The sequence below is a fragment of the Chionomys nivalis genome, chromosome 1, assembly GCF_950005125.1.
Source record: "Chionomys nivalis chromosome 1, mChiNiv1.1, whole genome shotgun sequence".
Lineage (NCBI taxonomy): Eukaryota > Metazoa > Chordata > Mammalia > Rodentia > Cricetidae > Chionomys > Chionomys nivalis.
The window spans coordinates 161,106,402-161,177,625 of record NC_080086.1 but is presented as its reverse complement, the minus strand read 5'-3'; the positions used below and the strand labels follow the sequence as shown (position 1 = coordinate 161,177,625).

General features: G+C 44.7%; 2 protein-coding genes across 3 annotated transcripts; one reads left to right on the top strand and one right to left on the bottom strand.

Annotated features, from left to right (window-relative positions):
- Positions 1-27,777: 27,777 nt before the first annotated feature.
- Positions 27,778-43,148, top strand: Ephb6 (EPH receptor B6). 2 transcript variants are annotated; one of them, XM_057770762.1, is made up of 18 exons: positions 27,778-28,727; positions 35,630-35,701; positions 35,982-36,182; positions 36,446-36,510; positions 36,770-37,532; positions 38,189-38,344; positions 38,615-38,965; positions 39,152-39,276; positions 39,540-39,609; positions 39,975-40,089; positions 40,336-40,388; positions 40,562-40,681; positions 40,783-41,030; positions 41,271-41,444; positions 41,937-42,086; positions 42,293-42,486; positions 42,610-42,765; positions 42,883-43,148. In XM_057770762.1, exons 3-18 carry the CDS (start codon positions 36,083-36,085, stop codon positions 42,989-42,991), a joined length of 2,949 nt encoding a protein of 982 aa, XP_057626745.1. In that variant the 5' UTR covers positions 27,778-28,727; positions 35,630-35,701; positions 35,982-36,082; the 3' UTR covers positions 42,992-43,148. The 2 variants fall into 2 exon arrangements, with proteins under 2 accessions (XP_057626745.1, XP_057626737.1); XM_057770754.1 differs by having other exon boundaries at positions 27,793-28,727; positions 39,447-39,609.
- Positions 43,061-58,872, bottom strand: Trpv6 (transient receptor potential cation channel subfamily V member 6). Its single transcript, XM_057770773.1, has 15 exons — positions 58,502-58,872; positions 50,287-50,384; positions 50,014-50,136; positions 49,520-49,657; positions 49,112-49,210; positions 48,835-49,007; positions 48,226-48,372; positions 47,787-47,999; positions 47,433-47,519; positions 47,257-47,333; positions 46,858-47,023; positions 46,522-46,588; positions 45,539-45,807; positions 44,372-44,478; positions 43,061-44,030 (listed from the first exon to the last, which is right to left on the bottom strand). The coding sequence occupies exons 1-15, from the start codon at positions 58,627-58,629 to the stop codon at positions 43,736-43,738; spliced, it is 2,187 nt and encodes a 728-aa protein (XP_057626756.1). The 5' UTR covers positions 58,630-58,872; the 3' UTR covers positions 43,061-43,735.
- Between the last annotated feature and the right edge of the window lie 12,352 nt (positions 58,873-71,224).

Below are 71,224 nucleotides of genomic sequence, written 5' to 3'. Positions count from 1 at the left end.
ATCCAGTAGAAAATAAAAGAATCACCAAGGACAGATTTCACTAAGAAGGGGATTTCTTTCTCTGAAGAAGGATGAAAAGAAGAAAAATATGTATGCATAGACTTTCAATGAAGAAGACCAATAAACACACAAAGAGGTGCTTTATCTCACTAATGATCAGTGTGAATTTAAAAACTGGATACAAGGATTTTAAAAGTTAAAAGAATCAATAATATCTAAGTTGGTGAGCATGTGGGGAACATTTACATACCCAGTAGGAATGTAAACGTCTGCTGACTTTATGGAAGGAACTTAACAATATTCATTAAAAATGTACATGCCATTTATACTACAACAAAATGAAAGAATTCCATAAAGCATATATACATTTGAGTATTAATGGGATTTAAGTTATAGCATTATTTGTAAACGGCAAGACATACGGAATTTGTGTGTATCTGTTGGTAAATAAATGGGCAGATAATTTTCCATGCCATGCAGCGCGGAATTGAAATGAATGAAAGAGAGCAATGTGTAGTAACATGGAAAATTTCCAAGACATATTATTCAATTGCAAAGGCAAGTTGCCAAAGCAACATGCATGAAGCAATATGGTTTCTGTAAAAATATGCTAATGAATACATATGCAAAGCAGTCTATATGTATACATTGGTTGTAGGTGTTTATATATTGGTTTTTATGCATAAACACATACATGTGTTCATATGCATTTACTTTCATTTTGTCTATAGTGATGATCACTTTACATTTCCATTTTACTTTGTGTAAAATACAAAAATGCATCAAAAGAAAGACTAGAAAAATGCACACCTAATAATAATGGTGAGTAATTCAGTGTAGAAAGATCAGGAAAAACTATTACCAGAAGAGCCTTGATTTCATTTATAACATGTATTTTTGAGTTATCTAAAATATAGGACCCAAGGAGTTACTCAATAGAGAGACTGTCGACATAAATAAAGTCTAGAGGGGGAAAATGGAGAAGAGAACATGAATCAGGGCCTGAATCATCCTTGGACGTGAAAATGGGTCAGCAGAGAATGTGAAGCCATCAATTTCAAGTAGGCTGTCGTCATAAAAGGGAAAGAGTTCAAAGGATACCAAGCAGAAAATCAGGAGTTGAGATGACCAAAAGTAAGGTCAGCCCACCACCTGCCATGCTTCTGCCTATGGTACTCATTTTGGAGACCTCTGAATGGAAAAGTAGAATGTGTGATGCCAGAACAGGAAGACAGGTTTTAGATTGCACAAGCTGGGAATCTAGAAAACGTTGAGAGAAAAAGAGAACAGTGCATGCAAAGAGCAGATGCTAACTGCACAGTAAGGCTGATTCTGTGTGCCACAGAGGATGGCCAATAAGAGCTAGTCACCGTGGATAGGGCACAGGGCAGATTGAAGAGCACTGGGTGTGGTTAATTGAGATAATAAAAACACTTGGGTAGGCAACCAGGAAAAGAGCCATCAAGGGGAAAGTTGGGGTGAAACCTGGAGTGTCTGATTGCTGTTACCCCAATACAGTGGTGTGTCAAAACAAGAAAAGCGTGTTCAGGAGGCAAGAGGCCAGTGGACACAAGCATTACACACACACACACACACACACTTTCTCTCTCACACACACACTCCCTAAGATTCAAATTCAAGGCCCCAGTGAGTCACAACAATAACGACAATGACCTGACCTGTCAGGTATGTTTGTTCCCAAAGCAGTATGAGCAGCCAGGATGTGAGAGTTTCATTTTCCATCTCCCTTTGAAGTTTCTCGCTGTGCTCTGTTCAAAGATTGTGCTAGATTCTAATTGAATTATCTCTCACTAAAGGAAGCCGGAGACAGAAGTAACTTGGAAAAGTTTCAGGATGGCAAAGAGTTGCCAAAGGAAGTGCTTATGAACAAAGAAACCAACTTTATATGTAAATTGAAAATAAAGTACAAAGAATTTCCAAAATAAGTTTCTAAATGAGGGACAAAAGAAATAACTTGTTTTCTTTTCTTTTCTTTTCTTTTTTCTAACAAGTAACATGGTTACTCGCTGTGTCCCCTGAAATCAGTTTTTTTTTTTTTCAGGCCTCACCATCCTTAAAGTAAAGCTCCACAAGGCTGGAGGCAGTTGGCAGGCATCAAATATAATAAATGAGGGCATTGAGGCTTGGAGAGCCTGAATTACTTGCCCAGGGTCACACCACACAGGCAGCATCTGGGTCCAATCTAACACCAACTGACTACAAGGCTCAAGTGTTTAATCTGCGCAGTGTCTTATTTCTCATCACAGGAAGAGCAGTAGGGAGTCAGTTGCTACTGTGTGGTGGCAATGCCTTCCTCCATCTCTATTAGAGCTCACTGCTCCTCAGGCACTGTTCTTAATAACCTTATCCTGTGAAGGGCAGTGTGATGTGAGAGCTTTCCTTATCACCCCCACCCCACAGAAAAGAAACAGAGGAGGCAGGTGGGTTATATATTTCTGCCCACAGTGTCAAGCTTAGGTAGTAGATGAGTCTACATAGCAACCAAGCAAGGTGAGATGTGTTCTATTTCTGTAGATGTTTGTCATTGCTTCCTTGTTAATATTTTAACAAGAGAACAGAGACAAGAGATTCTAATTCACTTCCCTCTTCACGACAGTGTTGAGCAGACAAAACCACCATAAAATGGGACCCCATTTTTGACCATGTATTCTGGGTCACCAGAGTTGAAAATAATTTGGAAAGCTAATAACAGGCATGCCCCAGAAATTTAGAGTTTTGGGATTCTTAAGCATCTCTTGAAACTAAAGTCTTCTGCATACAGCAATATAATTAAAGGACAGTTTGTAAAGTTGTCAGGGAATATGTGAAGTTAGAAAAGGTAAATTTGACTGAAGTGCATAATAATAACAAGCATTTATTGGGTAATAAATATCAGCCCCTACACCGCAGAGCACCCTTCCCCTTGTCAAGACAATTTCTTGTTTTCTCTTTCTGTATTAGGACAATAAGATTCTCTTCCAGGGCACTGAGTCATCAACCAGTGGAGAGAAAATTGGAACCCAAGACCAATAAAGATCTCATCAGATGTAATTCACTTAAAAATGTCACTACATAAGCAAGGGTCAAATTTTTGGACTCTAGAAATAAGATAGGCTTTCTAAGAGCATAGTCAAAAAAGAATAAGTTTAAAAAAGAAAAGAAAAAAGAAGTGCTTAAAGACTTGATATAAGCGAACATAAAATATAAGGAGAGGGAAGAAGAGAAATGAGAGAGAGAGAGAGAGAGAGAGAGAGAGAGAGAGAGAGACACCCATGTTATGTTGACATGGAATTAAGGCACTACCATGTTTACACCATGGAGAGAAACCACAAGGTCTAAGAACATTGTACAAGGCACAGCAGATGATTTAATGGAGTGTAAGAAGGAACTAGATGTCAGGAGAAGATTTATTAGGGCACAAGGAAGGCCACGTTGAGAAATGCCTGGGTGAGGGGCTTCTTAAATTACAGATTTCCTAATGATGCCGTTATTTCATTTGATCGCAGTGGAGGAATGAAAGGAGAGCACTGCATCAAAGGGTGCCCGTGAGGCCTTATTTTATAAATTTTCCATTAAATGTGAGGTATATTTAAATCAAATGTACTTTTCTACTCATGAAGAAATGCCCCGTTGCTACAAGAAGTCAACGAAGAACAATTGAACAATTTAGTTGCTCTGTACATCTGGGCAAGGGTTGAAGAAGTGACGCCTATCCATTCCGGGGAAGTTTGAAAGTCGGGCAGGGTTAAGTGGAGGGAGTCACTAAAACAGAGGAAAAATGGTTATTCCAAGCTGTCAGTGGCCAGGTCCAGGTCAGAGTATCCTCTCAATCAGCCATCATGTCTGAGGTGAAGTAGCTGAGGCCAGTTCTGTAGTGCAGAGATGTGCCAGCATGCAGAACTCTCTCTCTCTCTCTCTCTCTCTCTCTCTCTCTCTCTCTCTCTCTCTCTCACACACACACACACACACACACACACACACACACACACAGAGAGAGAGAGAGAGAGAGAGAGAGAGAGAGAGAGAGAGAGAGAGAATGAACAAAGGTCAGGGGAGATCCACCAGGAGAGAAGAATAGAGAGGAAGAACTCCTGCGTGGACCTTAAAAACCCTATTATGGGAAGACAAACAAATAAACAAAGCACCCTAGCCTGGTCATTAGCTCTAGACTTAAAAACATTGTAATTTAGAAAGAAGAAAAGATAAGGAACAAGAAATATTTTCACCATCAGCACAAGGTTGCCTGAAAGCATTTCCAAAGCTAAACCAAGAGGATGAGTGCTCCTATTCCCTCCTAACAATGCGCACATCTGAAAAGAATCTAAAGACAAGTTTAGAAGAAAAGTTGGTATATGGCAACTGGCCTAGACTCTTCAGGGGAAAAAAATCAGGGCAGTGAAAAACCACTGCATTGAGTTGAGGAGAGGGAATTAAAAGATACTTTCCCTGTGTGTCTGCTGTATCATTTGAAACTGTTCCATCCGATAAGGTAGCAAATAAGGAGAGTAACAAAGCCTAGTGTGCAAGCAAGCAGCTTCTGAGACACAAGCAGAATTCACACAATACTAAGTGTAGATCCATGTGCAATAGAATACACTGACAGAGGTCTAGACAGTTCAGACGTAAGGGAAAAGAGGCAGGGAGAAGAGGAAGCAGCTGCTCCCAGTCTAACTAGCCACATCTCCAGAGGGCAGCAAAGCAGAGCTTGGGGCTGGGGTGAAGGGAACCAGCCAGGGGGAATAAAGAGCCAAGCTTGAGGAATAGGGGTGCTGGAGGAACAGTGCCAGCCAAAGGGAGTGAGTTCCCGTGGCAGACCATAAGAACAGACACTGGAGGATGAGTGCTGATTAAAAACATCCTTATTAAAGGTCTGATCGACAGAGCCTGTGAGAGGAAGGACACGGTTCTTGGCAAAGGAAATTATAACAAAGCAATACTGTTTTTAGCCTAAATAAATAAAATGATGCTATCATTTTAAACCTTTGAATTATTACAGGCAATCAAAAAGTCTCTTCAGCTGAATATGCTGGAACTTACTGGCAGAATATTTATTTCTAGCCTGTGTGAGTCTGCAAGTCCAGTGTTTCCCACTGTGGAAATCCTTGGGGTCATGAACATCCATTCATTGTATTTATAGATGAAAACAATGACTCCCAACGCTGATAAGCACTTTTCCCACCTGAACCCCATATCTTAGCCATAATAGAAGATGGTTTTCAATCCTAGTGCTCAAAGAATAGAAACACAGAACCTGAGACTGAAGTGAGGAACTAGGGAAAGAGGTGACAACAGTGGAGAAATGCATTTATCTTTGAAAAGTGCTTGAGGCACCAAGAGTCGGGAATGGTGTATAGAATTCTTGTCCTGTACAGTGACAGAACCAACTTAATGTAGGAAGGATTGGTTTTGCCTCACAATTACAGAAGAGCGCAGCAGCCTACAACCACAAAAGAAACACAGCAGGGTTCAAACCAGTGAGAGTTGCCTGACAGACACTCCTCACACCACCACAGACCAAGAATCAGTGGGCAGGATGGAAACAAGAACTGGGCCTAATGGCCTACTTCCTTCAATGACACCCCACTCCCTAAAAGTCCTGCAGATTCCCCAAACAGTAACGCCAGCTGGGGAACAAAGTTCAAAACATGAGCCTGTGTGTGTGGTCTCAGGGGATGGCGGTGGGGTGGCGGGCAATGAGGGAAGTGTCATTTTACACCCAAAGCATAACAGGGTGAGCATTAAAATGTCCAAAACGTACAGAGGATCTGTTGTTAGATGTAAGAAGAAAACTGTAAGTTAAACAAAATCAGACTTTAACTCCCTTGGGAATCTATAGATGAGAGGATAATTTAAAGTGGGGCAGTGGTGGTATACACCTTGTAATCCCAGCACTGCGGAGGCAGAGGCAGGCCGGTCTACAGTGAGCTCCAGGACAGACAGAGCTGTTACACTGAGAAAATAGAAACCCTGACTCAAAAAAAAGCAAAACAAAATAACAATAAAAGAGAGGGAGGGAGGGGGGGAGGGAGGGAGGGAGGAAGGGAGGGAGGGAGAGAGAGAGAGAGAGAGAGAGAGAGAGAGAGAGAGAGAGAGAGAGAGAGAGAGAGAGAGAGGTAGAGAGAGAGAGAGAAAGAAAGCAATGTAAAAGGTGATGTCATCCCGAAGACTTTGCTGACTATCAAAAGATTTCTCTATACACACTTGAGTGAACTCATCACAAGCCTTGATACAATTCTTGGTTTTCCTTGTTGGTAATTTTGTTTGCCATCAATCCATCTCATGGTCCCCTCAAGTTCAAATAAACGGTTGCTACGTGAACAACAAAGCTGCAGAACATCAACTTGTAAATTAAAATTTTAATCATGAAAAATGATATTGCTGTGGATTCCAAGTGCATGCCCCTCAGCCAGCACGTCTGCTTTTTCTGAAGAGAAGGTATTCAGGAATTCAAATGATAACTAAAAAGTCACTCATGGATAAATATGGCTCAAACAGTCTGTTAACCTAGGTTTACCTGATACATCCAGTTGAGAAGGAATTTTCCTACATACATCTATCTACTTACCTATATAGTATATCCCATATACTCTATATTGTTGTTTGTTTGAAACAGGCTCTCATATATTCCAGGCTGGCCTTAAACTCCTTCCCAAGTGCTGAGATTATAGGCAACTATATGGCCTACTCTACACCTTTTATAAAATCTACTCCTATCATAATTGCAATTTCTTAACTATCTCCTCAGTACACAGATGTGTCCCGTCCATGTCCACTATTATACTGAACAATTGGAGGTACTGCCTCACTGGGAAGGCAGATCCAAGCAGAGCATGGAGTATAGATCACTCACGGTATTGGGTCTTTCTTCCGATTAAGCTTCCATTCTCCCAGGAGAATCTTACTGTTTACTATTTATTTAAAATTCCCATCAAATTGTTTTTGTACCTCAAATAAGTGTTCACACTTCATACAGCTAAAGAATAGACCAATATTCTTTAATACTTAAAACTTCTAGCTTCTCTTGTTTCCTTGTGTGAGAATATGATGCTATTGGCACCAATAACCTCTCTCTTTTCTTTTTCTTCTTTTCATACAAAAATTTCAACTTAAATTTTACCTTCATATTGTCAAGGCTGACAATATTCACATTTATTCTGTAGGATAATCAAGTACTTTTGTATCTTGTTTATAACTTGATTCTACAAGTTTACAATTGGTACTTATGGTATTAAATATTCATAATTAATTTCTTAATGCAAAGTAGTACAGATTACTATAGTCAAATTCTTGGCTAACTTTTATTCTTTTTACTGCTTTCTTTAAAGTAATTGACTTTATCATATTCTTTTTTAATTAATATGATTTTTACTCCAGAAATTCAAAGGGGGTTAAAATGCACAAATGAGTAACCATACATTACAAAGAAAATTCAGCATTCAACCTACATGAGACTTTATCATATTCTAATGTATATTTCGTGTTCCCCACCAAGTAAAATATCCTTTTATAGCAAAAATGCTAGTTACCTATCAATGCTTGTTCTCTACTGCACCTATGATACTAAGCTGACATTAAGTTTAGTTGGACCCATGAATATTTGGTTAAAAAAAAACCTAAAACACCTTTCCAAGGTGTCTGTATAGCCAGATACAGTTTGAAGTCCGTTCTGGACATGAGGTGTAAGCATTCTGTACAACTTTCACTTGGTGCCATAAAAGAAACTCTATAAGCCCACTTTCTCCTCTTTATTCTGCTTCTTACCATCCAAATTAGATAAATTGTATTCACTTTTGGTTCCTAAGGAAAGCAAAACAGAACAGAGTTCTGGATCATAGATCCCTCCACAGTGGGACTATCTGTCCTAACTACTTCCACTCAGAATTTTAGGTGGAAAGAAAACACCTAGCTTGCCCAAAGCTTCACACAGCCTGCACGCTAGCTTCCCACTGCCTCGCGCATAGCTTACTTCCTTATCATAACAAATGGGCAAGCAACTTTGTTTCCTTTCTTCCTTTGATTTTTGTGAGCTGTGACTATTTGACATCTCTTCCCAGAAGAAAAATGAACAATCCACAGATACAAACTCAGAATAGATGCCATTGAGTCTTTTTCCTTTTGAGGCAGATAAGGTTATTTAATCATTTGTTTATTTGTTCTTTGACAAATGGAAATTTTTGAAAGTAAACTTTGCGGTATAAATTGTGGCATCAAAGCTATCCACCTCCAGGCATGCTGATACATACCCATATACCACTACTTGGGAGGCTAAGGCCGAAGTGAGTTAGGGACAGCCTGGACTACAAAGCAAGATATGTCCTGATAGTTCTTATCCATTCTCAAAACCAAAAAATCCACTAAAATGATAATATCATGACATTACCAATTAAAATTTTTAAAATAGTTTTACTACTTTATTGTGTGTCTTGGGCGGGGAGGGGTTGCCCATACATATATACACAAGTGGAAACAAAGGGTCAACCGTGGTTTTCTTCCTCAATCACCCTTTACCTTTTGTTTGAGGCAAGATGGCTCACTGAACCTGGGGGCCTATCAGTTCAGTTTTACTGGCACATTTATTTCACAAAGGAACAAATGCATGGAGGATGGTCAAAGCGATTTGGGAGCACAGATGTAGGAGACAAAGTAGGGCATAATGACTACTTGAATGGGTCTAGTGACACTTATCCTGAACCAAACCATTTTCAGAGCCGAAGAGCAGTAGAAAACAATGGCTTCGTTTAGCAGGCGGTAGTGTATTCTAGGACATAAAACTAGGAGAAGAGAAGAGCACAAAGAAGATAAGATTCTAAGTGTAAATTATTCTTCATTACCAGTGTTTCATTCTGAATTCACAATAAAGGCCAGGGCAGGTGTGCACCTAGAAAACCAGCCTGCCAGTTCAACTCAGTTTCTCTTTCAGTTCATAATTTCAGAACCTGAGTCTCTGTTATTAGATATCTACCTTTTCACAGCCAAGATTATCCCTTTCACCCTCACAACATTTATCACCTAAGGTTTTTTCCCTATTACTTTCACAATTTGTCCCTTCAGTTTCTTATCAAGGCCTCCACCACTTTGGAAAACCAGAAAGGAGTTCGCAAGTGTTTCTTGTCGTATTCACAATGTGCGTTTTTTTGTTGTTGTTGTTGTTGTCGTTGTTTTTTATCTTGATGCTTTGCACACAGAGACACAGTGGAAGTAAATGTGGAGGGAACAGAAAGTTGATTAGGCACGGAGTTATGGAAGGGAAAGTGGTCTCAGTCTTTGGGATAATGTGTTCATAAGACAGATCTGTGGATGCATCTCTAAGCAAAGGGGCATGGAAAGCTTGACCAAGAAAAAAATAAATCCTCCCAGGTCAATCCTTTGCAATCTCTTATATCTTCATTGGTGAGAGCTTAAGTTTATTATTTGCCCAGAGCACAGTTACACACACGATTTGTTTGCTCTCCCTATGCCCTTGCTAGAGTCTTGGGTTGAAGTTATTGATGAATTCAAGGAACCAGATAAAAATGAGGGAGAAAAGCAATAAACACTTATAAACTACCTGGATAATTTTTTTCCTCTATTTTTGTACGCATTGTGTCATTTAGTGTTCACAATAATCCTGAGAAATGACTAGTCCTTTGTTTCAAATTATCATTGTTAATCTTACTATGTATTTAGTTTATGATGGAAATGTGGGAGGACCACATTTAATCATTGTAATAGCACAATGCCTAGACCACACTTCACAACTAAGGCGCCGTAAACACACAGTTATTTGATGGTATTGATCGAAATAAATGATACGAATATTAGAAGACGCCAATGCCTATGACTATTGGACCTGTAAGACACTAAGGTGTGTTTCAAGAAAAACCTCCTGTATATTTATAGAGTAAAAGAAAGAGAAGCATTTGAGTCAACAAAGGATCTGACCTATAAAATTCATCCAATTTCTAACATCCTAATTGCAAGAATGCCTATTGCAGCACTGTTTATAATTGTTAAAACAATACCAACCTGACATGAATAGCCACCTAAAGGAGACTAGTAGGTAAACTGTGGCATAAATGAAATATTTTTATGTTCTAACACCTGTTTAGGAGATTACTAATGGTGAAGAACAGAGCTTTGCAACCATCAGAATTGATATACTGCTAAGTGAAAGCAGCTTTTAGTTAAGAACACACATAAAAATTTACCTGTACTCATTCTATTTAAAAGCAATGTTTAAAAGATACACTGTAAAAATTGATAAAATGGCTGTTAGAAATTGAAGGCAAAAGAAGACTGAGTTTCTGAAAGACTGTCAGTGACTGTCTAAAGTGGTTTACAAACCAGAGTGGAGAGATCCGTGGGTTAACTCTGGTATAGGAGGGACCAGCAGGTGAAGTGGGGCCCTTAGCGATACAGTCAGAGCCTGGGACAGGACCCAAAGCATGGCTCAGTATGTTAAAGAGCTGTTAGTTCTTCCTGTGGATGCTGAGTCAGGACCCATTCTGACGTCACATCTGTGAGCATGACTACGGAAGCTTCTCTGTCATGTGACGAACCGACAGCCTAGAGGGAGAACTACTTCCAGAGTAGAGGCTGCTTATTTTTGAGCAGGGCCTGCCAGTCCACACACCTCGCCCACCGCCAGAAAACTTGCAGTCAGCCTTTCCACGCAGGAAGGACAGCTCTGCTAGTTCGTCAGTTATGGTGATAAACAGCCTATCTTTTTGTTCATAAACACAGTGGACAACTGAGCATCAGCAGATACTTGATTTTAAAACCTGTGGCAAGAACAAGTTTATGGTTTTATAAAATCTGTTATCCCTTTCTGAATACAAGATAAACATTGCATTTAGGGTCAGATGACTAGTTCTCGATAGTGGGGTCCGAGCTGAAATCCACCACCTCCGGACTTGATCCAGACTCAGAATCTCCACCGTTTTCTCTTCTCCCTCAAGTCTTTTGGCAGCCATGAGAAGCGGTGTAACTGCTCATGGAGAGCTTCTGCCCAGGAAGGACTCCTGCCTGCGAAGATAAACACTGGCCTCTGTGTGAAGAGAAGTAAAACAAACTTTCATTTAGTACATGGACTAAGGAACTGGAAGTCTGCTTTAACCAGTGGCATTGTTTACTTTACTGTTACAGTAGCATAAAATATGGAGGCCAGAACTATTCAACTAGATGATCCAGAGGAGACAGAAATGATTGACTGAAAGGCAAGCACCTCAAATGACTCCTACGTCTCATGTGTTTCATTTTCTTATGTTTTGAGACAAAGTCTTACTCTGTAAGGAGAATTCATTTAAAGAATAAAAATTTATTTAGATGAATTTTTTGAGAGAAACTGAAGATTATAAAGCACAGACAAACAACAAAGAAATAAATAGAAAAGATTAAGATAAAAAACTAAATACTAATAAGGAAACAAGTGTAAATAATTTCATTAAATTCTATAATAATGCAAATATAAAACAGAAAAAAACATCTTTTAAAAACCAACTACAGAAAATAATAAAGAAGGTACAAGTCACCTACAAAGGATTTTGAATCAGAGTGTCAACTGAATTCTCTGAGACAGTGTGATTAGCAGAAATAAATAAAATAAGGTCTTCCTTCCATTAGACTACAAAGGAAATTTGGTATACCCCATATTCTATACCTAACCAAAATATTCATCAAGCGTAAAGATAGCATAAAGTCAATTACAGATATGTGGGTATCGAATTATTCCTGAACAAGTATTAAAATAGATACCACAACAAAATATAAACTTCAAAAAGAAAAAAATGAGCATATGAAACAATGATGTAATGAGACAAATTTCAAAATTCAGTGAACAGCAGAGACTATCTTAAGAAAAACAATGAATATCTTTTAAACATTGCAAGAACTGAAAGATTAAAGAAGATACACAATCTTAGGCAGAATGTGGGCTGATACTCCACCCAGGACTTTCTCAGTGAGCTGTGTGTATACCGGACATGAGCAAAGGCACCAAAGGAAGTTATGCATTTACTCAAGCTTTTGGTGTTAATACCGACTGGAGATCATCAACACTGCCAACTGTGGGTACCATGGATTAGCACTCATTGTATAACATTCCCCCAGGCTTTGAGAAGACTACCTAACAACCTAATTACTGGTGACCCCCTTTTATCATCAGCAACCCAAACCTAATTTCAGAGGAGAATTTATATGGTTTAAAGGGGCATTGTCTTTCTTTATTTATATTGCTTCTATCAGCATCAATATCCTTGACACTTCTGACAAAATATCTTATTTTATAGTTTTATGATTTATACCCATAGAATGTTCTGTTTTTTGTTACATGTCCCCTCTAAGAAGCAGATTGATGAAAAGATGGAGTGCCCTGACTTGGAAGTTTCCCACATGGCTAGTCTCAGTGGCTGGAACAGTATGCTAGAGTGAGTGACATATGTCTCATCTAAGGAGAAATGTGTTGCTTTATGTCTTCTTGCCAGAACACTGGGGGCTGAGAAATCAAGGAGCAGAGATAGGAGTGAGCCCTTCACTTCTTTTTCTTACAAACCAATGAAGAATTTTCTTTCTTTCCAACACCTTGTTTCATTTCTATTCATAAGAGACTTGTTTCCACCAAGGAGTAAAGTTTTTGTTTCACTAAATGGGAAGTTGATACTGACCTCTGACACTCAGGGTTGCTCATGCCATTAAGGCAGCAAAAGTGGACAAAGGCTTGGATTCTCACAGCCGTTTGTAAACCTCATGGCCACTTAAGGGAAAGTTGGTGGCTGTTTTATTATGGTGGCAAGCAGATCTTTTCTGATATCATCCAATATTCATAGATAATATGTCATCAATTAACAGGCTAGAAGTTCAATGACAAAATGCTCAAGTCCTCTGAAAATGAAGATATGATCCACCATAACAAAGAAGAACCCCATCCATATGAACCCGTTGGAGAAAACTGAATGAATGGAAGATGAAAATGACTGAGCACAGAAGGACGCAGTCATGTTTTGCATTATCTAACCCCTCTATTTTTTTCCCTACCTTATAACCAACACACATTGTAAGGTGTCTAGAATAGTGACTACAGCTTTAGGTTTCAGGTGGATTATGATCAGTTCACCATTCTTCATTCCCTGTTGCTTTACACAGCTCAGACTCTTGCTTCTCCTGATTCTGGGATCCTGCTTCACACAAAGCAATCTATATTCAGCCGTGAATCTGCATGAAAAAGACATTGAAGAGAATGTCAACTGCTGTAACAAGCAGACCCCAAGCAGCACAGCTATAGTGGGTGTTCATCTCTTGGTCATGGAAAGTCCAAATTGTTTGTTTTGGCTTCATAGGAATTACCTCCTGAAGAAAAAGTCAAAGACTCAAGTATGATTGCTGTTTTCCTAGCTGCAATTTAAAAGAATATAGCTTCCAAAATCCTGCTCAGTTTTACCATCCGGAAACAGAAAATAAAGCACAAAGTAAACTTGCTATTATGCTTTTTGGACTGGGCACTTAACAGGTTTCAGATACTGTCTCTAACTGCAAACTCCAGAAGTAAGAAAATATCTATCTATCTATCTATCTATCTATCTATCTATCTATCTATCTATCTATCTATCATCTATCTACCTATCTATCCTTCCCTCCCTCTCAGTTCTTCCGTTCCTCCCAGCTTCTATTCTATTTCTCCCATTTCCTCCTGTTTTCTCAGAGCCCATTTGAAATTTCCAAGTAGTCCTCCAGGAAAAACCAACTGATGATTTTTTTAACATCTCTGGATAAGACAACAGAAGAATGTAATTACATGTAGTTACATGACTAATTATGACCAACAATGAACATTATCTAAAGAAAGAGAGGTGGTATGGCTGAACCCCTCCTTATAGATACACGTCTACCTACCCCAAGGGGTGTTGGATCAGAGCCAGCTATACTCAGTGTAAGAGAGCTCCAAGTGTGCTTGCTTACTTCCACTTCATTAATAGCTTACTTATCAAGAAATTGTCCCTATACACATTAAATGATATAAATACAACTGCTAATAGATTTTACCACAAAAATCCTAGGAGTCATACATGAGATTTCTGTGCCTAGCCAAGGTATTTTCCAACCACAGCACAGCTCTCTTTCTTTTGCTGGATGGAGAACGTGCAGAGGGCATCTCTAAGGTTGTTGTGAGGTTCTTCGCTGGTATTCCTCTCCATGGCACTAGCAGGGTCACCTAGGAAACCCAGAGAGCACAACTAGGGAGGCTAATGCACTGGTCTCCTTTGATTAGCATGTTTTATTGAGAAAGAAAATCAAGAGTGTGACCTCCTTTGACACCCTTCTTTTTGACTCTTGGTATCTTGTCTTTCCATCTAACTCCTATTTTAAAACAAACACAAAGCCTTAAATACTTGCTTCTTTATTGAGTGAAGCAATTCAGCTCTGCCTAAAGTCCAGTATGGAAATTTATATTTGCATGTCACATTTAGCCCAAAACAACAAGTTTTACAAATGGCAACCAACCTGACTTACTCATTGTACTTAAAGGGCTATTTAAGAGAATCACGTAGACCAAAAATGAGGGTCCACATTGGGAATTTTTTAAACCAGGTGTTAACAATTTAAACCAGGGGTGTAGGGTATATATAGCCACATTTTTGATCACATTTCACTAGCTTCTACTGCCTGAATAGTTCATGAATTGGCTTGTCTTTCTGTCAACCAATTTCTTAGTTAAAAAAAAAAGTATTTATGCCATTTAGCATCTGAAATACTCTTAGATCATTGAGAAAGGCATACATCATAATCATTCACAAACTTCTTTGAATCCCAACAAAAGCCCTTTAAAAGACTCTAATCACTTGCTTTAAAAGACTTAAAATTGTTTCTATCTAGAAAAAATAGATCAAATTATACAATTCAGAAACAAATGCATTACTAATGAAAGAACTAAGTAGGAATAGGCATTGGACATACAATAAAATAACTTCAGTGTAATTAACTTAGATCATAGAATTCCTCATCCTCAAGAGCATTGCATCCCCTATATCTGCCACCATCACTATAAAAGGGATTTAACTGAAGGAGAATTATTTTATAAAAATGTTTACAGAATACAAATTTGTCAATATTCATCTTATTGTTTAGAATTAAAGCATTCATCAGAGAAGCCATTCTAGAATCATCATTTCTAGTCTGAACCAAGAAGAGATAAAAACTTGCAAATCCCACCTCTATTTTTTGGTGGTGTTTATGCCTTAAGCTATTAGCATTTATCTAAAAAATTATTCCAAATTATAAGACAAAAAAGTGCATAATATTCTGTTAGCTTGTTTGAAGGTTTGCAGGCTCTCACAGGAGAGTTATTTAACATCCAAGCATTATTAGTCTTCAGAATGAATTACTCAAATTTGGAATGCATTGCTAAGCCCCTTCTTAATCAGCCACCTCACTCAGTTCCTACCACATTCAAATTAAAGAAAATGATAGCTCTTGGAGACCATTAGGAATAATTATCCCTTTTACAATCTATAATTTGATCATAGATAATTATGTGATATAACAATAGAATAATTAGACTTGTTTTTCTAACTGTGTTTGTGTGTGGCCCAGTCACGCCACAATTACTAGATTACATTTTTTAATTTTTTGAGATTATAGTATAATCACATCAGTTCTCCTTTCCCTTTTACCCTTTAAAGTCTCCCATATACCACATACCCCCAGCCTTGCTCTCTTTCCAATTAAAGAGATTTCTTTAATCGTTACATTTGTTGTTACGTGTGTGTGTGTGTGTGTGTGTGTGTGTGTGCTCCCAAACACATAAATACATCCTGTTCAGTCTTTACATTGCTGTTTGTATGTACACGTTTTCAGGACTGACCATTTTAACAATGCCCCATGATACCTGGTCAACTCAATAAATGTCGCAGATACATAGGCTTCAGATGGTCACAATATACAGAATACTCAAAATATTTAATTTTCTTTCTTATCACTGAAAAATAAATTCATTTGAAAAATGAATACTAGATTATTTCAATATGCTGATGCTGTTGGAAGAAAAATAAGCAAACAACACAGAAATGGTTTGGTCAGTCCTGGGGAGGAGAAAGACTTTGCTTGAAAGTGGAGGGGTCCAGTCTTACTGCAACTTGATATGACCTGGCTGGCTGATATACAAGGGAGGCCTGCCCTTTTCTGAAGAGAAAGCAAAAGGAGTGGATGGAGGTGGAGATAGAGGATGTTGGGGGAGGAATTGGGAGGAGAGGAGGGAGGAAGGGAAAACTGTGATCTGGCTGGAAAACATTAATTAAATTATTTAATAAAACACATTATGTTGAAAAAGCAAAAGAAGGTAACTAAGAAAACACATGCTGACAATAGGGAAAAGTATCACAAGAGCAGAGGCCCCCCTTCTAAGCAGATGATCTCAGGCTCCCCTGTTAATACAACTTAAGGGATGATCTATATTTTTTCATTCCAGAAAAAAAATAGACATAATAATATTTACCTTTTTTTTCCCAGTTGAGACAAGGTTTGGCTTAATTAGCTTGATTAGCCTCAAATTCAAGGTTTTCCTTCCTCAGTCTCAGGAGTACTGGAGTTATAGACATGAACCACCACATAAGGACAGTATTTTTTTATTTTAAACTACAGTTTAGTGCCTTAAATATATCCACAAATTGTACAGTCATTACCACTCTGTGCACCCAAAACTTCCATAATGACTTCAATTTTAAAAATGTATTATTAAATAAGAACTCCTCATTTTAATTAACTTTATAATGGTGTGATAAATACTTTAACCAAAAGCAACTTGGAGAAAAAAGGGTTTGTCTCAGTTTAAAGTTTATAGTCTGTCATAAAGGGCAGTCAGAGTAGAAGCATAAGGCAGAAACCTGGAGGCAAGGACTGAACTAAAGCAAAGGGCATGGAGGAGTGCTGCTCACTGATTTGTTCCCCATGGCTTGTTCAGCCTGCTTTTTAATATAACTCAGGACCACATCTCCAGAAATGGAGCCACCCATGGTGGGCAGTGTTCTCCCATATCAACCATTAGTCGATAAAATGCCCCCACAGGTCAATTTGATAGAAACAATTCCTCAATTGAGATTCCTTCTTTCCATATATGTCCTGATTTGTGACAGGTTGAGAAAAAACTAACCAGCACATCTTGCCTCCCTCCCTGCATCCCTGGTAGCCATAATTAGATCTTCTGTCTATGTTAATTTGCCTATTCATGGTACCTTATGGCTGTGATCCAAATGTTTGGATTCCCCCAAATTTTCACACTTCACAATTGTAACATAGAATATTGGTATCAGGAGGTGACTCCTTTGGAATGAATATAGAACCATCGTAAATGGAATCATTACCCCTGTGAAAGAATTTCAAGAGAAGCCTCCTCCACTTTCTGCAATGTGGGCGTACAACGACCAGATGAATCAGGAAGCTGGCTCTGGCCAGACCCCGAATCTGCTGGTGAATTCCCGAGTTCAGAATTGTAAGAATTTTATTTCTGTTGCTTTTAGTATATGGCATTTTCCTCTGAAACACTCCATAAACCATAATGTTTGTATGCATGGAAATGTATGGTGTTTGCTCCTCTTTCCCTGGATTGTTCCATTAAATATAAGAATTTCATAGCACATTCAAGTTGTAGCATACAATGAAGTTGCTTGTGGAGGAGTTTAATAGCACACACGTTTACTTCCAGTACACAGGAAGCAGAGACAGGAGGATCTGTGTGAGTTCCAGGCCAGCCTATTCTACATATAGAATTCCAGGTCAGCTACAGTTACATAGTGAAACCTTGTCTCCATTGTTCATGCCTCTTTATTGTTAGCTCACAGTATATTGTTAGATGTACCAGATTTTATTAATCGTTTAATCTGATGGATTTGTTCCAAATGGCAATTTTTATGATTAATATAACTACTCACATGCAACTGTCTGTAATAGACCTTGTTTTCAGTTTGGGTAAGGATAGTTACAAACGGAATCACCAAATTGTACGGCAAGTCTGTAGTCAGTGTTTGTTCGGTTGGTTGGTTTTTTTTGTTTGTTTGTTTTTTATGAGAAGCCATCCTGCTCTTCGGGGCCAGCATCATTTTAGATTCTCCCCACGAATGTCTTAGACCTCTCCATCCTGCACAGCACCATCAACTCTTGTGTTTTCAGTGTCCTGGGAGAGGGGAAGGCTCTCACTGTAGCATTAATATGTATTTTCCTAACAACTGATGAGGCTGAGGATCTTTGAATCCATTTATTGGATATTCATATGCTTGTATTTTGGTATGTTTAGCTGTGGAAAGCATAGGGGAGAGAAACCATTTAAGGCAGGAAATATCTCTTTTGGTTCATGCGTTCAGACCATGGCCAACTCCTGCTGTTGCTTTTGGTTGAGTTGGCAGAACATGGTGGTGAAGATTTGATGGACGTCAGAGTGGCTAGGAGAAAGGAGGGAGGGGCAATGACGAGACACTCTTCAAAGGCATGTCCTTAGTGATGTATTTCCTTTTTTAAAAATATAATTTATTGTTATTCTCATTATTTTATGTGTATAGATGTTTTGCCTGCATGATTATCTGTGTACTACATGAGTGATTAGTATTCACAGAGACCAGAAAAGGGTGTCTCATACTCTGAGATTGGAGTTGTGGATAGTTATGAACCACCATTCTGGTGCCAGGGATCAAATGGTAGTCCCCTGGAGAAGTAGCCAATGCTCTTGACTACTGAAGCATCTCTCTAATCCCTGTACTTCCTCTGACCCCATCAAATTATAAACATTTCAATGCATTGATTCTCTGGTTAGATCATATCCTTCATATTCCAGTCACTTCTCAGTGATTAGGCCTACAAGCTGCGGGCCAATTGTTTGAAGATACTGCCATGTACAAAACCTAGCATTTGCTTTGGAGATTTATCTATGCAAATGTCCTGACCACTTTTGAAGTGAGTCATTCATCACTTGTTGTCGTGGTTGGGTTTTAGAGTTCTTTATGCATTCTGACATCAGTCCCTTAGAAGGTACATAATTTGCAAATATTCTTCTAATTCTCTAGATTGTGATTTTGTGTCTTCAGATGATGCACAGAAGTTCTTAAGTTTTGAAGTCCAACGTAACTGTATTAGTTTTTTCTTCAGCGTGTCTTATCTGTTGCATTGTCTCTAATCCAATACATGAAAGCTTTCTCAAATGCTTTCTTCTCACAGTTTTTGTAGTGTAAGCTTTAGGTTTAGATCATTGATCCATTTTGAACTCACATTGGTATTCAGTGTACAGTGAGGCCCCAACTTCAGTCTTTAACAGATCAATATCCAAGTACCATTTGTTGAAAAGACTTTTTTTACCCCATTAAAGCGACTTGGCACTTGTTGAAAATCAATTGGCCACTTATGTGAGGGTTATTTCTGGGCTTTCTGCTGATATTTTAAGGATGAACAGGAATTAAGTCATGGACAAAAGAGAGAAAGAGCTCTTGATTTGCCCAACAGTAAGCCCTGACTTCCCTTTCTAGGTGTGGAGGAATGCCACACTGATGAGTCTCATTCCCCCATGCATCTCATACATAATCTACTAAATTATCCTGGCAGGTACGTCCCTTGGAAGAGATTTGCTTTGGTGTCTTCAGCAGGGTAGGGTGGCACTTAATCCATTCTTTTCTGTCTCATAACCACTGTGTCACTGTGCCTCTTTTTTCTTTCTAGGAGCCAGCAGGTATCAGGATTGAGGAAAGCACATCTCCCTCATAAACTGGTTGGTTCTCATACATAGCGTCCAGCAACAGGGCAATGAGAAAGGGCTCAGCTGTCTTAGGGTAGCCACATTGCCAGCATTAAAAGTATTATGCTACTGTGACGAGTACAGCTAGAAAAATTTCCTCCAGGTAATTATATGTTTAAGGTGATAAAGGGAGGGCTATATCATCAGTGGGAATTTAACAAGTTGTTAATATCAGAAATTTCTGCAATTTAAGCCAATTATATTTATGGTTCTATATTTTTGTCAAGTATCTCTTGCCCATTAATTAGTTTTGAACAGAATTAATGAATACTATAACTAGTTAAGAAATGTGCTGTTTTCTGAAATAGAAATAAACAATTTCACCTCATTTAGTTAAAATACTTCGAGTATGTATATAGTGTTATTATTTGAATGTGTTTAGCCATGATTTAAAAAATTATCTCCTACTTCCTCTTAGCTTTATAATAAAGAAAACATCAGTTAATGTCTAAGAGATGGGGCCTTTTCATTATTGCTAACATAGCTACTCAAAGGCTCAGATGAAGCTTTGAATGTATTACTTATAGGCACCTCCTCAGTTCTGTAGACAATTCACTATCATCCTCCTGTAGCTCCTGGAGATGTACATGTATGGAAAGAGATGGAGAAAAGAAGGGAAGAGAGAAGGAAGGGAGGAAAGGAGGTGGTAGAGGAAGAAAGGAGGTGGGAAAAAATACAAAAGACAAAGCTGCTGTTTTACAAAATATGTGCGTGTTACATGCATATGTATGTGTCCAGAATTTATGGCTCAATTGGTTCAAATTATACACTTAATATCAACAAGAATTAATTTATCCTGTTACTGAAGTTTCCATTGTTATTTGAGAAATTAAAGTGACATGTACCCAGAAAATATTGTCTTGCTTTTATAAATATTTCCAAAAATGTAAGACAACAGCAATTCGTTGGTATATATAATAAAATAAGAAATAGTTTTTGTTACTTGCTACATGAAATTTGACAATGCACTGATTCCACCAACTTCCCATAGACATTATTCTAGAATATTATGCTCCTTAGACGTTGCACTGTGCTTGGCAGCTGTCACAATTATGTTCTTTGTATTTTGGGGCTTCTTTGTTACCTCTTATCTATTTTGCCTTTAGATGAATGAATTATGTCCACTTGTCTTTATCTTTTATCTCTGACTTGAAAGGTTAACACCCTATTTTAGAGATAATCTTACATGATTATCTTAAGGCATTAAAATTCTTTTAACCTAATTATGCCAACAGTAACTACTAGCTTCCTCTGATGGATGTCAAGGAAGTCAGCACTTATGACATTCCATCTTTGCTATTTCGCTTTCATGTTTTACATTATATTAACCTGGCATCTAAGATCTTTCTTTAAAAACAAGAATTTCTGGCGTCTAAGATCTTTCTTTAAAACCAAGACAACTAGGTGGGTACAAGTATTTCTTGAACAACTGTGAGGACTTGAATTCAGGTCTCCAGCACCCACTAAAAAAGCTGTGTGTGACCCTGTGTGCCTGTAACCCTAGTGCTGTGGAGGGAGAAGATGGGAAAATACCTGTTACTTGCTGGCCAGCCAGCTTAGTCAAAAAGAACATGCTCAAAGTTAAGTTAGAGACCCTGCCTCAAGGGCACAAAGTAAAGCTTGATAGAACAAGATATTTCACATCCTCCTCTGGCCTCCATATATGTATATAAACCAGACAGCACACGTGACACATTAGTGTATGCCAGTGTGCATGCACATGCGTGCACACACACACAATTTCATTTTTATATTGACATTTATATTTTGGGTTGTTACAATTACCTTCAGTTAAAGTATTTTCTTCCATGTACAGGACAGTGATTTTTCTGACCTATATTTTGTTTGTGTTTATTTATCTTGTGAGTTTAGATGATTTAAAGCACTTTTTTATAAGCACTTCTTCTTAATCACTATTTCCCTAATGAATATTATGGCCATTCGTCTCCTAGTTTTTCAGAGTGTACTTACAGTGCACATTGTTGGAAAATGGTCTTCAGTAGCAAGTTTTTTAAATACTGAAGTTTGAAAAATAACCTTATTGCCTTTTAAAAATAATAATGCTGTATCTGGAGACAAACTATTTGAGTCTGCATATATTAGTAATCTTCGATGTTTTGTTGAACAAAAATTATAATTACTGGCAGGTCATCCCCCCCCTCCCATTGTGTATGTGTTGTTGTTTTTTCTCTTAACAGAATAAGTCTGCAGGCATGCAGTTGCTAGTTTTGACTCAGATACCAAAATGGTGCTGCAGCACCTGCTTCCAGGTCTCTGACAGGCAGAATTATGGTCCCCAAGGATGTTCAGACCATATTCTCAAGCACCCATTAAGCCAGTTTTCATGAAAGAGGATTGAAGTTTGCTAATTAGCAAATCAGAGGAGGGGAGGTTTTCCTAGATTATCCTGGTAGGCTCATTATAATCACAAGGGTCATTAAAAATAGAAAAGGATAAGAGTCAGAGGGACAGCAGGATATAAAGGTTCAAACTCAGGGTCATCACATCCCTGGCTTTGAAGATACACGATGGGCCCATGAGGCAATGTCCCTTCTGGAAGTCACACCAGGAAGGGCAAGGAAGCAGGCTTTCCTCATAAACTACAGACTACAGGTCCTGCCCACACCTTAACTGTCAGTGCCGAGAGAAGGGCTCCAGACTTCTGACCTTCTGAAGCATGGGATAACAGATTTGTGTCGTTTTTGGCTGCTAAGTTCATTGCGACATTGACAGGAACCAATATGATATCCAAGTAATCACATAAAAACCAGAAAGGATCTGCCTAGTCAATGGAGCCTTCTGCCAGAGATTAAATCCTTTCTCAGAAATGCCCCTGGCAAAATTCTGCTTTCTTCTCGTAGACCACAATCAGGTCTTATAACTACTCTTAATCAAAGGAGAGCTAGAGAGGACGATTATTTAGCTTTTTAGCTTCAGCATTAGGATTACCCACCAGAGAGTTGGAGATGACTTGTCAGTTCCTTGATTGTGTCAATTACTCTTTTCTGCTGAGGACTCTGCAGGCATCACCCCTTCGTTTCTCATTCTTCAAGTCCCCCAAAAGGAATGTGTCATAGCTAAATAAAATCTGTGTGTGTGCAATGTTACAAGGTATAGATTAGAAAGTATTCTCTAGAATGTATCTTAGATATCTACTTATCCATTTTATTTAGATGATGGGTACAATCTCATATCTCTTTTCAGTTAGTTGAAGTATTTAATAAATATTTGTTAAGAATTTAATAATACACTTCAAATATTCAAGTGATTTTCTTACATTTTCCTTTTTCTTCCTTTGTGTATTTGATTTTTCTTCTAATTTTAAAATTATTATTTTTATTCTTCTTTCATAAATTATATCCCCATCACAGTTTCCCCTCCTTCCACTCCTCCCAGGACCCCCTCTCAACCTCCCATTCCCCCCAGAACCACTCTTCCTCCATTTTTCTTCAAAAGAAGAGTAGATCTCCCAGGATTACAAGCATGGCATAACAAGTTACAATAAGACTAGGCACAAACCATGATATTGAGTCTGGACAAGTCAATCCAGTAGGAGAAAAAGGGTTTGAAGAGCAGGCAAAAGGGTCAGAGATACCCCCACTCCCACGATTAGGACTCCCACAAGAACACCAAGCTACACAACCATAGCATATAGTCAGAGGACCTAGCTCAGACCCACACAGGTCTTATTGCTCTCCCACTCTGTCCCGCCCCCAACCTGACCATCCAGTGTAGTAATATGTGCGGCGGGGCTGCGTCCCAGGCACCCGGCCGCCCGCATGGCTAGCTTATGCCCCAAAATAATTACACAGAAACTGTATTCTTTTAAACACTGCCTGGCCCATTAGTTCCGGCCTCTTATTGGCTAGCTCTTACATATTGATCTAACCCATTTCTAATATTCTGTGTAGTACCACGAGCTGGCTTACCAGGGAGGATCTTAACCTGCGTCTGTCTGGAGTGGGAGAATCATGGCGACTCCTTACTCAGCTTCTTTCTCCCAGCATTCTGTTCTGTCTACTCCGCCTACCTAATTTTCTGTCCTATTAAAGGGGCCAAGGCAGTTTCTTTATTACTTAACCAATGAAACAACAGATAGAAAGATGACCCACCTCCATCAATCCAGTTCCCTCATGTTCTCATCCCCCCATCTCCTCCTCTCCACACCCCCGGTTACCCAGGAGATCTCATCTATTTCCCCTTTCCAGGGCCATCCATGGATGACCTTTTCTTTTAACTCTTTTTATCTCTGCTCATTGTTCATTTTATCTTACAGATTCTTTAATGATTGACAGTTCTGTTGTTTGCTCATTCCTGGTAATGAATAACTCCACTTAGCTATTGGTGCTTAATGTAGTGATATAGTGGATTCCCAGAACCCTATGTGAATGCCAAGAGATATTTTACCATTTAGAATGAAGGAGAACTCAGAAGGCTGAAGAAGTATTTCCACCATATCTAGATCCTGAATGTAGATTCCACAGGAATACAGGCCCGCCTTCCTACTATGCATTGTGGACATGCTCAGAGGGCACTTACCAAAGCTGCGGGAAGAGACTGCATCTGCCTGGAGGAGCAGGACTTCTGACCACCTGCTGCATGGGAGCTAGTGTCCTATCGCCTGCATGGACCTGAAGACAATGAACAGAACGTGATGTGAAGCCTTCATCAGTCCCGATCTGCATTTGGAGCATGCCCAAAATATTGCTAACTGCTATGGTGCTTTCAACTCTAATTGTGTGCATGAGGAATTGCCTAGGATTTTCTGCTTCTTTTCTAACATGGTGTCTTATATACTTATTTTAGTAAAAGGGAGCTCCCAGCCCTTCCATTCACCGTACTTACTAACTTTCAGGAGACCACTCTGAATAATATATTGATATATAATACACACTATATATATATATATATATACATATATATATATATATATATGCTTATTTGAGGGGAAATTTTCAATAAGGATGCCCCGTGAAAGCCCCTATGTTTGCCAATTGTGGGGAAACACATACATTATTGTGAACATGTGTTTCTTTGTGAGAGAGTTGTTGGTTACTTGACAAATATTCTTTATCTCTTCCTCTCTCCCTAACAGACCTTTAGTTTTACTTGGTGCAGCATGGGTTTTTCTGTTTCTTACAAGTAGGAATGGCCAGGTAATATAATCCAGGGCAAGGACATGTGAGCAGTTAGTGAGTGGAGCCCTCGCAAGCTGGAGCAGTGATGACACAACTGTGTGTATCTTTGCAATTCTGTTAACTTTTTTCTTACTCAGAATTAATGAGCATTGGGAACAGAGCTCTGGCTAACATGATGAGACCTTGAAAGCAAGCATATACCCTTAACGTGTTCTACTGACCTGAGAACCATTCTTCTTGTCTTTTTGCCCAAACACATCAGCCTTGTTACTATTGTTTAGTGAAAAACAATATCAAAGTTTAAGACTGCGGTGGGTAAACATTGGAGAGCTTTGGTTTACAAATCAGTTTTCATGTAAATTTGCCTTTTAAAAAAACCAATACCTTAGTAGAATGCTGTGAAACTCAACAGTTTTTCTTTGTATAAATGGGCGTTTGGCATGTTTATTAGCAAAATGTTTAGAAGGAACAAACTTCAAGAGTGTAGCTTGGGGCCATGGGCTCTCAAGATGATTCCTTGAAGACCCAGGCATTGGGAGCTATAACTTCTGTCTTGAAATAAAAGATCTGGAAGCTTAGGAAGTTCCTTTATTGCTTTTTGCTAGATTTCTTATCACTGAAATTACTTGTAAAGCTGTTTGTTTATAATAACATCAACTTGCATCAGCTGTTCTAAGGGGAAATAAGGAAGTAGAAAATTGCACATCTTTGGGGAGTGATAGATATTGGAGAAAGAAAAGCATAAGAAGGAAGAAAAACATCAGCACGAAAGTGGCAGAGCCAGCCAAGAAGTCATGCCATCTTGCTTGGAGTTTTCTACTCAGGAGACCTTTTAGGCTCCACATTTACATTAGAGCTTGTGTGTGCCGAAGATAATGAATTCTATGAGGAATATGCTTTATTACGTTCCGCCTTTCAGCTTAAAGAGTTTAAGTATTGCTCTTCTTTTTAAAACACGTCTAAACACCTAATTTGTGCCAGGTATTGAGCAAATTACAGCAAAGATTTATAATAACTTTAAATGGAATTCATTGCTCTGCTTCTCCGTGGCTGCAGACAACAGCATCATTCAGCAGATGCAGCCTGTACTTTCTACCCACTATTGACACCTGCTTGGGGACTGGCGAGATGGTTCAGTGGTTAAAAGCACTTGCTGCTCCTACTGAGGACCCAGGTTTGATTCCTGGCATCCACATGATGGCTCAGAATCTTCTGTAACTCCAGTTCCGGGCAATCTGATGCCCTCTTCTGGCTTCTGGGACCAAGCATACTCACAGTGTGCATACATACATTGAGGCAAAACACTCATACACAATAAAATATAGAAAAGCTTGGTTTGAAAATATATAGATTGGGAGATAAGGCCAATTGTAATAATAAATTTAATCTTCTATGCATCCTGGTGGTGCCTTGTTTGAAAACTAGATGCCCTCAGATTTTCTTAAGAAGAAAAAGTAACTAATCACATAAGTCTGAATAAAAAATGGCATTTGTAATATGTCATAAATAAAAAGAACACAAATATTTTATTTTAATAGCAATGTGTGGTGTGATACAAATTTATACTGGAATTGCTAGGCTTCATAAAAATAGCTACATTTGCCGGGCGGTGGTGGCGCACGCCTTTAATCCCAGCACTCGGGAGGCAGAGGCAGGCAGATCTCTCTGAGAGTTCGAGACCAGCCTGGTCTACAGAGCTAGTTCCAGGACAGGCTCCAAAGCCACAGAGAAACCCTGTCTCGAAAAAACCAAAAAAAAAAAAAAAAAAGCTACATTTTAGGTTTGTGAATATATTTAAACATACTTTAATTATGTACTTTATTACTTTTTCAAGTTTCCAGGCATATTGTTAGTACATCTAGGAGGGGCTTGAGGTATAGGTATATGTTTAGTGAGAACATAAGCAGCATGCTAGATGGATAAAAGAAAATACATAGCTGTCTGGATGATATGATGATAGATACATGATAGAATTATCTATTAATGCATATGATGAGGATTTGGGTCTTTATTTTTTTCAGTCGTTGAAAGCTTTGGAAAGAGCTGACCACAGCCCTTTATCAGAGAGCTTCAAAACAAATGGAAGAATCAAGCATTATAGACACACCAGTGTAATTGGAGTTTTAATGAGGTCCAAACGCAGGTCATTAAATTTAATCAGGCTTATTAATTGACCCTCGATATTATGAGCGAACAACCTCCTGCCCAAGTGGGGACTCGTTATTTATCTTTATCTTTCTATCACTCATTCAGCCAATTCATTAAAGCCTGTTTCTCTCTCAGTGCCTCAACGAGTTTCATTGTTTGGTTTCTTGTGCATGTTGGCTCATAGTCTATTTCACAATTTTCATTAGTTTCTAAACGCTCTTTAAGTACCAGTTGCGATCAGCCCATATGCAGCTAGCGCTTTCATAAACATGCTTTTGAATAAATGAAAGAGGGGGATAAGATGGGACAGGGTGATGAGGGGAGAAGAAAATGGGCCAGAGGAATTTACCAGGTGCCTGTGCTCCCTAAAAGAACCAGCAGGTGGTAGCAACACTTCGTGCGAAGGCTACAGCCCAGCTCGGCGGGACCTAAACAATAGACCCCCCAATCCAGTCCTACAGTTTAGAATTGGTTAGGGGTGGGCAGAAACGTTTCTCCCTAGAAGTGAGCCCGCTCTGTTCCGCCCCTGCTTCCAGGCACCGACTGAGTACACCTTCCACCGCCTCTCATCGCTGTGGGGAGGTTCTCTGCGGAGCGCGCGCCAGGGAGGTGGCACCCAGAGGTGCAGGGACTTGTCCAAGCCATGTCTGAGCCAAGCAAAGACATCAGACTTCCCGGACTCCGCCCCAGGCTTCCCTGTCTTTGAGGAGGATGGAGCGAGGAAGGGAGGTTGAAGTCAGAGGCCCTAACGCTGACCCAGATGCAGGCACAGAGAGAGATACAAGTTTGAAGCTAGCACGGGGACGATTTCCTCCCCAGACGCCTGCACTCTCTCTGGCTGTCCTGCCCTCCCGTGACCCGAGATTCGTTTCTTCGTCTACCTCCTTTTTCTTTTCTCTGCTCACGCCCACCTCGGTTCACCCCTGAGTAGGAGCCCCACTGGTTGAGTTCCTAGAGTTAAAGAAGAGGGAAGGAGGAGCCAGGGGCGCTGCGCTTGGGCTTCTGCCCGGCCCTGGCCATCAGTCGCCAGCCAGTAGCGCTTTGCTCCGCCGATGCTCCAGTGCGAGCACCAGGGTTTAAAACACGCCTCGCAGCAGCACCCACTGATTGCCTCCTCCCGGACCCTAACGCGTGCCATCCTCCGGCCCACGTCTCCTCCCCTGGCCAGGACCTGTAGAAGGAAGCCGACCCTCCCCAGCACACGGGCGGGCCCAGGGCGCGCCTGGCGTCTCCACCGCTCGCCACATAGGGGAGCGGGTACAGGGTGAGGTGCACTCGGGTCCTAGGCCCAGAGGGCGGGCTCCGCTCCCGGAAGAGGAGAGAGAGGGCGGCCGACGGGGCCGGAGAGGGGCGGGCCAGGCTGGGAGGGACGAGAGGGGGCGGGCCGGCTGCGTTTGCCCAGCCAGCGCTCCAAAGCAGCGGTCGTCCGAACCCGAGACCAGAGCTCGGCGACTCGGATCGTGACACCGGCGCCGGCACGATTCCTCGGGGCTTGTCTTGTGAGCAGCCCCTGCCTGCAGCCTGAGTCCTCCCCAGAATCCCAGAGACTCCAAGCGACAAGCAGACGCCGGCTGCAAGGAAGCGAGCTCCTCAGACCCAAGAGGACACGCACGACGCTGGGAGAGAGCGGCTAGCTGCAGGTCCAACACGGGGGGCCTCAGGGGCGCAGACCTGCAGAGCTGGAGGCCGGCGGGAAGGTGAGCCAGGGATTTGGGAGGTCGAAGGATATAGTGTCTGGAGACTAAGGGATGAAGGTTTGCAAAGTAGAGGATTGCTCTAGCCTGGGCCTATGCACAGCGAGGGTGGGGGGAGTCATCTGGGGGAGTACTGAGTATACCTCTCCAAGGCAAGAGTAGGTTCCCGAGGAACTGTCCTTTCCCTAGCCTTCTTCGATGTCCGCTATTCTGGGTATCCTGGGTGTTAGAATTCTTTCATCACATTTCCAACGACCCTCCTCTGCCTCTGGCTTGGGGTGTGTGTGTGTGTGTGTGTGTGTGTGTGTGTGTGTGTGTGGTAACCTCGCAAAGGTCGGGCTCCGAGCGTTCAGAAAAGGTTTGACCATGCCTCTGACTCCTATGGCATCTCTCCGATCTCTTCGCTGCTGGGAGGTGCCAGGGGGGCAATCTACATCTCCACCAATATCCCCCACCCCTTAAACCTGGAGATAGAGGCTTGGATTTTGAGCCCCAACCATAAGCACCCCTCTCCAGTTGCAAACAAAGTCTCCTGCCTGCTTCTGCTCCTGCCCAATTCCACCCCCTCTATGCATCTGGGTGCTTGGCCCAGCCTGCCACTGCCCCTGCCCACTGATCTTGGCCGGCTGGCACCCTCTCTCCTCCCATCCCTGGGGGAGCTGGCAGGGGACCAGCATAGCTGATGTTGTAATGTCCCTGGCAGGGCCCATGTAGAAGAGCTGCCCGGCCTGTTCCCAATCAGTTAACCCAGGCCCTCCACCCGTCAGGGGAATTTGACTTAGGTGGTTCTAGAAGGGGAGATGATGCTTCTCAACTGAAAGGCCAGTGGGAGTGACTGGTAGCACTGTGGACTGTCCTTGGAAGCTGACTCAGTAATAGGACACTGAGGGACACTTGCTCATAGCAGCTACGGACATTTGAAAGCTATGGGCCTTTTGTCCTGAAGGAAGATTGCCACGAATGTCCCACTGTACATACCTAATGACTTATAGAAGATTCCTTTTGAGTCTATTGGTCCACTCATCATACAAGCATATGATTGGTAAAGACCATGGAGTTGCCAGCTTGCTGGGAATAACATGCTTGGATGACTGAGCATGGGAAAGGCAGGGTTTTCTTCTGGGATAGCATTTCTCCAGCGCTTCACTGCCTCCTGAACCTGGCCATAAGGTTTCCTGTCACTCTGTCATTCCTCACTGCAGGTGGGAGGACTATGGTAACATCTGAGTGTGCTGGAAGCTTTGGCTCCCCTTTCTCTACCCCACGCTCGCTCACCCAGGCACTTGTGCAGAATCTTTTTCCTGGAGAGCAGTGAGGATGGATCAGGGCTCACAGCAAGGACAGCAACTCCTACAACCCCTGCCACTCATTCCCCAGCTCTTTGCTGCTGCCCACCCCCATCTCATGTACGTTCCCTTATACCCTCTGCCAGCCATCCACTGATATAGCCTCTTGGACCTCGGGACTTTCTCTCATTACCTTTCAGGACTCATCGCTCTTGCTCATCCGTGTTTGTCCCCAAACACTCCATTATAAGCTTTTCCAGTGCCATCATCACCCCAGCCAGTGAACAGCCAGCATGCTTCATTCTCAATGGCTGTCTGGCTAGACCTAGACATTGCTTGCATCTTAAATGCCTCTCCTGTCTGCAAAGACTGGGAGTGGGAGGCACAAGTGCTTGAACGAGCTCCTTCTGGGGGACATTCTTGGAGACTGGAGATCTCCGGGGACTTAGAACTGTCCTCAGCTAGATGGTCCACAAATTGGCTTCTCTGGGCTGGCCAGCAAAAGATCAAGAGTCAGAGGACAGCCATCCCCTCCCTGTCTGTCATGGAGGCTGCCTTGAAGCCTGCTGGGATCCTTTTCAAGGCTCAAGGCCAGAACACGGAGAGCACTCACCAGAGGATCTCCAGGGTGCAGATTAAAGGGTAGAGACTACAGCAGTAAGCTGAGCAAGGATTATATTGGAATTTCCGGGGCGTTTAACAGCTGCAGAACAGGACAGAGGACCAGCCTATGGTGCTGACCCCTCCCACGCTGACCCTGCAGCTAACAGGTGTGAAAACCAGCTCAGCAACCGCAAGAGACCTAAAGCCACTGGCCCTTTGCTTTAGGAATGCTCCCTATCCCTGCTGGACAGCAGCTGACCACACCTCATGAAAATCTCTCAAGCCTCCCTCTGGTGCCAGGGAGCCCCTCCTGACATGTTGCAAGTACCCAGTTCCCTATGCTCCTCTTACCCAGTTCCCTCTTTCCCTTTGTAGACACAGTCCTTAGCCCAGCATGGGACAGAGAAGCATGATGACAACTTCAACTTCTTGGGAGAGAAGCTTTAAAGAACTCCCAGGAATAAAAGTTACTTTGCCTTTGTTGCTGACATTCTCTGCTCCGTTCATTCCCAGCTTTGTCCCTCGTGTCTCACAGCTGAAAATTCCTATGTTTTCTGAAAACTGGCAGGTATAAAAGGGAAAATTAAGTACACATACAAACACATGCTCTATGTGTTTAGTTTCAGAAGCATCCTTTCATATATCCCAGCTTTGCTTAGGCTGGAACTGTAAAAGTAAGGTGTGCTTATTATAATAAGAACGAAACAATTCAGGCATGTGTAAGAGTTAGTTATCCCTACTTTGGGTTCTCCATCCCTGGTACCCTCCTATAGTAACCACTTTTCATGATCCATATATCTCTGTCATACCTTGCTTTAAGCTGACTTCTCTTGTGTTATTATTATTTTTTTTAATTTAGAGTGTGGTGCATAAACTATCAAATAAGCTGGATTTGTTCACGAAGCTACCACATTTAGCATTTCATGTAAGCATAGTTAATTTTTAAAGCTCTTACAGATTTGCTGATTTAATTTACTCTCCAACCTTATTCTCATAGAAAACAGAATTTGCAATCGATACCTAATGAGCAAAAATGCTACACATCTCTAGATTTTGCCATTTTCTAAGAGAAGATACAGCCTCGATGCCTAAGACCCTGCTTTATTTCCTTATAAAATAAAGCAAGTGTATCAGGCTTATGATCTGGTGTCTCCATCACATCAAAAAGGAGGAAGTGATAGACCCCAGAAAGGGGCTGAGGAAAAGAAAAAATAGAATGTGATTTTTGTCACATGAAGCTGTCCTGCTGGCCTTTTTCTGAACTATCATTTACATCCACATTTCTGCTGCTTTGGGTATTTTATATTTTTAAGACCTCATGTACTTCTAAAATACAAATGTTTTCCTGATTGGAATCAGTTTGTTGCCCTTGCTGAAGTCTGAGGATTTCCAAACCCTGACCGGTTCCTTTCTTGAGCTGCAGCAGAAATAGGGATCACAGATAGTCTAGGAGGGAGGGGCTCAAAGAGACTTGAGCCTGATCTCTTCCCCTTCAGCTACAGGATGCTTGTCTGTGCCCAAGCTACTCCTCCTGTACCAAATGAGGGGGACGTTGTGGCTACAAGCTGCAGAGCAACCTTTGAAAGTCAGGTGCTAAGCCCTGCCTCCTTAGTATTCCAGACATGAGGAACACTCCTGTCTTGTCTCTTGTTTTTCTACCTTTGGAACTTGCTTCAGAAGAATCTGCAGTGGTATGACATAGCTGACAGCAATTACTCCATATCTCAAGGTTTCTTCTTTATTTTTATTCTGGCAATGGAGAAACACTGTGAATCTTTTTATGTATAGATAGGAGACTTGGTTGATTGGTTGATTTAGCACGAATTGATCTAACTTTTTACTCTGACTCAGCAACCATTTTCCCCCTGAATACACTTGTTTTCAGTCTTCAATATTCTGGATCTGAATCTGAAGATTCACTGCCAGCATCAAAATATACTGCTGAATACTGTAAGATTGTCAAGCATTTTTTAAAACATGAATGTCTTTGCTCTTAGTAAAATTATAAAAGGAAAAAAAAAGCAAGTGCTCGGATAACAGTCTACATTCAGTGTCTATATTTTATTCTTTTGGATTCCTGATGACAAGAGTTCTGTGGCTTTAACATATTTCATCATTGCTTTTGCTATTTTCTGGATCATCTAGTGGTAGACCAGCTCTGTGTTGTCATCAAGATGCATGCTAAGGCTTTACCCTATCACACCTTATCCAAGCAATTATTGTATCATTCTTCATCTTTTAGAATGTTTTGTATTGCACAACTGATACTCTGTTATTTTTTTCTGTTTCACTTTTCTCTTTCAAACAAAATATTCTATCAACAATGCTAACAAAATATTAATTATTCTTTCTCTGTGATTGTGGGCTTGTGAGTGTAAGAAGGCTCATTCTTTACTGTTTCTTCTTTGTACCCACTCACGCTCTGAAAGAAACTATTTTGAGGGATATCTCCTAGGCATAGTGTAAAGTAGCCTTCTCTGTTTAAAAGCCTGCCTCTGGCATCTTCTGATCTCAATATCAAAGTACCCAAACATCGTGGCTCTGGGTAGAACCTGGGCCCTTCTGACAAGCCACCTTTTCAGATTACATCTCCAACATGCTTTACTTCTCAGTATTCACGAAACAGATATTGATGCTGGAGCCAGCATCACAAAGATTTAGACAGCTACATAAGCTCTGAAGTTCTTCTCTAGAGCATTCACTTAATCTGGGAGAGATCCTGGCATCATGCAGAACAGTGCCTTCAGAGAATCTATGCTTCTTACAAACTGTTTTCCTACGTGGAACTGTTCAGTACCTGCCTCTTTATATAGGCCGTGGATTCTCTTTTTCACACGTAGGGCATTAGTGGTGATAAGGGGAAAAATTCACTGGCTACTTGATTGCTACTCATCAGCCCCCAGGTGTGTACAGAAAGTCTCCCTTCAGGATGGCTTCATGGATTGACACTAAAGGCTTTATCTTATCACACACATAACCTCTTTGCCAGAAAAGTAACTCAGATGAGCAGGAATTAAATTATAGTGTTTCTATAGATCACAGTCAGGTACAGCTTCAATTTAACTTTGGCTGCATTGGCAAATACGACTTTTTTTTATCACTGGATGACCAGGCCACGTGTACCCAGGGTGAGGTTGCCCTTCCAATTGGCTTTGGGTTTTGCTGTTTGTTTTGCTTGCTTGCTTCCTTCTACATTCTCCCAGTATTGTGAGCAACATGCCTTTTATTTTTTTCCTCATCAGAAATGAATGAACCCTGCTATTCTTGTTTATAGGCCACATGAACATTTGAGACCAAGTTACAGAGAAAGGCAAAAGTACCACCAGTGGTGGAGCTGGTCTTCACCATGGAAGCAGCCATGCCTTGGCAGGCTTTTGGGTACAAAACTGTACCTACCAATGGCTACAGAAGTTTCCTGTAGGGGCTGGATATTATGTAAACCATAGAAATCACTCAGAGGGCATAAGCACTGTCTTGATTCATTTTACTAAACAGTTACTAGTTATAGTCTTTAAAAGAAATCTTAATTCATCATTAAGTTCAAAAGATAATAAATACTCATGAAAGATTATTTTACTATAAAAATTATACAACATTATTTTACTATAAGAATTAGACGACAATGAAAATATTTCCCCAGTCCCTTTCATTTCCTTTTTTCCCTAATCACTTCCCTGTATCATTCCCTAATATTTTCCACATATATAGGTATTTATTTGCTTTTTATTTCTAATGATGGGATTGAACCAAGGACCTCACATATGTTAAGCAAATGCTCTAGCACTAAGCTAAATATGGAGCTCAGAACCTATTCTCAAGTTAACAAATGGGAGCTTACTCTACCATTCTGCACATATAGCTTTCACTTGGAAATCGTTTTTATGCTATTACATACACAGCTCATATTTGTGCTTAGGATGTACCATAATTTCCCAACCCTCCTCCTACTGGTGTTCAGTCACTTTACATCCCTTTCCCTTTACCAACAGTTCACAGTGGCTGAGGACAAAACATGGAGTTGGGTTCAATCCCCAGCATCGCCCCACCCCCAGGCTCATGAATATCCACCCTTGTTCAAACAGGTACATGCAAATTCATGATACCTGCAGGACTTCCAGAAGTCAATTTACTAGGCAGATATTGCCAGTTATACTCCACATGCTGTATTCACAATATGCGTTCTTCAAAACAATATAGGAAAGAGACCCTTATCGTAGTTTGTCAGACTGTGTGTTGTCAATCTCATAGGTTAAAGTGATATACATTTCAGCCTACAACCACAGAGGACCGCCAGTTGAGAAGTGACAGCTAATAAGCAACAGAAGTGTGTTCCTCACCATTCAGAGGCTATTCAGTGATGAGGGTACCAGCATGCTGGGTTGTGGTGAGGACCACCTTCTTCATTGCAGACTGTCCTCTATTCATTGTGACTTCACAACATGGAGAGAGGGCTACAGGGGTCTCTTCTGAGGATACTAATCCATTGGTATAAGTCTTCCTTGCATAACTACCTCCCAAAGGCTCCACCTCTTAAAACTATCACACTGGGGAATAGGATGGTAACATGCATGCATGGTAAAGGCACCAACATCGCTCTGTAACGAATGGCTTGTCACTGCTGTTTCAACATGCTTTGCTTCAATTATGAGCAAAGAAGAAGCATCCTTCCATATGTTTACGCTATGTGCTCAGTTTGCTGTAAGCTGCAAGGGAAAACATGCCCCTCGGGGAAGAGAACCTTTGTTCTGAGTTGAGTGTCAGACCTACATAGCTGTCCTCTTCTAACCCAGCTTCATTTATCTTTCAGAACCCTTATGCCTGTGTTCTTTTTACATCTGTTCCTCCACCTCCCCTCCCTTCATACCCCACGGCCATCTTTCTTTGTCCCCTTTGCTTCCCTGTCTCTGTAAAACAATCTAGAGTAGTCAGGGCAGAACTGCTGGGGCCTAGTGAGAACCCACATGTCCATAGGGGGAAAGTGCTCTTAATGAGAAGAGACTTTTAACTACCATACAGGTCGGCTGCTGGAGGAAAGGTGCAGAGTAAATGAAGAGAACAAACTGGAATAACTCCGTCCAGACGAAAAGGGTAAGGCTGGCTTAACACTCTGCTGTCCTTCCTCTCTACCAATGAGGGCTTTGAGATAGACATTGGAGAGGAGAGGAGAGGGGCATGGCATGTGTCTCTACAGCAGAGTGGAAAGCGCATAACAAGCTCACCTGAGTCAGTGTTTACTGGCTCGTGCCCACGGTTGGTTCGGGGACAGTTTGAGACCTATAGAGAGGGCGTGATATGAAGTCTGGGCACCTATACCGTGGCTGAAAATGACTTCTCCTCTCTGCCTCTTTTTATCCCAAATTCTCCCTAGGAAGCAAGCTTGGCTGCAGCCCCGGGATCTTGCAAAAGCTGCAGCCCCGCCTCAGAGCAGGGTGGCAGCCGAGGCGATGGTGGGAGTGCTGAAGATACCTCATGGCTACTGAGTACACTGCTGGGCCAGGGAGCAGAGTGGCGGGCATAGTGTGCAGTCTGTGGGTCCTGGTTCTGGGGCCCTCAGTCCTGGCCCTGGAAGGTAGGAAGGAGGGGAGGCAGGAGAGGTGTTCAGTGGGAGGGGGTGGAGAACAAGAGTGACAATATTAAGGACGCTTGTAGGGAGGGTGAACAGTACTTGCATCAAGTATTTGAGACTCGGGATCACAGCCTCACAGCTACTGAACTCCTGCTGGCAAATTAAATGGATCCGGGAAGGGCAGTATTTGGTTTTCCATGGAATGGAGTGGGAGTAGTCTTGCCAGCTGGAGGCTTTTCACAGTGTGTCCTGTTGTGTCTGAACAGAGGTACTGCTGGATACCACAGGAGAGACCTCTGAGATTGGCTGGCTCACCTACCCACCAGGTGGGGTGAGTACCACTCTTCACTCTGAACCCACCTTCTGGCCCTCGCTGCTCCCTAGAAAGTGGAATTGGGGGAGGAAACCCTGGATAAAAGCTGTGAGTTAAGACTCCCATCCATTGTGGGGAACAGAATTTCAGGGTACCTTCTCTTGCTTTGCTTGGCATTAATGGTATATCTCAGTAGAACAGACACAGCCCCACCATGTCCCACGGTCACTTCCCTCTGCAAACTAGCAGTTAATTGTTTCTCCTGGTCCCCTTGCAGTGGGACGAGGTGAGTGTTCTAGATGACCAGCGCCGGCTGACTCGGACCTTCGAAGCATGCCATGTGGCAGGCGTCCCTCCAGGTGCTGGGCAGGACAATTGGCTGCAGACACACTTTGTGGAACGGCGAGGGGCCCAGAGGGCACACATCCGCCTTCACTTCTCTGTGCGAGCATGTTCCAGCCTGGGTGTCAGCGGGGGCACCTGTCGGGAGACCTTCACTCTTTACTACCGGCAGGCTGAGGAGCCTGACAGCCCCGACAGCGTTTCAGCCTGGCACCTCAAACGCTGGACCAAAGTGGACACAATTGCAGCGGACGAGAGCTTCCCTGCCTCTTCCTCCTCTTCCTCATGGGCTGTGGGACCCCACAGGACTGGTCAGCGGGTGGGGCTACAGCTGAACGTCAAAGAGCGCAGCTTTGGTCCTCTCACTCAGCGGGGCTTCTATGTGGCCTTCCAGGACACGGGAGCCTGCCTGGCTCTTGTGGCCGTCAAGCTCTTCTCCTACACCTGTCCCTCCATTCTGCGTGCCTTTGCGTCCTTTCCTGAGACGCAGGCCAGTGGAGCCGGAGGGGCCTCCCTGGTGGCGGCTGTGGGCACCTGTGTAGCTCATGCGGAACCAGAGGAGGATGGAGTAGGAGGCCAGGCAGGGGGCAGCCCCCCGCGGCTACACTGCAATGGGGAAGGCAGGTGGATGGTAGCGGTGGGAGCCTGCCGCTGCCAACCTGGACACCAGCCTGCACGTGGAGACAAGCTCTGCCAAGGTGAGAGTCTTTCCCACACCCTCTTGGCCTTGGGTTTCTCTCCTGAACACCGCAAAGTTGATTTTTTTCCTTAAAATATTTCAAATAAGCCACCCGAGGAAAGGACCCGTTTTCCCCAATTTAACTTTCTAAAGTATACAACAGACTTACTTGTTGAACTCATTTGTAATTTCTAGAAATTGATATAGTGTTCCATAATTTCTTGTTTTGTAACCTAAGACCATGGACCTAAGAAGTGACACAGAGCAGAAGTTGCTCCATTCTTTTGAGTTATCTTGTGTGGGTTCCTCTGTGCCCATAGGTACCTGTCAGGGAAGGGTTCGTTGTGGAGATGGTAGCTAAAGGCAGGTAGGATGTCGTCGTGGATGAGCTAAAAAGAACAATTACATGGAGTTAACGTATCCTCACCTGGAACTCCTGCTTCTGGGCTTACACTGTCCCCAGCTCCCATTACACCTAGCTATTGATAAGTGGAAATTAGTTCTGTCCCCTGACTGACTGGATAGATCTGTGAACCAGGGAACAGCAGGTGGAGCCTGGGTCTCAGGACTGAGAACCCGCTCTGGGGGTGGAGGAAACCCTGTGCACATGGCTAGAAACCTGCGCTGGGTGACTGAAGTAGATGTGACACCACTTTCTCCCCTTTGTCTCCTTAGCCTGCCCTGAAGGGTCCTATAAGGCCCTGCCTGGGAATGTCCCTTGCTCACCATGTCCAGCCCGCAGTCACTCCCCTGAGCCTGCAGCCCCAGTATGCCCTTGTCTCCAGGGCTTCTACAGGGCCAGTTCCGACCCACCAGAGGCTCCTTGCACTGGTGAGTCCTGAACTCAGGTCAACGCAGTAAATCTGGGAATGGGTAAAGATTTAGGGGACCTAATTTAACAATGGGGATGAAAGGGCTTTGGAGTTCACTTGAAATGACTTTGTATTGCTTGTTTGTTTGTTTTGCTTCCTCCCCTACACTTTCCTCTTTTCCCACCCTCCTTTCTGGCCCCACTTTCTGGCCTCTTGGCCACACCCTCTGACATTCTTCCTCCCTTAACCACCTTCACCTCACTTTCCCACGCCCCTGCACCCCTTTCAGGCCCTCCATCTGCTCCCAGGGAGCTTTGGTTTGAGGTGCAAGGCTCAGCACTCATGCTGCACTGGCGTTTGCCTCAGGAGCTGGGTGGCCGAGGGGACCTGCTCTTCAATGTTGTATGCAAGGAGTGTGGAGGCCACCGGGAGCCCGGCAGTGGGGGGACGTGTCGTCGCTGCAGGGATGAGGTGCATTTCGACCCCCGCCAGAGGGGCCTGACTGAGAGTCGAGTGTTAGTTGGGGGGCTCCGAGCACATGTGCCATACATCTTGGAGGTGCAGGCTGTCAATGGGGTGTCCGAGCTCAGCCCTGACCCTCCCCAGGCTGCGGCCATCAATGTCAGCACCAGCCATGAAGGTGAGCCCTTTTCCTTCTCCTTAAGGACAGCTTGCTTCAGCTCCTCAGCTCCCCTCCTCCCCATCCCTGCTTTCCAGCCAGCCTGCGTTAGACATCACGTTCTCGAGTCTGTCCTCTCTACCTTTGGGTGCTGCTGCTCCAGAGGCTCCAGTCCCCCCAACAATAATTCTCCACTCTGCTCCTCAGTCCCTTCTGCAGTGCCCGTGATGCACCAGGTGAGCCGGGCAGCCAACAGCATCACAGTGTCCTGGCCACAGCCTGAGCAGACAAACGGAAACATCCTCGACTACCAGCTGCGCTACTATGACCAGGTGAGTCAGGAGTTTCCGCAGTGCTCCGAGAGCTCTCAGCCACCACAACCCCAACCCTGCAAGGACGTTGCTACAGAGCGGGGCAAGAAGTGCCAATATACCAGGGAGATCGCAGAGAAAAACGGGTCCATAAAAGCAGGGACAAAGTGATGCGTGATGGTTGTCCCTAGGCAGAAGACGAATCCCACTCCTTCACCATGACCAGTGAGACTAACACTGCCACTGTGACACGGCTGAGCCCTGGCCACATCTATGGCTTCCAGGTGCGGGCACGGACTGCAGCTGGCCATGGCCCCTATGGGGGCAAAGTCTATTTCCAGACCCTACCTCAAGGTGAGAAGAAGTTTAGGTGGGCATTTGGGGTTCCAAGACTGTCTAAGCCATAAATCTTGACCCATCATTCTCCAGACCAGAGTCTCTGGGAACGGAGGATACTGTGGGTGATCCCTGACTTTACAGGTTGTTTGGGTAAAGTGGGAGACAGTGAATTAATACGAGTGTGTTTGCAGGTATGAACGTGTGTAATGCAAGCCTATGTTGACAGTTCTTGAATATGTAGGGTGGGAAGGATGTTCAGAAGGATGAGGGTACGCCTGAGGTGTGTGCATGTGGCGCTGTGGATGTCCAGGGGGCATCGGAAGCATGTAGACCCAAAGAAAACCTGACTCACCCCTGTGACTCTGCCACTGATCCCTCAGGTGAGGTGTCCTCCCAGCTTCCAGAGAAGCTGTCCTTGGTGATTGGTTCCATCCTGGGGGCGCTGGCCTTCCTCCTACTGGCAGCCATCACTGTTCTGGCTGTCATCTTCCAGCGGTGAGGCCCCTGCTACTCCTACCCACCCTGCCCCAGTACCACTCAAGCCCTGGGCACCCCAGGAACCCTTCAGCACCTCGCGTATCCTTCTGCTAGTTTGTTGCTAGGGTGGGAAGGAGGGTCCTGGTCAAGCCTCCTCAGTCCTCAGACCCGTGGCTTGAAAGTTGTCTGCTGGGCCAGGGTGGTTGGGGCAGACACAGGCTGACAGAAACAGGTGTGATTCCAGGCTCTTGGTTTGCCCCTCAGGAAGCGGCGTGGGACTGGCTACACAGAACAATTGCAGCAGTACAGCAGCCCAGGTTGGGAAGGGGAGAGGGATTGTGACAGGGATTGCGGGCTTGGAGCAAGGCACATGCCTGGTGAAGGAGAGCCCCTTCCTCACCATCTTCCAGAAGTAGATGGGTGGGGTGTGCCTTGGGTATTTGGGTGCCCATGCTTATAGCACGCATTCATAATACACTGTACTCTTCAGGGCTTGGAGTAAAATATTACATTGATCCTTCCACATATGAGGACCCCTGCCAGGCCATCAGAGAGCTTGCTCGAGAAGTCGACCCTACGTATATCAAGATTGAGGAAGTCATTGGGGCAGGTATTTGAGGCACAAGGGATGCCTGAGAGGGCCTGGCGATTCCTTGTAAGCACAGCTGAACACGTCCTGACTTCTTTCTATACCGGTATCTATTCTTCCAGGTTCCTTTGGAGAAGTGCGCCGGGGCCGACTACAACCACGGGGAAGACGAGAACAGGCTGTGGCTATCCAGGCCCTGTGGGCAGGGGGTGCTGAGAGCCTGAAGATGACCTTCCTGGGCCGAGCAGCACTGCTGGGCCAGTTCCAGCACCCTAATATCCTGAGGCTGGAAGGTGTAGTCACCAAGAGCCGGCCTATCATGGTGCTGACGGAACTCATGGAGCTCGGTCCCCTGGACAGCTTCCTTAGGGTCAGTGTTTCTCCGGTGAAGGAGGGGAGTCTTGGGTTAAGGAAGGAAAGCTTACAAATCCCACATTTTCCAGAAGACAGCCTTGCCTCTGCTCCTTACCAGCCAATCCTCCATCATGGTCTTCATCCTTCATTCCCAGGCCATTTTGATTCTCAAATTTGTTCCCGACTGCCCTCTTGCACCAATGTGTGTTTTGCAGTGTGCCTGCCCTATTGATGACCTCTATCCTCTGTTCTTCAGCAGCGGGAGGGTCAGTTCAGTAGCCTGCAGCTGGTGGCCATGCAGCGGGGTGTGGCTGCGGCCATGCAGTACCTGTCCAGCTTCGCCTTTGTGCATCGAGCACTCTCTGCCCGAAGTGTGCTGGTCAACAGCCACCTGGTGTGCAAGGTGGCCCGACTTGGCCACAGTCCTCAGGTAAGTTCAGGGCCTTGGCGGCTCAGTGCTCTTCAGCATGCTGAAGGGAAAGCTAGAATATCAGAACCGCTGGTGGGATATCACGGTGCCTGGGGTTAAAGACTCAGTCGCATAGTGAGGAGAGGGAAGCCTGGGTTTAGAGCAATTGAGGATCTAAAGGAAGCAAGGAAAAGCAAGAAAGAACAGGAAGACAAGAGAACCACAAAACTGGTACTAGTTCCTACTTGCCATCAGTGAAGCCGTCACACAGGCTGAAGAGTCAGCACGGCAGTATAAAATCCTAAATGCTCCACTCTAAAGCCCCACAACCTTGTGCAGTTTCATAGGATTGAAGCCTTGGTTCCACGTCTTGTATCTATTCTGCACGATGGTCACAGGGATGGAACAAGATGCTGGATGTGCTACTCCTGAGACATTTAAGCATCTAAGTTGCCCAGGGAATGTGACTCTGACTATGGTTATTCCTAGTTTACCCCTGGCTCTCCCCTTCAGGGTTCAAGTTCCTTGCTTCGCTGGGCAGCCCCAGAGGTCATTACACACGGGAAGTATACAACGGCCAGCGACGTCTGGAGCTTTGGAATACTTATGTGGGAAGTGATGAGCTATGGAGAACGGCCCTACTGGGACATGAGTGAGCAGGAGGTGAACTTGACCTAGACCCCACCTATGCTCTCATATCCTAAACCTACCCTTTTCTGACCCATTCCTTTTCTAAGATCTCGTGACTGGAAAATTCCAAATTTTATAGTTCCCTTGCCATCTCAGGCTCGTGCTACACCTGAATTCAGCCCACCCCCCCCTTTTCTAACACCAATAGCTTCTCATTGCATGTTCCTCTTGACCGGCAGGTGCTCAATGCAATAGAGCAAGAGTTCCGGCTGCCCCCACCTCCAGGGTGCCCCACTGGACTCCATCTACTGATGCTAGACACTTGGCAGAAGGACCGTTCCCGTCGGCCACACTTTGACCAGCTCGTGGCCGCGTTTGACAAGATGATCCGCAAGCCAGATACCCTCCAGGCTGAAGGGGGCCCCGGGGACAGGTCTGAAGCTTGGGGCTGGAGCCTGGGAAAGCCAGGGAGGGTAGATATAAACCAAAGAGAAAACTGAGCAGAGAGAGTAAGACGAAGAAGAAACCTGTTTTGCTTGCCCCTCCCCCACCTTAGGCCTTCCCAGGCTCTTCTGAACCCTGTGGCCTTGGCCTTTCCTTGCCTGGACTCTCCCCAGGCCTGGCTTTCTGCCATTGGTCTCGAATGCTACAAGGACAACTTCTCCAAGTTTGGCCTCTCTACCTTCAGTGATGTGGCTCAGCTTAGCCTGGAGTAAGTGGGGTTGATGAGGTCGGAGGGGAGATACTCTGATCCCCAGGCCAGGGAGTAGATCTGTGATATTGAGGGAGAGGGCCCAACTCCACATCTGATCCACTCTTTCCTCACCAGAGACCTGCCGGGTCTGGGCATCACCCTGGCTGGCCACCAGAAGAAGCTATTGCACAACATCCAGCTCCTCCAGCAGCACCTGAGGCAGCCAGGCTCAGTGGAGGTATAAAGTCTGGTCGGCAATCTGTGAGCCACAGGAGGAAGTACGCGTGAGACTGAGTCAGGCTTTATTCCGGCCTTCATGCCTGCCGCATTAAACCCAGCCCACTGGACACTGCAGCCCCAAATCCCGCCTTTCCATCAGCCTCCCCCATATTAAAGGAAAAGAAGGGAATTTATAAGTTTAGGTGTGTCTGTGCCTCGGTCTGCAAGGAAGAGCTAGGGAGGCCTTGTGGGAGGAGCAGTGCTGCATGACAGGGTGGGTCAGTGGTTAAGTTCACTGAAACATAGAGGGAGCTGGGTGGGAATCAGGAAATGACTTTATTGGAAGGTGGCAAGGCTCATCCCAGCTTCTCCATCCCAAGACTGGTGCCTGCATCTCTCCATCACACACCTTCCCACAAGCTCAATGTTCTCCATCAGTTGTCTGGAGTACTCTGGGAAGAGTTCCATCCCCTCCTACTTACAAGACCTGGGTGGAAACAGGCGCCCAAGATGGCAAGCCTGTGGTTAAAGTGCTCTGGTGTGCAGTGGAGTTTCCGTAAGAGCACAAGGATTGCTTGGTTACGGCAAAGACCACAGAGTCGTCTTTCCCTTTGCCTCAAGCTGAAGGAGTTGGGGAGACCTGGGACAATTATTCCCAGTGTGCATTCCTCAGCATGTTCCTCACCCTCCCCGTTGGACTTGGGGGATGGCTTCTACGTTTTGACCAGTTCTCTTTCATTTGGACATGACGCTTGATGAAAGCCAACCTTCAGATCTGGTACTCCCAGCCCTCCCCATCTTCTAGGCCCCTGTTGATTATCCCCCGAAGGTCCCTCCTTAGAGTCCCTTTCCGAAGCCTTTCCCAGTTGAAGCTGCTCCTCCGAGAGGTGCTTCGAGACACTGAGGGTGTGGGAAAGGACAGGTAGGCACCAAAGGAACGTGCTAACTCCAGTTTCTCTCCAGAGTCTTTTTCCAAGTCCTCTGAATAGAGGTTGTCAGGTTGCTGGAAGGCCCGGGCATAGTGGCGGATGCGTTGCCTGTTGAGATCTTGCCTATCTTCCACCCTGGAGGGAGTGGGAAGAGGGATTCAGATAGGGTGGAGCTGAAAATAAGACCTAAGATCAACACTTTTCATTAGGCCCCACCATCGTTGGAGGTTCTATGCAACCACCATGGGGACACGGAACACCAGCCCCTCAGCAACCAGGTTCCAGGAAGCTATAGGCTCTGCTCTGGGAATGCTTAGGAGTCCAAACTCAAAATGGAGTCTCATCCTCAGTAGCTACACTTAAGACAATTAAGCCTGGGACCTAGGAAGCATACAGACCTCCATACAGCTTCCGGAAGCAAGACACCATGCAAAATGACGGCTTAGGGAATACCACCAATGGCCTATGTCACTTACCGCAGGAACCAGCGGTCTCCTAGCCCATACTCGCGCCCACAGATCCCAGAGCGAGGCCACAGGCAGCGAGGCAGCTTCCGCTCCAGCATCACAGTGGTGGCTACAACCTATATTTAGGGTCAGAAAGTGAAGTCAGAGAAGTCCTGTGCAAACTGAGAAGGGCAGGGAGAGGAGGGGAAGCCGGGTGAAGGAAGGATGAATTAGTAATAAATTCGTTGGTTATGGCTCTCTGGAAATGGAAACAAGACCCCAAACCAAGTTGGCAGTGTGAACTTGGTACATCATCCCCTTCCATGGGAGAGCACGAATGGAGCTGGAGCCCCACAATTCTTTATCCTGTGACTTGAAAGCCATGGCAAAGCCAAGTGAGGTGCAGGTGACCTGTAAGAGTTTTCCCTCAGGAGAGACCTTGACCAAAGGTATAGGCAAGAGTGTAGAAAACATAGAAGTTCACAGGTCTCAGAATGCTTTGAACCTGCATACATAATGTGATTTAAAAACAAAAGCATCCCGCTTGGAAACCTAATATCAAGATATCTTCAAAATATTTCTCCCAGCCGACCCTTCTTAGCCAGTTTAGGTTTTACTCCTTTTTCACACATCACATTTAAATGCTTTCCAGGGTTTCATAGTTCCATTTTTATTTTACCTAAATTATTTTTGTTGGGCTAAATTCTTTTCCAGGTATATTTTTAAATGAGGACTTGATTCATCTCATTGTCCTTTATGCCCATCATAATATTCTGACTGAAGATAGCTTCTGCAGCTAAAGAAAGTGTTGGGTTTTTTTAAATTTCATTATTTATAACACTTCCAATTTTTCTGGGTCAAATTTTGTAGCTTTGATGTTTTCAAGAAGACTGAATACTTCCATTCTTACTTGAGAGCACAATTTACCAAATATACTTTTAGCCATTTGTTCATTTTATTTCTAGAAAAGACTGCGGGTTTAAGTGTTGAGAAAATACACGGAATTCTACCCAGAGTTTCCAGAAGTGCCCTTTGTTACTAATTAAATTCCCCTGGAATGTTGCATTATTTTATAACTTGTGCAAAAACCTATCCAAATATACATGAGTACAATCGGCTGCTTTTATCTGAGCATGGCCAGTTCCTGGGCAGGAAGAAGATATATGCAGTATCCCTCCTAGCCACCAGAGGGCTCACCTGTGCCCTCCAGAGCTCATCCCTCTCATGGGCAACTCTCCAATGAGTGTCACCCATCATGGCAATGAGGAGGTTGAGCATGAGCAGTGTGGCGATGATGGCAAAGGCGGCATAGGTGATGCTGTACATGAAGGGCAGATCCACATCATAGTTGGCAGGGCCGTCAATGACAGTGAGGAAGAGCTCAAAAGTGCTGAACAGTGCCATGGGGTAGTCAAAGAAATGGCCCAGCTCATCCGGGTCCTCTGTCTGGAAGATAATATAGAAGGCTGCTCCACCCAAGGGGTGAGAGTTACCATGGCAACTGTATCATGACTAGCCCACCACCAGCCATTTGTTGTCTGTTTCCTTCCCATTCCCTTCATCTTATATTGCTCATCTCTAAAGATACATTTTAAATAATTTATTTTATTTTTGGAGATTATAATAAAATTTTATTACTCCCCTTCTCTTTCCTCCTTCTGAGCCCTGCCATATACCCCTTCTTGTTCTTTATCAAACTCATGGCCTCTTTTTCATTGTTGATCTATTTCCTGTGTATGTGTGTGTGTGTGTGTGTCCGTGCGATTTCCTAAATACAATCAGCTCAGTCTGTGTAATGGGACTTGTATATGTTTCCAGGGCTTACCCCTTGGTGCTGGATAACAAAGTGGTATTCTCTTCCTCGAGGAAGACTGTCTCCTTAGTTCTCTGAGTAGGGTTGAGGCCCCCTGCCCTTTCCTCTGTCCACCCCAGCAGGTCTATTGTTGCTGTCCTTGATCAGCTCACAAACAATACATTTTACATATTATTCTCCACAGTTTTCTGCAGGGTTTATGCTCCTAATCTCCTGCCTCTGATACTAATGTCCCTCACTCCTGAGCAGCATCCCATCTTTAGATACTTCATGGCCTTTTCCAAGTTCAGCCTGAAGGATTATCTACCCATAAACTCCCCCACCTCAGCCCTCCTTCCTGCAGCTGCCGTCTGGATGAGAGATTTACCTGAAGCAAATCCCAGGATCACGACAGCCATCAGCCAGCAGAATCGCATCAAGTCACCAAAAATCATCTATGGAGAGAAAGAGGCAGAGAATACTACAACCTGCTGGCTAAATCTACCTGCCACGTCTTGGTGAGGATCTTAAACTTAGGATGATTTTTAAGCTTGTAAGAGTATTTTAATTTTTTTCAAAGAAAAAATAAGAGGAACATATAGCAAGAACTGTGTAGGGTTCACAACACAGTGTACTAACATATGTACTAACCATCCCCCTGGAAAAGTGTTTGCTTAACCTTGGCTTAGGGCTCTCTTTTAGGATGCATAAGGGAGGCACTGACCTTCTGGATCATGATGGTGAAGGGACCCAGCATTTGGAATCCTCTGGCAAAGTACATAACATTACACCAACCCAACACCAGAGCAAAGGACATAGGCACCACCTCTCCATTTGCATTGGTGAGCCGCATCACCATGGTCACCAGCACCATGAAGGCATAAGTGACACTGGGAAGGGGGGGGGGAGAAAAGAAGGAATAATGAGAAAAAAATTCAGGTTAATCCTAGGGACCTAGCAGCAAGAGTACAGTTGTAACAGACTCCATATTGTCACATTCAGCCTCAACAGACATAGTACCCTGGGATTACACATCGTAGAGGGAACTCAGAGCTAAGGGAAAGGAGGGCAATGGAAGCTCTAGTAAGATGAAGAATGAGAGTGAGATGAAGGGGACACTCACATGATGACATGGAATGGCCCCCCAAGGATGGTCTGCCCAAAGAATCGAGTGAACCCCAACCTGAAGATGTCGGGAATCTGGAAAGAAGTCAAGGAGACGTAAAGACACTTGCAGAACAGAATGTGGGCTGGTCCCTGGGGCAGACAGTCTCCTGCGGGATCCTATCCACAGCTTACCTCCACCAGCAGGATGATCACAGCCCCAATGACGCTCACCAGCTCCCCTACCAGCCGTAGGTAATCCTTGGGGGTCACATAGGCCTCCTAGGAAGTAAAGATGTTGGTAAATAACCTGTCTCCATCCTCATAACAATTCCCAAGGCCAGCAGCTCTTTCGAACTCTTTCTAGACCACAAGGTTAAGCTAGTCTCACAGAATGTATGCACGTTTCTGTATGTGCATGTTGAGTCTATGCCCCCACTTATCAGCGATCTGTGTGAGAGGAGAAATCCTGGTGTGGAGTCAGGGAAGAGAGACAATGCTGTGAGGAGAAGATTCCCGATGACCTATCTATCGCTACCAGGGTGTCACCTGAAGGAGCTTCTGCTGCAAGAGGGTGTTGTCCCGGGGATTGGTGCGGTTACTGATCCTGGGCTTGAGGGGGCGGTAGACACAGCACATGGTAAAGCAGATGATGTACAGCACGTAGATGGCACCCAGCACGCAGAAGTAGGGCCGCCCGTACCTCTTCCACTTGAGGCTCACCAGCTCCTTCACGGGTGTCTGGTACAGAATCTGGCGGGCCTACAATAGAAGCATTAGAACAGCATCTCTGAGACCCCAACAACAGAAGCAACAGAACAGCATCTCTGAGACCCCAACAACAGAAGCAACAGAACAGCATCTCTGAGACCCCAACAACAGAAGCAACAGAACAGTATCTCTGAGACCCCAACAATAGATGGAATAGATTAGTATCTCTGAGACACCAGCACCCCTCACCAGGGTCTGTACTGTGAAGTCTCTGTACCTCACGTTTCTTGGTAGTGACAATAAGTTCCAGCAGGGATTGATCGTCTCCTGAGGAGTCGATCTCAGTGAGGTCATAAAGAGTGGAAGTCAACGGCCCATAAGACCACTGGATGTGCTTCCGCTTCTGCATCAGATGCTGGAACATCTGGAAGAGAATGCAGATGATCGGGATCCACAGCTGAAGGCAGTCACAGCCTGGATGAAAAGGACCAGAGAAGGTGCTGGCCTTCTCATAAAGACCACTGCCTTTGGAAGACAAAAGAACTTGTGTTACCCAGAATCCTACATTTATCCCGCCCTGGGACTCATTCCAGAGTCTGGAGATATGGGGAAATTGCTAAGTCACTCCTCTGAGAAAGACAAATGGGCTTAGGCATTGCAGAAAAATCTCAGGATGAGGTCTAGGCTACATGAATTCCCAAGGACTTCAGTCAGGGTAAACAGACAATCAGAAAAAAATGGACCAGTGACATAAAAGACATAGGTTGAATCAGACCCGAGTTCTAGCCGAGAGTGGGACCTATGCTTCCTAGGTGTGTTCAGTTCTCTTTGTCACTAGCAATATAAAATGAGGGTCATTGAAAACACCTTAGGGCATGGGTCTCACCACAGTGTTGCCCTCCACTCCAGCCAGCTTGAAGGGGGTGAGTCCCTGGTTGTTGGGAACAAGTTCCAGGGACTTCAGGTGGTCTCCTCCATCATAAGACAACAGCAGGTTGTACATCTGGCAGGCAAAGGTTTTGTTGGGCTGCAAGATGAGTATGTGCAGCACTGTATTTCCTGGGGAAGACAGAGGTTAGCATCAGGTCCCCTGATGACTCACTCCATGACCCCCGTCCTCTCACACCCAGCATCCAGCACTTTCTCGTCATCCCAGCTCTTACCCAGGGAGTCCTGGGCCCGGATGTCAGCTCCATGCTCAATGAGCAGCCTGACAATCTCCTCGCTGCCCACACAGGCAGCAAAGGACAAAGGGTGCTCTCCTGTGGACACAAGGGGATAGGAGACAGGAGACAGCAAGATCAGAAGAGGAGAGGGACTTTTGCCCTCCAGCCCAACAACTGCCTCCTCCTCCCATAACTCATCTTAGGATCAGTTGCCCAGCAGAAACCTCAGGAAAACACAGTCCAGAGGGTGATAGAGGAAATTGGCTTCTTACTCCTGGCTCTAAGTCTCAGAGGCTCTGCCTTCCAAGCTTCCCAGAAGATGCAACCAAAGAAAGGGTCCTCCTTAGCCTCCCCTCCTATTGCTATTGCCCACTTTCCACCTCTGAGCCTGACCCTGGATCTCACCATAGTAGATGAGGTTGTGGGGACTGCGTTGGAAGGCAGAGCCTGTAACTCTGGCAGAGACACTGGCCCCTCTGGCAAGCAGGGCTCGGACCAGGTTCACATTCTGGTTCATGATTGCCATGTGTAGTGCAGTCTGACCTGGCCCAAAAAGAGCTGTAAGTCACATATATGCTCCCAGAACCCTGAAGGAATCCCTCTCATGCTTCCCTATAGTTTCCTTTTGTGTGACCATCTTGGATGGATGACAAAAACCCTGTGGGTGTTAAAGGTTCCCAGTAGATCCTATTATTCCTTCCATCCAACCCTGCCCCTTCTCTGGGTCTCTGGAGGATCAGGCACCAGATGTAATGACTTGTTATCAGCACTTAGAAAAAGGACAGCTTGTGGAATAATAATTATAAAGATTAGGGATCTTTAAATAACTTGTCTAGTTCCCCAAATTATCTATCTGAGATGCTGGAAAACACAGCTAATCATCCATTCTAGGGCCTCACCTTCATATAGTTCAGAGGTCATAGGCTCAAAGACCAGCTCTGGGGCAGCCTCCATCAGTACCACGGCAGCCTCCAGGTTATCATAGAGGGCTGCTATGTGCAGTGCAGTTTCCCCCACGGCTCCTGGCATTAAGAGGGGGGGAAAGGGCATACAATGTCTTCAGGGCAGTCAATGGAGAAAAAACAGACTCTGGGTCTTGGGATCTCTTGGGGAAGTCTGTGAGATGGGGGCGGGCCTGACCCACAGATTATTGCTAGGTCTTTGCTCCATACCTCTCTGGTGCACTTCACATCCTTCAAACTTGATCAGCTTACTCAGAGCCTGGACATCATTTTCTTTGGCAGCTAGAAGAAGAGGTGACTCCCAGATTCTACAGGGAAATGGAACGAGAAAGGTGGTAGTAGTGAACATACCAAGGTGTGGGGCAAGTGATGAAGGCTTCACTCAGATATGTGTGTCTCAACAGCAAGGACAGCGAGGTTCCTGACCCAGGCAGATGGGTTCATTACAGTGCAAAGCTCACCAACTTCTTCCTCCCATTGTTCAGTTCTTCTAAACTGACTTTGAACATTTAGCTCATGTAAGAGATGCCCTGACTAGTTTCCTATTCCCTGGTGCTGGGACCAGAAGACCCAGGGTGTGTGTGTGTGTGTGTGTGTGTGGTGTGTAGTGGGTAGTGTGTGTGGTGGGTAGTAGGTAGTGCGTGTGGTGTACAGTGTGTGTGTGTGGTATGTAGTGCGTGTGTATGCATGCACATAAAATGCCTATGCATATTTGATAAAGAAAGAAGGCGTTTTGTTCAGGCACACACTCACCCTGTGATCTGTTCATGCCTGTAGTGGTCCTATTGTGGACTCAGCAGTGCCCTGAGATTGCCCTGCATGATAAGCCTGATTTTCTAAATACTAGAGGTATAAGGAGTTCCTCCCTCATATTTGTGGAGGAAGCCAGCATGCAGAGACTAGTGGGTTTTCTCCTATTACAAGAAGCCTTGCTATTTGACCTTCAGTGCGGAACATTTGATTCCTCCACTTTCCTCCTCTCTGGCAATATCTTCAGGACTCGGTCTAAAAACAGCCATGGCCCATGTGAGAAAGCCTGGCTCCAGGCGGTGGTCATTCATACCTCTCTCTCCTCACATCTTATTTTTTTCAATCCTTCTGCTTAAATCAGGAATCCTGTTAATGATCAGCATCTTATGCAAATTAATAACAAACTCCAGCTCTCTCATTACCCTTTGACATGAAATGTCCAGATCTGCAGTTTAGGAAGAGTTCCAATGGATTTCTTGTGAAAGTTCAGGAAATATTGCTCAAGCCAGGAGTGTGGTCCATGCATGTAAAGTTGCTGAAGTAACACATCCAAGGCAAGTTTTGGAATCCCCACCTCTAAAGTGCACACTCAAAACCTTAGGAAGTGAACTCATCCATCATCCTCATGCCTTGTCTAGAGGGCCTTAGGTGCTACTTTATTTCCACTACTAGGACCTGTGCAGATATAAATGGTGGCCAGCAATAACAGATGAGGGGGAAGTAAAGAATCTAATTTAGAGAATTTATTTATTGAATTTCATGTGAATATGAACGTTCTCATTTTCCTCTTCCATTTCTTCTTGAGCGTACCCAATTCTGAATTCAGAGTCCTTACCCCAACTCCCAGTCCCCAGTATCTTCCTATTTATTATCTGAGTTTTATGCATTTTAGAAAAAAATTTATTCCCTGGCTCTACAAATCACCTCTCTAGTCTTACTGCGACTAAGAAACATGATTATGTTTTTATAGAATTTTTCTTTCAGTTGGAGCAATTTGGTCTTTCTGCGGGAGTAAATGAAATTATTGTATGTATCCATAGATAGCCAATCACACGACTAACAAAGGATCTGGAGAGGAGTTCCTATCCTGAAGTGTTGGCAGTGACAAGAAGCTTATAGCAAAGTTGGGGTTAGGAAAGTGATAAGCAGAAGAAAGTGACTTCTATCTCCCACAACCATAACCCCAGCTCCCTCATAGGCCCAAGGGTAGCAACCAGGGTCAATCAATCATCTAAGATTCTGTCTCCATTTAGTTCTTTCTTTCTTTTTTTTTTCTATTAAAGGTCATTAATTCACATCTCTATGCTTTGGTCCAGGATTAATAAGACATTCTCTTGGTTTCCCTGTACCCTACTTAACTATCGTCCATCCTTTGTAATGCTGTCAAGATAGTCTTTCTAAATGGCTGCTGTCACAGCTTACAGAAGGCCAACGGGTCTTTCAATGCCCAAAGACAAGGAACACAGAGGTCCTTCACGGTCTTTGTGCAACCATTTTTCCATTCTCTGATCCTCCCCCTCACTCCTTACACCTGGCATTTTAATCTCACCGCACGTCTCAGCCCCACAGAGCACACCGTTCTTCTTAGGCCTGTGCCCAAAGGCTGCTTCTTCCTGGATGCATTCTCCCAACCCAGTGATTGTCCATTGTGCATTCTGCACTTCTGCACCCAGCAAAATGCCCTAGTGTGCTGTGGTTGCTCACTATGACAGCTGTAGAATGGATGACTCAGTCGTGTAGCCAAGGTGCCTTTACTGCCTCTCTTATTGTCTCTATCACCCCCCCAAAGTCAACCTTAAATAAACATAAACTAAGAGAAAAACAGTGTTTGGTTCAAAAACATGGCGGCAAACAAGTGTTTTAGATTCTTCCCCACCACCATGACTCTAGCCATTACTCTCTTATATAGACGTTTTAAAGTCAGCACTAGACGATAGGGGAAACAAAGCCTCCTCCTCCAACACACACACACACACACACACACACACACACACATACACACAGAGTCACCACTACCCTATTCCTAGAACATGTTTTACTCTTTCCTTTGATTTCATTTTTATTATAACATCTTGCACTTGGTGTTGTAAATAGAACATGTTCCTTGCTCTATACTTGGGAGTCACAGAGTTTCCTTTTGTTCATGACAGATCGCTGAAGCTGGCAAAGCTTCCCCACAAGCCTCTATCGCCTGTGTCATCCTTCCGCCTTTGTCTGCTGCTGGCCTAGCAGGCCTGTGAGAGACCAAAGACTGCCAGATATAGAGTACAGTTACACGATGCTCGGTTAATACTGTGCTACAGTTACATAACTATTTCAACACTATTTCAAGTGTCCTTTGAAAATACCGTGCATTTATACAATGTATTTTGATCATATCCATTCAGAACTTCTCTCTCCAACTCTATAAATATATCCTATGCAATATTTTGCTTCGTGCCCGCAGAAAGAACTCACCCATTATTCAACTAAAAGTCAAATTGAAATAGGTATCCCGTGTCTTATCTGGCAACTTAGCCAGACCACACCAACTCAATAATGTTTGTAAGAAATGGCCTCTTTTGTTGCAAACTCCAGAAGCCAGGAAAATGAAGAAGGGAAGGGTCAGGGAGCTTTTTTTTTTTTTTTTTTTTTTCTTTTTTCAGACTACTTTATTACTTGCAGTAACTACATAGGGCCACAAGGTGATAGCAGAGAAAATCCTAACTCCCAAGATTTGACAGTAAGGACATAGAACTCCAAACTTGACTCACAATCCTTGGTCTCCAAAAAAAGTGTAAGGAATACTGAAGAATCTTGTAGGTCCTCCAATAGCAGCCCATCACAGAAGGCTAAAGAACAACTAAGAACAAGAGATAAAGGGAAAAGATGAGGCTGAACATCTCCTACAGGACACCAACAAAGAATTATCCCACTCAACCATGCCGGGGTAGAGAAACCCTGATTTATAGGTGCAACTATTCATAACTTATGAAGAGAAAAGAATTCTTCACATGGCATGAAATTAAAATTCCATAAACATATAAAAATTTTTCTAATAATTAAAGTAAGGAAGAAAGAAAAAAAGAGAGGAGCATAAGAAATAGAAGTTATAAAAAGATATTTCCAGGTTCTTCAACATTTTGTTCTACTTTGCAACTGAGTATAAAGTTGAACAGTCTAGTTCCACGATGGCTTGGGGAAAACTCAGTAATAGGCTTCTTTGATGCAAAATGTATCATATTTTTGTTGTTGTTGGGGGAAATAAGTGAGTGTTTTCTTGTTCAAGGTCAACATTGTGTCTCTAAGTGAGAGTCTTTGACTTCCCTCTTCCGTAACTTCTGCTCCTCTAGTCCTCTGCTTCTGACTCTTATGAACACGTAACTCTATGTGTGCTGTGTACATGAGTCATGCTCTGTCCTTTACTCTGGGAAACAAGGAATGATCCAAAGAGTTTTAAGGAATGTTCACATCAGGAGAGTAGAAATTGTGTTTAAATGGAGTCTAACGTGCTCGCGTAACAGATGGAATCTCGGGGTGAGTACTCAGACGTGATCTGTCCAACCAGATCAGAGTCTGAGCCGAGACAAGTGCCTCATTAGCCATTTCTCTGTCCTTGTTCTTTGTTTTAATCAGGGTTAGAAGTATGTGTGGTGGGGAGGATACACAGGAGCTTCCCTGCAATTACCCTCTCAGCTGACAGTAGGCGCTGGGTGTAGACTGTGAGGGATAATGCCATGTGGGTGCCAGGAGCATACATTTTCATTCTGATTGGATTCATTTCTGTTAGGAGGAAGTTCACAGCCCCACTGATTCTTGTCATTCTCAGTAGTTGCCTTCTTTATGCTATGCTTTGTCATAATTCTTCTTTATCTCTTTATGTTATGTTTTATCATAATTCCGTGTGCCTGTCAGTTCCCGAAGTAACATCATTTAGTTCCACTTTTGCTTTCCACAGCCATACAACACCAGCTGAATAATTCTCCCTGTTTTTTTTTTTTTTTTTTTTTTTTAGAAAAAGAAACTGAGGCAGTAAGGTCAGGTTGTTTCCAGAAGCTCACACAGGGTTAAAGGCAGACTTGCTTACCAAGAGCATAGCCCCAGGGCTTACCACTCGATTATGTGGTTCTTCTAGTTTTTATGGCTCTTCCTGATTTTACTTGGGGTGGGGGGTGGGGGTTAGGCCCAAAGCAATGAGCACAGATGAGAAAGAGCAGTCATGTGTGGGAACATGGCCTACACTGGGCACTCATGGGCCACCTCCCTCCAGCTGAGAGTCCTGGCGATGACATGAGGAAGTCAGAACCTGGAGAATGTGGCAATTTCAAGATTTGGAACCAAACTGTTTCTTAACTGGCAAGCAAGGCAACAGCCATGTGTGTATGTGCCTATCAAGGCAAGAACTGAGGTCTATAGGACGTGTCAGAGCTGAGTTTGCACAGAAACTTCAACTCACACAGGTCATTTATACAGGTATCTGTGTAACCCAACTCTGACATCCAGCATGGCTCCCTGTCCTCCCAGGGAGTGAAAATGTCAGCACAGAAGGGGTGGGAAGTCAGGTTGGGCAGCCTCTGCGAAGCTCCCAGCACACCCCACACTAGCAGAAATCAGATAACAGATAGGACAGTTTCCTTCTCTGCTCTCTCAACATTTCCTTAAACCTTTTCATGACCTTCACTGTGCTCTCACTTTTAACCTAAGTGCGGTTATTCTTCCAGATCTGTAGGACATTGGTTCTATAACATTCCATCCAAGCTCTAGAACCTTCCCGACAGTGATATCATGTTTGCATGTGTTTATATATCCATCTAGTAGACCTTTAGATATGGCTTTACTAAGTGGCCCAGGCTGGGCTGGAACTCATTGTGTAGTCCATGTTAAACTTGGGTTACATGTTAAACATATTTTTTTTTTTTCGAGACAGGGTTTCTCCGTAGCTTTTCGTTCCTGTCCTCTAACTAGCTGTTCTAGACCAGGCTGGCCTCGAACTCACAGAGATCCGCCTGCCTCTGCCTCCCAAGTGCTGGGATTAAAGGCGTGTGCCACCACCGCCCGACCATGTTAAACATATTAAATGACCCTCCTGCCTCAGTTTCCCAAGTGCTGGGGTTACAAGTGAAGACCACAATATTCAACTTACTTATTAACTGTTGAATTTTTGGAGACAAGTCTCACTGTGTTGTCCAAGTTAGCCTTGAGCTTATCAGTCCCGTGCTTCAGTATTCCCAGGACTGGGAGTGTAGGCATGCACCACTGCCTACCTTCCCCCTGTGTACTCTAAATTATCTCTAGGTGATCTATAACGTTTAGTGGGATATAAACTACATATAAATTGCTATTGTGCAGTAATTGTTTAGAAATGACAACGAAGGAAAAAATGCTATGCATGTTCAACATTTATGCAACTACCATGAGCCTAACTTTGTAGCACACACAAGCAACAGTATATCTTTGTTGTCTTTGAGATTGATTTAATCTGAAGAGACGCACGGACAGCATAGATCTTGGTACATTTTGTCCATCAGAACATGAGCTTTTAAAGAAGCTAGAACATATCAAGTACTTTTCCCACAGCCCCAGTGGAGTACATATTATGCTCAGTCAGCGTTTAACATATTGGATATACAGAAATGAGAAATATTAGGACAGAAGACATGGGAAAGAGTTGAGCATTCGGCAATAAGGATTTAAATTAGAGAGCTGCATGGTTAAGACTCAAGAGAAGTGTGAACACAGCGAAAGGTTGCTTCACCTCTGCTCATCCTGCAGAGTTCTTAAAGCTTTGCCTTCTGGTGAGACCACATTCTATTCCATGAAATCCTTCCTGGTCCTACCCCAGAATTCTTTTCTGGGACTCCCTCTTAATCTCCGGCCCGATTCGTTCTTATGGGCTGACAGAATTCCCCTCCGCCTGTGTTTGATTTTATACCAGATAAACTGGACGATGGTGCCTATAGAGGATGAGATTCTTTCACGGTTCATAGCTCTTATTTAAGTGCTTGCCCCCAACTTGTCTGACTTCCAGCATGCCTTCCCTGTGTATAGCTGACCTAACAGTCCAAGAAACTCCTAGAAAATTTCATATCCTTCCGGGAAGGAACACCCAAAGAAGGTCACTGCCATGGACACCAAGTGTCTGGGAAGTAGAGGGTCAAAAAACTAGAGAAACAGATCTGAAGACCAGAAAATGGAGAAGAGAATTCTGACTACTAACGACATTAGATCTTGCTAGCCCAATACACAGAGGAGGCCACCAGATGGTGGGAAGAAATGGGTGCAGACTAGATGAATGCTAATAGCATATGCTTAGCTAGGCTGCTTGCTCAGGCCCAGGTCCTTTACAGGAGTTCTTCCTGCATAGGAGATATAGGAACCTCACCTACCCCTTTCAAAACCCCTGACCTTTCTGCAGTCTGTGCCTGATGCCCCCAGCAACAGGGTCCTGAGTGGGAAGAGGAGAAGTGAAACCAATGAGGAATTATTCTCTAACAACAATGCCATTCTGTTGCCTTCAGACGTCATCAGCCAGACATGTGCCCTGGCCCCCACTCTCCCAGCCCTGGGGAAGAGAGGTGGGTGGCTGATGTGAGAGACAGGAAAGCCGCAGCTCTAAGAAGGGGCACATCCCATCAGGGACTACTTAATCCAAAGACTAGGAAATCCCAGGCAGCCCTCAGGCCAGGTTAAGACAAGCCCTGCATTCAGAGATTGAAAAAAAGTCAAAGACAAAACCATCAGCCTTTTCCTCTGTGAATACATGCTACCTGCTTCTGCAAAGCCTGGAGGAGCCCCCCAGAGCACAATTCCTTTTAGCGTCACCAGCTGGGTGGGGAGCCCAACTTACAATGTCACAAAGCAGACCGCCACAGGATGGGTCCCAGGTCCAATGGGTTTCCTATTCCTCCTGCTCCCAAAGTCAACTCTAAGATGGTGTTTGAGGCAGGAGTGGGTATCGAGTGAGGATAATAAAGTTTTCAGTGAATGGAAGCACAATGTGAGATTTCCTAAAGGATCAAACTTCAGGTTCTCTCCTAGACCCCCAAGATTGAAAGGCAACAGGGTGAGCATCTCAGGTATTCTGACCAGGAGGTCATACGAACCCACCAGTAGAGAGGAAGACACTGCGGGCTGCAACTGAGCTTTGTTGGGTCTTTAAATCCCTTCATTGGCTGAGACAAATTCACAGGAATAATATGCAATTTCACATTTTTTTGCCATATTTTATTATTGCCTTATTCATTCAATCACTCTCTCATTCATTCCCCCATGTATGTATATATATATACATTATATATATATATATAAAATGTGTTTCTGCCATAGACTGCTAAAGGAACATGGAGTACAGAAACATAAGACATTATCCTGCCACAATCCCCTTGGGGGGTAGAGGGTTCACAAGGGCCAATGAGGTGCCTGGCTACTGGGGAGGTACTCACAAGAGGCCTGCAGGATTGAATGGAACTGTAAAGATAACTAACATGTGTGTCCAGGCTGCCTTCCACCTGACATCAGGGCCAGCTAGCCCCACAGGCCACGACTCAGGAGAAAGTGATAACCAGGAGCCAGCCCATGACCAGGGGCACAGACTGTCCAGCCAGGGGTGCCAAGAAGACTCAAGCAAGCTGGGATGGGGTGGGGTGTCGGCTCTGCTGCTAGGCAGAGGAGCAAGAGCAGCAGATGGCAAGCTTACCTCTTCTGCTGCAGCAGGTTCTGCTCGTCTCGGCGCTGAGCCCAGGACTCTTGTCTGTGGAACCATCTGCAGAACTTGTTCCATAGGCAGAGTATTAACCCCTTCTCCTTGGGCAGTGACCACCCCATGGGGTGGAAGGCTGGTTCCTTGGGGGGCTGAGGCTGATGCCAGACCCCGCCTGGGCTAGGTCTTGGGGCCACATTGGCACCCCCAAGAGCTGCCCTGCCCTCTCTCTGTAGAGGTCCCGTCTCCTGTCTCCGGTCTCCTCCTTCTCCTGTAGAACTGGTGAGGCTTCCCGTGGTGGCCCCCAGTCTGAAGAGGGCTTCTGCTTTGTTCCACTTGGCAGAGCTGGGGATCTGCCCGGCTTGTAGATCTGGAGCTCCTGTTGGGAGTGAGCAGGAGCTGTGTGGGCACTCCCTCCTCCCAAATTACCTGAGATTTAAAGAGACAGGCCACAAAGTCCTGCCTGCTCAGGTCATGCGTCAGCTGCAACTCTCTCCACCCTGGAACTCTCCCCTTGATCCTAGGCCTTCAAAGAGATTAAAGAGCTGGCCCCTGGACTTTGGGACACCCAGTGACCTTTTTCTGGGAAGGCTCTCTTGAGGGACTCTTGGCTGCGAGGAGGAGCCTAAGCAAGGAAAGGCCTTTTGCAGGATGGAGGGGCTTCTGCCTGTCTCTACTCAAGTCCTAGGGGTTTAAGTTCTCTCGACTCTCAGGGTTAAATGTCTTGACTGGCCCAGAACAGGTATATAAATAACGAAGACTTAGGTCTCAGCCACGCTGAGTTGACAACTGCTTTCTGTAAAGAACCAGACAGTATATGTAAGTGTTTTAGGTGTTGTAAGCCTGGTACAGTCTCTAATGAACACTCTTTGCTGCTTGGCTGTGGGTTTTCTATATCACCACTACATAAAGATGTAAAATCCATTCCCAAGCTAGCGAGTCAGGGTTTAAAATTTAGCCATGGAAGAATGTGCATCTGGTGGTAGTGGGCTACCAGACAAGACACAGGTTGGGCCCAGTGAGGGGGCACCTACCTGTAATCCCAGCACTATGCAGGTAGGGGCAGAAAATAGAAAGATAGAGGCCAGCCAGTGCTATGCAGTGAGGCCTTGTCTAGAAATAAAAGGTATAAGAATGCCTAGTTAAATCTGATTGGGGGGATAAATACAATTTTTTTATATGCTCTGGCAACTTTCTCAGAGACACTGGGTCACTGCCACTAGGCCCTATAACTGAGTGTGTCCACACAAACTCAGAGTGACCATATGAGATGGTTCTTATCTATATTTTTCCCATGGAGAAAACTGAGGTTCAAAGTGCTAAAGTGAGCCCCTAAGGTCACAGAAGTGACTGGTGGAGCCCCAAATCATGCCTGACTCCATAGTCCACCTTGTTTATGCTTCCCAAGGTATTTGCTCTAGTGGGAAAAATCATTTCTGCAGAGGTGAGAAGGTCTGCACAGACGTGGTCACAGGTGTCCTTGGTCACAACATTGTACCTCAGCAGGGTCCACCCAGAGGCTTATTCTGCTCATTTTCCCTGTATGGAAGAAGCGAAGCTCTGTCTTTTTCAAAATTCTGCTGCCATCCAGGGACCAGTTAGCTGACATGGCACCCGGCTTTCTAAAGTCATAGGTGTCTGTGTGTCAATTTCCAACTGAAGCTTGTTTTTTCCCATGTCTCACTCAAAGATCAGGAAGGCTCAACAAGGGACATGTGTGTGTGGTACAGTGAGTGTCTAATGTGCAGGTGGTATGTACACATGTATGTGGCACGCCTGTGCTCTGTGTGTTGTGTGTTCTGTGTGTGTTGTGTATATGTGATGTGTCTGACATATGGTATGTCTAGTATGTATATTTTGTGGGTGCCTTTGATCTGTCCTTGGTGCTTTCTGTGTGCAAGCTTCATGCTTACTACAATACTCTAGGACATGTATGGGAAATCTTGTGTATATGTATGTAGAATATACAATGTATGTATTGTGTGTTTGTTGGTATTGTATGTGTTGTGTTTTTCATATGTACTATATGCATATAATGTGTGCTTTTCATGTAATGTTCATGGTGCATGAAGTACGTGTGCTTGTTTGTGCTTAATAGGCATATAATAATGGTGTGTTGTGTATGTCTAGTATCTAAGTGTGGTATGTATGACGCAGTATGTATTTGCTTGGTGGGATATGTCACATGTGTTGTGTGGGTTAGTTTTTACGAGCATGCTGAAGCATGGGTGGGGAGGAGCCTCTGGGGAGCAAAAGTGAGGTCTCTCTGTGGGTGGTGTATGGAAGGGCCACCTTCAGAAAGAAACCACTCATGTTACTGCTCTTGGGCCTAAGGCCAGGCCATACAGCCCTGAGCAAACAATGCACTTCGATTAGCTGCCTTCCCCACCCACCTAGGGGTCAGTGAGTTCAAGCTGGGTGGGGGGGAAGTCTAGAATCCAAACCTTGAACCCAGGACCTTTGTGCCCATTAAGCCAAGTGTTTGTCTAATGCGGACCCACCCCACCTTCCCTGTGCTCTTCAGCTCCAGGAAAAGACCCCAGTTTCGGCGCTAGTGGAAGAGCAGGTAATGCAGCAAGGCTTGTACCCTGCTGGGGAGCGTTACAACAGGAAGCTTAAAAGAAACAGTAACTCTCTAATACCCTTTCCCCTTCTTCCTCAGCTTCCTGCACCGGGCTTTGCTGTTGTACAGGTGTTACTGCTGGCGGAACACTCACAATAGTATCCGAGTGAGTAGAGACACAAATGGGCTTGGTGGTCACAAACTCAGACGTCAAAGCTCTCTGTCTTTGTACCCCACAGCCTGCTCTTAGGGTACGGTGAGACTGTGGACTCATGTCTCCACCAAGGCCTGATCACAGCACCTTCCTCCCTCACTCCCAGTCTTGTAGTTGAGTGGTACGGTCACCACGCCTCCTGGGCTGCTGGTTCTGAGGGGACAGAAAGCATTCTGAAGAGGGCTTGGCTTTGTCCCTATGCCACCACTAGGCAGTATTGTGCACTTATGAGAGAGAGAGAGAGAGAGAGAGAGAGAGAGAGAGAGAGAGAGAGAGAGAGAGAGAGAGAGAAGAATTCATCTGGTAGCCCAGGGAACCAGGGAATTCATTTAGCAGCCGAGAGCCACAGGGTGTCTTTATGCTGCAGACTGTGTTGGAGTGAAGAGAGCTCACTCTGTCTCAGAGACTGGCCTCAACTTGAGAGACTTGTAATCTCACTCTTTCTAAATCTATTTCTTCAGTGACAAATCTGAGGAGACTTGTGACACTATGCCTGCCAATCATCAGTCCTTTCCGTAAGTAGCTTCTTCTCTGTTGGTCAGCAGACAGTGAGGACCATCCTGAAGTCTAGAACAGACCAAAGTGCTGTGCAGAAACTGTTCTCTCTGGTTCTTCTTGCTTTGGGCTTAACCTCACCTCCAGCTCTAATCCGGGGAGAGGGCCATAAATATATTACTGGCCACTTCTAGGGGTCACATGCAGGGGGACTAGAGATGTTAATGAGATTCTGTGTGTTTATCTGGGCTTAAGTTTGAGAATGGGTCTGAAAAGCCAATTTCTGTATTTGGCATTGTCGCTGAATCTGGGTACTGTGCATACTGTCTGCCCGTAGGACCTGATGCAGGCATCTCCTAACGCTCAGCAGCATCTGAACCTCCAGCCACTGGGTGACAGTAGCCTTTTCTGCCAACGTCTTCATGGGCTTTCACTGAGAGTCACTAATAAAGAGTGTGTGTGTGTGTGTGTGTGTGTGTGTGTGCACGCATGCATACATGTGTGTATGTGTGTTATACTTACTTGGCTAGTGAATATGCAGAATTTACTTTGTAGGTATATGATATGTATGTAGTGTGCTATATGTGCATCTGGGTGTGTGTATTGTATATGTCATAATGTGTGAAGTGCACACATAGAATGAACTAACTATATGTAGAGGTGGTACACAGTATGCTTGGGGTTTTATGTTTGTGGTATATAGTATTATTTGTTATGTGTACAGTGTGTATATGTGTGGGCTATGTAGTATTACATGCTATGTGTGTATTTAGCACATGAATGTGTATATGTGCTGAATGTATATGTAATGTGCTGGTGTATGTATACATGTGGTTTGTATTGCATACATGTTGCACAATATGTTTGTTGTATGTGGTATGTACTTATGAATGCGTGTGTTCGGTACTGTGGGACATGTATACACGTATATATGTGTTTTACTATGTGTGACTTGTATGCCTACATGTATTATATGTGTATGTGTTGCATGTTGAGTATATATGTGTTGTATTGTGTTATGCACATAGGAGAGCACAGTTTGTTTGCATGTGTGGGTTGCACATGTGTCGTATGGGGCTGTACATCCATAGCTAAAGCTCTATGGAGTCTGTGGAACTCTGAATTTTTAGCTTCTTGGACCTCTCCAGCCCTCCTCTCACTGATTCCAGTGACTCTCTCTGGGCCCTCCTGAAAGGTGTACGGCCAGTTTGGTCAGCAGAAGGCCTAGCCTGCTGGCGGCTGGCAAGTAGTGGGGTCTTCAGGGATGGAGCTAGGGCAGGGCAGTAAGGGCAGTGAGGGCAGAAACAGCGCTTGCCGAGAGTGGAGTTTGTTCCAGTCACTGGGTTCAGAAGCCCTGAGTGCCAGCTCATAAAGCCAGTGGAGGTTAGCAGGTGAGCGGGCACATCACACGCACACACACCAGCGCTACCCACAGGTTGCCGTGTCTGATGTGGAGGTGGCAAGCTGGTCTTTAGTTCTGGCTCTGTTGTGTCCCTGTCTGCGACTGGAAGACAATTTGTGCTGAAACCCTTCAAGGTCCCTTTCAACTCGAACTACTTGTGATTCTGAAGAAATCTGAAGGTGTGGTTTCATGTGTATATAGAGACACTCCAGGTCTCACAAGTCAGGAGGTCTAATTCATCGCAGAACTTCCGTACGTCTGTCCCCTAAACATGCCTTTGCTCATTTTCCTTTCCCCTGTCAAACCACAGTAGCTCCATTAGCTTGCTCTGCAGCCTCATTTCCTGCTGCCTCCTACCCTGGCCCCACTGAGCCTTGAGAAGCGTGGTGGCGATTCACACTCTGCCTCTTCAGAAAGTTCTAGCAAAGGAAAGTGGCTGGAAGGCCAAGGTGGTGGCTGCGGGCCCCTGGAAAGGCAGAGGCTATACCATGGAGCTACTTCTACTTTCTAATGTATATGTGTGTACATTTTTGGGGGGACAGGAATTGATGTAGTCTTCATGTGAAAATGGATCAGTGTGCTGAAGCAATGATTCTTTTCTTGAGTGTGGGTGAGTACTGTGTAAGTGTGCATATGTCTATTATCTGGTTTCCTTCCAATGGTCCATACATTTCAAATTCCACCTTGCTCCATGCTTTACATGATTCATCCAGAGGTCATACATACATGTATGGATGGGGGCATCTACCCTCCTATTGTCCCCTTGCTGGTACTGACTACTCAATCTGACCCTGTCACCTTCCTATCCACGTTACCAGTGGAAGACTGTGTGGCTCCACCTTGATGAGGTAGGGTGCGTCCTGGGTGCAATGACCATAGACTGGTCCCACCTTGAGAATGCTCATGCTGATGGTGGCGCCTGTCTGGCCCTGTCAATGCGTCTGGCACGTGTTCCTTAGTTTCCCACCCGGAAGATATCAGGGAGGGTCTGAGTGCTAGTTTTGAGGAACTTGTGATGGCTTCCATGGCTCCTTGAAAGAACTTTGTACTTTAGAGGAAGATGGGGGATCCCAGGGACCCCACAGCTCTGACCTCACTCACTCAACATCTGGGTAGACGTGACTTAGGCCCCAGTAGGGGCCCGCTGGAGATATGGATGTGTGAAAGAAGGTATCAAAGTCCACAGCCTGCCCCTGGGTGAGCCACTGGTCCTGCAGCCTTGTTTTCCCCAGGTCTGTTTTTGTTCTGCTCCTTCCGTCTTCATCTCTCCTCCTCACCAACCGTGAGGTCGTGTGCCTTCCAAAATTGGACCTCGACCTTCTCAGCCCCCCTCACTGCACCTGTATCTCTGGTCTGCAGAACCAAAGCGGAGGAAGACTACAGACGTGTGTGCAGTCCTCCAAGTCAATGAGCTTTGCCAAGCTGTAGGGAATGTGCTAAGGTGGGTCAGCTTCCGAGAAGAGAAAGGCAGGGAGAGCGAGCCATTGATTTTTCGCTGTGACAGCTGCATTCCAGCTTCAAAGCTGTGAGAACTCACTGGGTGACTGGAGAGTCACTGACCAGCAGGGTTCCTGATTTGGAAAACTAAAGACTCAGTGTCTTATGGCCCCTGCTTCTCACTAATTCCACTGTCCTTTCAGGCCACCCTTCACCCCAATCTCTGTGTGAAGGAAAGAAGGCATTGCATTCTCCTATGGAGGAGCTTCTCAGAAACGGATCTCCCCTCTGCTCACCGCAGGCGCTGCACTAAGTAGGGAGGAAAAAGGGAAGGCAGCAGGGTGAATCTGGGCAAACAAGCTCTGGATCACCTTCTAGCTCTGGGTGGGCAACGGATGATGATTCCCAACCTCGGCAATTTCCAGAATTCCCCAAAATCAAAACAGAGGTGGAAACAAGGTGAATAGCCTCTCCGGCCAATCAAGAGTGAGCCAGCTTGCTATCCAGGGCAGTGTCTCCGAGTTTCGGGTTCAAACCCACCATCTGTTTCTACTCTATATGAATCATCTGTTCACTCAGCCAAAGATCTGGGGAGGTGGACACAACACCACTGAGCCTAAAAGAAACAGTATTGTTTAGGGCTCATGAGACGGTCGTGCATATCTTTGTGGCTGCTCAAACCCAACCCACCGTGGAAAGTGCGCATTCGCATTCGATTCTAGCCACAGCCCTTCAGAAGCAGCTCTGCCGGGGCGCGTTTTATCTCTGATCTTTCCCCGATTGGTTCCCACCTGCACTTACTCTCTTTTTTTTCTCCCCACCCCAACAAACTCAGTGAAAGGGCAGCCGGTGATAAGAACTCTTTCAAATTCTATTTATTCAACACGAGCACTCGCCGAAGCACCCCACCACCTTCGTCATAAAACCAAGCAAAAAAAAAAAAAAGCCAGACTTGTAAAAGAGTAGGGGTGATTGTTTAATGTGTGTAGACATGTGTAAAACTGGGAGGGGACGGCTTCCTCTTTCTGGATGGATGCTGCTGGTGTAAGGGTCCACGGTGGGATAGAGGAGGCATGTCTGAGACTGGGGTAAGATTCTGAGCCCTGGAATCAAATGCAAGCCTCTGGTTCTCACAGGTGGGGAATTGTAGCTCAGCCTATGATGAAGAGGAAGCTGAGGTCCACAGTCAGCATGGTTCAGAGTGCAAGTTACCACCAAGCTGGGTACAAGGGGCTGGATGGGGTTCTGTGCTAGATACCTGAGTAGGGTGTGGTGGGAGGCTCAGAGGAAAGTGGAGAGGCAGCGGCCGAGGGGGCCAAGAAGAGGTGACCTGGCGAAGAACAAGGCAGGGCCTGAGGCCAAACAGCACATTCTCTAGGTGACTGTTGGGCAATTCTGGGTCTACCTGGGCAGAGAATGTGCGGTCCTTGGTCAGTCACTAAAATAACAGGAAACAGAAAGAAGGCGGTGTGGGGGAGGGGAGGAAGTGGAGGGATCTTAGCTGTTCTGCAACTCCTGCCCATGCCCTCCCTGGCACCAGGCACAGCCCCAGAACAAGGGGCAAGGTGCTGGCCCATGTACAGGTCCCTATATACACTAGGATATGGATGACTGAAGAAGCCACTGGTGCTTCTACTGTGATTGTTTAGCGTAGTTGTACTAGAACATGCATTGGGCTGTCAGGGCTAAGAACAGAGCATGAGATGAGTGACCATCAGCTAGAATACGCAATGAGCTCTCGATAGGGACCGTGTCACACAGTCATCACATTGTCACATAGCCACATGCTGTCCGTGGGGAACAATTCTCCTGCGTGCCTCCCATTCGCCTTCCTCTCCTTCCTTCTGTCTCCAAGCTGCTGGAAGATTCGGCAACCATTTTTGCTGTCTGGCTGGTCCATAAGGTCTTGTGCACAGATCAGAGTGTACAAGGACACTGCCAGAATACAGGACTGCCAGTGAGAGTTAACATCCAAATCACTGGTGCCTGAGTCTTGACCACGGTTGTCTGTCCGTACGGAGGGCAATCTACTAAAGCAGATTGCTTGTGAGAGGTATACAAGTATCCATGGGCTAGCATAGCTTCAAAGTCTCGCTGGGTTTCAGAATTTGAAGAGAAGGTGGTGACCCACATGCCTGGGTTGGATTCATCCACGTGTCCATATAGATGAGGGAGATTAGTCTTTCCAGGAGCCCATAAGCCCTGGATTATCTTCCTACTCTGAACTACTCCAGCCTATGACTTCAACTGGACAGCCTAAGAATCGGCTTCCTTGTCTGTAAATTGGAACATTCATCCTTCCCTGTTAACTTTATAGGGCTGTTGTTAGAATGTAGGTGATAATGGACATGAAAAGATTTAATATACTATAAAGTGTGGTAGGAATGTAAGCCACTTGCGCGTGATCATCTTTGTTTGGGTGGGAGTATTTGAAACTGGAGACTCTGAGAGGTAGCTTTCTGACAGACAAAAGACCTGTCTTGTCTCGAGCTGCCATCTTATAATGGAAGCATTGGCTTTGAGGCCAGAAACCTTATAGTGTAAAGTCAGATTCAGTTAATTTCTGCTTGGGTGATCTTGGGAAAACAGTCCACCTGTCTGAGACACAACTTCCTTGTCTACAAAATGAGCACAGTAACAGTCACTTCACCTTGGGCAAGAAACTCACCTTTCTCTGGCCCTTTATTGCCTGTCTGTGAATGAGAATAGCAATTAACTGATGGGCTTGTAGGAATTAGAGGCAGGTGTACAGGGCACCTGGCCCCTTTTCCCTATACAGTAATAGCCTCTGTTTTGAATCCCTTGGTTTTCTCAGGCTCTCTTCCTGTCCTAGAGCCCTTTTCAAAACTAGGTTAACTCCCATGAACAAGCTCTCCATTCCATTTAGGAGGGAAACAGATCCAAATCTTGGCTGTTTCACCTACACAGGTAAGTTTCTATACGGCACATTGCATGTCTTACTTCATCCATCCCGAGGAGCGCTTAACCAGGCCATTGACTTTTGTGGAGGAGAGACTCTCGGCTCAAATCGGTATGATTTTTCCATGGTAGGCTCTTTGTTCACATCAGCCCTCTCCAAGCGCAAGAAGATGCTTTAACCTTCCTAATGCTGCAACGCATTAATATCATCCCCCATGTTGTGGTAACACCCAACCATAAAATTATTTTCTTTTTTTTTCTTTTTTCTTTTTGGTTTTTTGAGACAGGGTTTCTCTGTCGTTTTGGAGCCTGTCCTGGAACTAGCTCTTGTAGACCAGGCTGGTCTCGAACTCACAGAGATCCGCCTGCCTCTGCCTCCCGAGTGCTGGGATTAAAGGCGTGCGCCACCACCGCCCGGCCATAAAATTATTTTCATTGCTGCTTTATATCTGCAATATTTCTACCCTGGTGAATCGTGATGTACATACATGTCTACATTTTCCAATGGTTTTAGGGGACCCCTGTGAACATGTCATTCAATCCCTCCAAAGGGATATTTATCTGCAGGTTGAGAACGGTTGCCCTAAGTGGCCTACCCTTTATCCCCAGCTCATTCACTGAAGGGCAGCCCAAATGCTGTGCATTTCGTAGCCAGTTCTGCCGATCCAGACTCTTTCCTGATTTTGTGTTCCACCTCTCTTCTGCTCAGAGTGCGTGGCGACCTACACATGAGCAGCCTTCCTTCCTCCACTACTTCCTCCACTCTCAGATCCCCCAAGGAAGAGGCCAAACCACACTGTATTCTTCTCTATTCCCATTAGTGCACTTGGCCTAGTGTTGAACTATGGTTTGTGAACAACGAACTGTGCCAAGGGGATTTACAAATCATTTAGTATGTATATTTGCTTTCCAGGGTGAAGTGAGATCAGTGGGGAGGAGAGGGTCCAGAATGTGGCAAAAACTAATGGGTGGAGGAGCCCATGGGCGTTGGGGGCGTTAGTGAGTCCACAGTGTCAGGCCATCTGCTCCTAAAAGATTTATTGTCTTGGAAGTGGTCAGGGTACAGCACATGCGGTAAAGAAGGGGGGGGGGGGCGGAGGCACGTAGCAAAGGCACGTATGTCTCAAGTATGTCCCAAGCTACTGTCACCTTTTCTGATATGAGCTACCCCCTCCTAGGTACCTTTAATCTGGTGGGAGGAGGTGACCCTTGTGTTAGGAATTTTCCTAAAGCGAGCTCTTAGCCCACACAAAAATCCAATCAAGCCAAATCACAAACAAGCCAAATTAAAAAATATCCAGGTTTAATGGGATTCCTGCACTCTCTGGTGGCCCCGATGGGAAATCGTGAACACGACCATGGAGGGAGGGCGAGGGGACTTTCTAGGGAGCAGTTTAAATAGACTGGGGGAGTGGTCAAGATTTTGGTGGGCTGTCTTGACCCTCCTCCCGGGAGGGGACTCCAAAGATGGAGGCCAGAGACGAGGACTTACACCTTGGACTTGCAACTATCACAGTGGTTTAAGGATCCAGTTTTTGCCATGAGTGAGAAAGAATAAGGAGAGTTCCATGAAAGGAAAAGAAGCACATTTAATCTCAGCCCTCCTTTGCAGCTTCCTCCTCTGAAATTATCTTATATCTTTCCTCCTAAGGGAGGAAAACTGAAGGCCTAGGAGAGGTCTGGAGTCTAAGGAGTCTTTCAGAGGAGTTAATCATCCACTGGGGATTAGAGTTTTTAACCCTAGGTCTCAAGAAGGGCCTAGAGGCCACAGACGGTTTCATGATATTTCTTTGATATGTGTTTTATTCTTATTCCTTTTACTTATTAACACTGAATTAGGAGGCAACTGGGCACTGAAGGAAAACAGAGGGAATAAGAACAGGCAGAGCCAGGCGCAGGTTAAGGTATTGCAGTGCCTCCTTGCACCATAAAATCTCAGCCTGCACGCTTTTACATGCATGCTGCCTGCTTTCACATGCATGCTGCTGTTTTGTCATCGCAACTGTGCCAGGTAGACAAGTCAGAAATCAAGATGATCACTTACTCCTAGCCAAGTTCCCTCAGCTAATCCCATTAGCAGAGCTGGGGGTTGGAACTGAATCTTTTCCGGACTGTATTGTCCCTGAAGGACCTAGCTCTAGACAGGGCTCCATTCAATGACAGGAAAGGAGTATACGGGTTCCTGAGTTGGCCTTTCATATGCTTAGGACCTAAGGTGGTAACTCGCCAGAGAAATCTGCCCTGGGACTAGGAGAAGGAACCATGTTGCTGTGATGAACACATGTGTCAGCCTCATAGTTGACTTCGTAGATGGCTGAGCAAGGTGTCAGGAGTGAGGCCCCAGAAAGCAGGGAATGAAGGGTAGCTTTATTGGATAAGGTTGGTCCTCAGGAGTCACTAAGAAGGACCCTTCTACCTGTCACTGCTTGGGGAGGAGCAGACTCGCAACATTCTATTTCCAGCTGCTGCTGCCCAGCCTTGCACAAGCCTCTGTACCCTCAGGCCCAATTGGCTCTAATTGCCGCCTCCTCCATTCTGGGATGACAAAGAAGACTACAAGCAGGGTAGAGAAGGTGTGTCCAACCTTTCCCCAGGTGGCTCCTGCCTGGTTGTTATGCCAAGCAGAGATGGGAGGGGGCACATAGCTTGAACCTCTCCCACTGGGGTGACTCTTACTTATCACCTGGTCAAAGTGTTCCTTACCTTGCACGGTTTTCACCTGTTCTTCATTAACCTTTAAGGAACAAGTATGGGAATAAGAGGTAAATAATTCATGACCCTACGTCAAAGTGTTCTCTCAGCTTTTCAGAGTGATCCCCATGGGCTAAAGGACCAATGCTGGCTCTCCTCTCCAGCTCCCTTTCTCTCCCTGGCCTAGGCCAAACACACCCTCCTCTGGGGTCTTACTAACCAGCCACGTTTCCCCCTTTTCACCCTCCTCTCTTCCCCACCTCCCTCAGTTCTAGTCCCTTGTGTTTTATCTTGCATTTTTTATGTACACGAACCCCCCTGAAAGCACACTGATCTCTGGCCTTTTAGATCAGCACTGAAGTTAGCCATTGTTCAGGTGCGGCTCACCTTCCTCACCAGAACCCAGAGCCTGGTCAAGCCAATAACATATTTTGCAAACATCTTTAAGTTCAGTGATACCTGTAGGAACAAAACATCTTCATCCCTCCCCTGCCTCTGGCCTATGAGACACGCAGGAGCGAGCGTTTCCTGCATTCTCTTCTGAAGGAACCAGGAAGGAGGCAGGGCAGGACAGGGAAAGGGGAACCACTTGCAGCCTTATTGGGACAGTTCTGTAGGCAAGAACAGCAGGGTTTCTCTTACTCCCCCCCCCCCCCCTTTACTTTGTCTGGAGCCCAGGAAGCAGGAAAAATGGATAATCTGCCCCCTGCTTTAACCCTTCAGTGCATGGGGCATTTGCTACATCTGCAGGGACTTGGAGACTAGGAGCTCACTCAAATGCTTCTCACAGAGGGCATCACACACAGCACACAGGTATCCTCCGAAAGTTCCATCCAGAGACTGCTATGGGAGTCTTCCTACTCTTCATTCTCATGTCTCCTCCTCTTTCCTTTAAATCTTGGATTCCTACTGCTCTTTCTCTCTCTTCCTCTGCGCTCTCTCTCTCTCTCTCTCTCTCTCTCTCTCTCTCTCTCTCTCATACACATGTGTATACCTAAA

Coding starts and splice junctions, on each gene's coding strand:
- Ephb6 (XM_057770754.1), top strand. CDS start 36,083: ATGGCTACTGAGTACACTGCTGGGCCAGGGAGCAGAGTGGCGGGCATA. Junction 39,610..39,974: donor TTTCCAGACCCTACCTCAAG/GTGAGAAGAAGT, acceptor CTGATCCCTCAG/GTGAGGTGTCCTCCCAGCTT. Junction 41,031..41,270: donor CCCTGGACAGCTTCCTTAGG/GTCAGTGTTTCT, acceptor TCTGTTCTTCAG/CAGCGGGAGGGTCAGTTCAG.
- Trpv6 (XM_057770773.1), bottom strand. CDS start 58,629: ATGGGGTGGTCACTGCCCAAGGAGAAGGGGTTAATACTCTGCCTATGG. Junction 49,211..49,519: donor CCACAACCTCATCTACTATG/GTGAGATCCAGG, acceptor TTGTGTCCACAG/GAGAGCACCCTTTGTCCTTT. Junction 46,589..46,857: donor TCACCATCATGATCCAGAAG/GTCAGTGCCTCC, acceptor TTCTCTCCATAG/ATGATTTTTGGTGACTTGAT.